Source organism: Peromyscus californicus, unplaced genomic scaffold, assembly GCF_007827085.1.
Source record: "Peromyscus californicus insignis strain IS unplaced genomic scaffold, ASM782708v3 Scaffold_4__1_contigs__length_199733344, whole genome shotgun sequence".
Lineage (NCBI taxonomy): Eukaryota > Metazoa > Chordata > Mammalia > Rodentia > Cricetidae > Peromyscus > Peromyscus californicus.
Window position 1 is genome coordinate 195,456,508 of NW_026294562.1, and position 72,089 is coordinate 195,528,596.

At 38.2% G+C, this 72,089-nt stretch overlaps 1 protein-coding gene across 1 annotated transcript; it reads right to left on the reverse strand.

The window, feature by feature from the left end:
• Window positions 1-15,235: 15,235 nt before the first annotated feature.
• Window positions 15,236-33,920, reverse strand: LOC128095601 (vomeronasal type-2 receptor 116-like). Its single transcript, XM_052714720.1, has 7 exons — window positions 33,843-33,920; window positions 33,226-33,365; window positions 22,926-23,226; window positions 21,770-22,576; window positions 20,797-21,015; window positions 18,989-19,112; window positions 15,236-16,164 (listed from the first exon to the last, which is right to left on the reverse strand). Exons 1-7 carry the CDS (start codon window positions 33,918-33,920, stop codon window positions 15,236-15,238), a joined length of 2,598 nt encoding a protein of 865 aa, XP_052570680.1.
• Between the last annotated feature and the right edge of the window lie 38,169 nt (window positions 33,921-72,089).

Here is a 72,089-nt window from a genome sequence, read left to right on the forward strand (position 1 = left end):
AAAACTTGTTTTTATAACACAAGCTGTGCACACAATCTGATATATTTGTGACATGAAGCTATGGGGATCTCAAAACAGCTTGGCCACACAGTTGCCATGAAAGACTTAGAGGCCCAGACACAGCTTCTGTGACAGGCTTACTGGCAGGTAACACACAGACATAGGAAAAACCATAAACTGACCTCACCCAGAGAGGGCCTACTTCTAAGGGGAAGTTCCTGATATCTCAAATATTCCTAACATTAGATAAGGTTAGATAAGATGGCCAGATGTCCCTGAATATAACACGTACCTATTAGTGTTTGACTGATAGGCCTAGACAAATATCAGTCAATCAGGGTCTTGAACCCTGGAAATCCCCACACCCCAACCTCTGTTATGATAAAAAACAAACAAAAAACAAACAAACAAAAAAAGAAAAACTCTACCCTGCCCAAGCTCAGGACTCTGCTCTCACTGCTGCATTGGACAGACAGAGACCAAGCTCGGAGCTTGAAAATGAAGACTCCTTGCTTTTACATATGGGATTTCATCTCTGTTGTGTTTTTTTGGGCATTCCTACAATCTGTTTAAGAATACTGTTTAGATACAGTTTTTCAGATCTCATTTCATTCACATACTTGCCAGAACTTAGGGCTTAGACCAGTATTAAGTTACAAGCCTTACAGAACAGAAGGTAGAGTCCTTTTGTGCATTTACTCATTCACATAGTCTTCTAAGTCAGCAAAGAACACATAAAAACCAGTGAAAACAGGATGTAGTTGCCCTAGTAAACATGACTACAAACTAATGACTATATATATGTAGCTATAATGCCCTCACTATCACCACCCGATCACCTTGTCAGAGCAAGGGACTATGGATCAAAAAAAGAGACAAAAGACAGCAGGACATTCCCCTCAGCAGAATGCTGAACGCCAAATTCCGTTTATTGAAAAAGGGAAGAAATCTTAAATACAGGCTGCTGTGGGATGGTTTGTATGTCAAATGTGTTGCTGATTGGTCAATAAATAAATCACTGATTGGCCTGTGGCCAGGCAGGAAGTGTAGGCGGGACAAGGAGGAGAATAAAGCTGGGAAGTGGAAGGCTGAGTCGGAGAGACACTGCCAGCCACCATGATGAGAAACAGCATGTAAAGATGCCGGTAAGCCACAAGCCATGTGGCAAGGTATAGATTAACGGAAATGGATTAATTTAAGCTGTAAGAACAGTTAGCAAGAAGCCTGCCACGGCCATACAGTTTGTAACCAATATAAGTCTCTGTGTTTACTTGGTCGGGTTTGAGTGGCTGTGGGACTGGCAGGTGTCAGAGATTTGTCCAGACTGTGGGTCAGGCAGGAAAACTCTAGCTACAAATGGCATTCAACGTGGTGGCAAGAGTTTCAATCTAAAAACTGAGAAAAAAGTTTCTAAAACGGAGCTAAAAACAGCTTCCTAATTGTCTCTCTAAAATGAACGGCAGCTGCCGGTTTGAGCTACTGGCGGGTTCCTAGCGAGTGCCCTCGACCTGCAGTATGGCGGGAATGAGGCCTCTGCAAGTGGCACATTAAGCTGTGTGGTGGATTTAGCCTTTGCTAGTACAAAACAAAAAAAGAGGTTTCTGGGCTACACGCTGCTTGGATAAAAACATAGACCCACGATAGCTCCCAGAGCTGGTGGAAAATGTACCACAACATGTTGGGAAGCTGAGGTGGGCTGAGCCAGCAGCCACAGCTGCTACAGCTTAAAGCAATAGATTCACAATAAGACAGATTCAGATGTAATAGTTTAAAATGTGTGTAAAATATATGTAGGCTTGAAAGAGACAAAAAAGGTGATATATACAGTTATAGAAACAAATACATAGTTTTAAAAAATAAAGTCTTTAAAGAGACAGTAAAATTAATATAAAAAATAAGCCACATGAAGATGAATATTACACAGAGAATCTGGATTGTGTTGTCTTTGGGATTTTTAACTGCAGAAAAACATTTGATTGTAAAAGCTGTTGAGTTATACAAAATGTATATTTTAAAGGTACCTTGACTTCAAAATTTGGATATAAGGATATGTTGCTTTGGAAAGGAAATTCTGCTTTTGTTCCCACAGAAAGCCAGAGGCTATGGATTTGTTCCAGAGTAAGATACATCAGGTTTGACCAGCCAAGACCCCCTGAAAGGTAACACGAAGGCCCAGATGATCCAACATCCAGAATGGTTTCAAGGCAACTGGCTCAGACGATACAGCCTCACGGACTACTCCATGATCCTAAAATTGTCTTTGTTTCCCCAGATGATACAGCGCCCCCCTCCAGCAGGAAGTAGTAAGAGAAGCTACGCCCAAATTCCCAAATATACCAAGTTGACTTTGGAGATGTGTAAAGGTTAAAACCTTCCTTTTTAAGAAAAGAAAAGGGGAAGTGCTGTGGGATGGTCTGTATGTCAAATGTGTTGCTGATTGGTCAATAAATAAATCACTGATTGGCCCGTGGCCAGGCAGGAAGTATAGGGGGGACAAGGAGGAGAATAGAGCTGGGAAGTGGAAGGCTGAGTCGGAGAGACACTGCCAGCCGCCATGATGAGAAACAGCATGTAAAGATGCCGGTAAGCCATGTGGCAAGGTATAGATTAATGGAAATGGATTAATTTAAGCTGTAAGAACAGTTAGCAAGAAGCCTGCCACGGCCATACAGTTTGTAACCAATATAAGTCTCTGTGTTTACTTGGTTGGGTCTGATGGCTATGGGACTGGCAGGTGAGAGAGATTTGTCCTGACTGTGGGTCAGGCAGGAAAACTCTAGCTACAACAGGCCAACAGCTCAGTGGGAGAACCCCAGAGGGCAGAAGTTTGCTACAGATGTTCTACATTCTTGCATCTAAGCTGTTAACACCCAATATGCAGGATACACAAATAAGGAACTTCCTTAAGCATTCAGGAGGGTGGAAACCAGCAGGGAATCAGCATAGGGAGGACATCTGATCAAGGTCAGCAAGCAAGGCAACAGCTAACAAAAACGGGGGTGGGGCAGGGCCCTACACACACACACACACACACACACACACACACACACACACACACACACACTTATAGTAAAGTCCCTAAAAAGGAGAATAAAGTAATATAAAAAATTAAGCCACACAAAGGTAGAAATTACACAGCCAGTCTAGACTGTGTTGTCTTTGGGATTTTTAACTGGAGAGAGATATTTGAGTATAAAGGTTCCTCAGTTAAAACAATATGTATATTTTAAAGGTATCTTGACTTTAAAATTTGTGTCTAGGAATATGTTGCTTTGGAAAAGAGGTTATGATTTGTTTCCACAGAAGATTAGAACCTGTGGATTTCTTCTAGGCTAATATGGGTTGATCAACCAAGACGCCCTGAAAAGTCGACAAAGCCTTAAACACTACTACAGCCATATTTTAACTATAATTCTTAATTTTCTCAGAATCCCCATAATATTGCCAGAATGCCCAACCAACAGGAAGTAGTATTAGAAGGTATGCCCAAATTTCCAAACATTGTTTATAAATGTTTATTTTATTTATTTATTTTTTGGTTTTTCGAGACAGGGTTTCTCTGTGTAGCTTTGTGCCTTTCCTGGATCTTGCTCTGTAGATCCAGCTGGCCTTGAACTCACAAAGATCTGCCTGCCTCTGCCTCCCGAGTGCTGGGATTAAATGTATGCACGGGAGAGATGGCTCAGCCTTTAAAGGCTAGGCTCAAAACCAAAAACTATAAATGTTTACTTTTATGTAAAGGTGGTTGAGTATAAATACAATCTATTTCTAAAAAGAAAAGGGGATATAGATATGATAGGATAAAAGGATAGATTATTGAACCTACTTTTAAAGAGTAACAATTTGTTTGAAATGTTTTACATTGCTATGGATTTTGGTTTATTGATACAAATTTAAAGTTAATTTTGTTACACTGTATATATATTTTATTCCTGTTGAAGGTATTATGTTTATGAACCTCATTTAAAAATGTAATATATAGTTAAGAAATATGCTGGGTGGTGGTGGCAGCTGTGGCAGCGTGTGCCTTTAATTCCAGCACTGGGGAGGCAGAGGCAGGCGGATCTCTGTGAGTTCAAGACCAGTCTGGTCTATAGAGTGAGATCCAGGAAAGCCACAAAGCTACACAGAGAAATTCTGTCTCAAAAAACCAAAATAAATAAATAAATAAATAAGTAAAAATAAAGAAATACAAATTAATAGTCTTTTTTTTTTGGTTTTTCAAGATGGGTTTCCATGTATAGTTTTGGTGTCTGCCCTGGATCTCACTCTATAGACTAGGGTAGCCTCAAACTCACAGAGATCCACCTGGTTCTGTCTCCTGAGTCCTGGGATTAAAGGCATGTTCCACCACCACCCAGCTAATACTCAAATTTATCATCATGTTAGTTAAGTTTTGTTAGATATACAAAGATATATTTCGAGTGGGTAGGTAATCTTCAAACACTTCAAAGACCTGCAAAATATGGCATTTGAGGTGTTTTAAGAACAGAGACTTTTCTGGACATTGAGACATGTCTGCTCCTGGCAGCACCAATCTACTTCAGAGAAGATGATGGGCATTGAAGAAACTACACATGGAGCTTGCTTTCTTTATAGCCATTTGGGAAAACAAACAAACAAACAAACAAAAACCACTCTTGCCTGGATTGCTTGACAGTACGTTGTATAAACTGGACATTCAGGACCCATAGGAAAATGAACACTAAAATTTGCAAAAACAAGGCAAGGTGGTTCTCCAGGTTCTTGCTTTGCAGAGGAGACTGCCTGACATTGTTCAGGAAACAGGGAGCAGTGACTGAGAAACTATAGGCCTATAGGCTGAAGATAGACACCCCAACATTAAGAATGAACATTGTATGAATTAAAAGTCAGCCAGATGTCTCTGTCATTTCTAGAAATTTGGAAGTTGCTTACAACGAACTTCCTGTTTCCTTAGGTAATATTATATCTTTCTAGAGTCTTTGATGGAGTTGGACTAGATAGTTATAATTATAGTTTTTCCTTAGTTATGATAAAAGGTAAATTAGATATAAAACTTAAGATTCACAAATATAGGATAGATGATCGAATATTTTCTTTAATTTTACCAAATACAAATCGATCAGATACAGTAACTCTTGCTTGATAACTTTTGTTATATAAAACTTTATTGTTAAAGTTAAAACTCTCCTTCTTGATTACACAGAAAATGGGAAGTGCTGTGGGATGTCTTTCTCTATGCTGTGAATATTTGTTGCTCCCATTTGTTAATAAATACATCTGCATTGACCTATGGCAGGGCAGAATGGAACCAGGTGGGAAATCCAAGTAAAATAGGGAAGAAAAGTCAGGTCAGGGTAGAGCTGTGAGCTGCTGCCAGGAGAAGCAAGATGTGAGAGAATAAGTAATTCCACAAAGGCATGAAGCCACATGTGGATTAATAGGAATGGGTTGAGTTAAGTTGAAAGAGCTAGCTAATATAAGCTAAAGCCATAGGCCATAAGATTGTAATTAAAATAAGCCTGAGTGATTATTTTATAAGAAGCTGCAGGACCATGGGTGGGAGAAATTCATCCCAACTGCAGGACCAGGCAGGAAGAGAGAAACTTCCACCTACAAACTCTACTTGCACAATGCAACATGAAGCATACAACACTAGATCTTTTCTGAGTTACTGATCCCACTACCAAAATCTCTTTATCTGGGACATATGCTATAGGGAGGCAGCCAAGGCCTGAGATATGGCTGTGTGATTCCATGTGTTTCCCTCCAATTATCATCTCACCTGTGAAGACAGTAAGTATGCAGCTATGTGGAGCATATTGTAGAGACCAGAAGACTTGTCCAGGAGTACCTAAATAGAGGAGTGAGGATTAAGAAAGAAAAAGACAGAAGACAGAAGATAGAATCAGGAGGGCTCTCAGTGAATACTGCAACAGCCCCAAATTTATTTACCATAGACTTTTTATGCCCAAAACAAGGCGGGGGAAGGAGAGACCTTCTTATCTTCTTATGGTTCAAGGAACAAACAAGCATAAACACCTCCTTAATTATCAAAACATTTAGTAACCACACCTTTGACCAAACACCCTATTCCTTGGCCTTGATGAGCAAGATGTCTAGTAACCAGTTCTTTGGCAAAGAACCTGTTATTCAGCCTTGAGGAGCAAAGCTAAACTTGAACTCTCTGAACTTAAGTCAAGATGGAATCAAGCCACAACCTGGAGTCCCTTTGGGGTCTCACAATTCCCACCTTTATTTTCTAAGGGTGCCTGACTCCCTGAGGTGACTGTTCCTGTATTAGATTGCCTTCTTCAACTAACCAGTCTTATCCATCTTAGTCTCATGAATTCCATCATTCATCCACTGCTTAGGTAGAAAAATGATAAAAAGGACTTATTTGTCTTCAACTACCAGCCTCTAGAAAATTTCAAGGGAGGATGTAGAGCTTAACTCCATGTAGCTCTGAACCAACTTTCCACCAAGTGTTCACAAATAACTTGATAATAATAAGTAAACTATGCCTAGCAATACACATGTTCCTATGGCTGCAATACACTCTAATAGGGAGTAAAGAATGACTAAGATTTAATGACCTTTTTAAATTGGTCAAGGATGTCTTTAGCAGTTTTAGCTGCATCAAAATCCAACTTTTCCTTTTTAACCACATTAGATCTAAGGACTCAATAGCATCACACCAAATTCCTCTCAGGTGACCTCTAACATTTTCCAACCAGTAACACTTTCATTGTGAAAAGAAGAGGTTACAAACAATAATGGGTTGACACCATAATTCTAGTATGATTATTAAAAATGGACACACAATTGGTTAATTACAATTTTCATAATTTACATTAAAAAGAGGTTGCATAAACACAAGCTAATACTGATCTATTCAAGAGACAAGAAAATGTGTTTTTTGTTTTGAGTTTGGTAGGAGAAACTCCATAATTCTGAACGTCTTATTTTCCCTCTCCTAAAATCCAATGCATCACTGCCTCCAGCTTCCAAAGATAACTTTGGGTTGCTCCAGTCCCTGAGTACCAAATACCAACAGCAAAACTCTCACCCCACTCCTCCTCATCATTTTGAAGGGCCTCTTCAGTACCTCCTAATTTGGTTTTCTGACCAGTCTAGCACATATCTCTGAAATCCAGTGATACTATACTGAAGAGGGGCTTCAGCCACACGTCGCTTTCATAATAGTGTTGGATTGCTCCAACAAGTCTCTTTCCCACAGAGGGAAAATCTCTGAGGCACTTGTTTTCAGGCCTTATATTTCTTTTTGGCAACAAAAGATAAACAGTATAATGGCAAAAGTGACCTCCTTGTCCCAAGATATAATGTGGATAAATGGCCAAACACCCAGTCACAGGTTTATTTTGGAAAAACAGATAGGTATTTCTCAGCTGGATCCAGAATAATTAATACTCACAGGGGTTGGAAAATTGTGTAGCATGTCTATCAAGAAGCTGAGAATAATTAACCATAACCATAATCTCCTTCCTTTTCCAGACTAGAGGATGAAATATTGGAGGATCAGAACATGTGTTCAGTAAATCTCACTCCAACCCCTCTGGGAAAGCATCAGCAACCACAATATCATCTGGACTGGCATTCCTCTCTTTTACACCACACCAAATGCTGAGGCACCCATCCAGCCTTATTTTCTTCCTGCGAAAAAATGCAAACATGCCCTCGACCCCATATCAAAAAAAGGTTGTGTCCCTTCCATAACCCAGTGCAAAGGTCCTTCCATTTCACCTCAGCATAAGTTGTTCTAGAGCCATCATGCCAAAATCTATATGTGGCAGATTGCTCATGGGCATCCACTTTCAAAATATTTAAAATAAAGATGGAATAACTGAATGCATCATATGGAGACTGAGTGTAGCATGTCTATCAAGTCCCCTTTTTTATTTTTTGAAGATGGATCGTGAGACTCCAATGGGCTCATTCAACAATACTTTGTCCTTTAGGATTATAAGGAATGCTGAATTTTCCATTGGAAACAAAATTGCTGAAATGCTTTACTAATATATTGCAAACCATTGTCTGTTTTTATAATTTTAGGAACCCGAATATATGAAAAACATTTTAAGAAATGAGCTATCCTGTGTTTGGTAGCTTCCCCAATTTGCCCAATAGCCCTCAAAAACTTGAATAGGTATTGACTGTCAAATGCACATATTTTAATTTGCCAAATTCTGCAACATGAGTAACATCCATTGCCATAAATGACTGGGAAGTCGGACTCAAGGATTTACCCCTAAGGAAGGCACAGTCAAATACTGTGGACACACATCACATTGTTTAACAATTTGACTAGCAACTTCCTAGTAAGGCCATACTGTTTCCTTAAACTTTGCTATTCTGATAATGAAGGACATGTGACTGTTAAGCCAATTCTACCTGGGACAAGGTGGCCATCTGTGTTAAATCTATCAGCTGATGTTTATATATCAGGTAGAGGGGCAAGAAGTTTGTAATGACCCTAATATGAACCACAAAGTATGACAACTTTCTTTGATAAATGGCATCTTGAATTTGCTGAAATAACCTCCTAACTCGACCATTAGTAGTCCTGATACAGGAAATAGTCTCTATAAATTGAAGGGCTCAAAAATATAATGACTATCAGTATACAAATTGAATGAGCTATTTTAAAAAAAAAAAAAACCACAAACTGGAAAACCATAGCCACAGTTCAAAATTCTGCTACCTGAGCTGAAGCTGGAGCTCTTTGTACTGCATAATGATTACCATTAATGACATAAGCACCTCTTCCCTTGAAGGAACCATCAGTAAAACCAGCATAGCATCTTTTATGGGATCTTTTATCACAACTTTAGGAAATATAAATGAATACAAATTTGGGCAAATTGAAACAATCAATCAGCTGGAAAATGATTATCAATTTGGCCCCAAAACTGAGCAAAAGCAATTGCCCAAAAATCATTATATTAAAATAAACAATAAGCTTGTTGTTTAGTAAAAGGAATGTTGATCACACTTGGTTCTCTACCAAAATATCACTTAGAATCTATCCAGGTTTTCTGTGTTAAACAAGCTGTGTTAAACAAGAGTTCAACAATCAGGCTGGTAAAACAGCTAGATTCAAACACAGTAACAGCCCAATTTGCAGTAACACAGCTGTTGGAGTATGTCATGTAGGAAGCACATAGATTCCCCATGGTTTTGCATAGTCAACATAGCATACTTGCTGATGTTGAATGGCATGCTCCACCTGAGCCAGTACTTGTACAGCAACATCTATATGATAACTAGGGAAATTAGGATCACTATTTCCTATAAGAATCTCACTGAGGGACTCCAGATCTCCTACAGACAACTTCAAATAGGGCCATAGCCATTGAATATCTCCAATAATTTTTGAAAACCATTCAAAGTTTGCAAGCTATGTTTCCTAATTTCCATTTTCTGAGGATTAATTTCTTTAGAATACAATATATGTCCCAAATACTGAAAAGGAAGCTGTCTTTGTACTTCCTGTGGCATATAGCAACCTCGCATGAACAAGACTCTGCTGAAGCTGTATAGATGTGGCAAGCAAAACTCCTTTATTTTTATGGGTAAGCAAAATTATCACTTATATAACACAGAGGATTGGGTATCCTTCTTTGATTTACATTTATTAGCCCAATGCTTCCCTCTCTTGAGCCACAACAGGTAATCCTCTCGGGACAGGCAAGCTTTGGAAATCTGTTTCCAATCTCTGGGAGGCAAGGCCCCCAATCCCTGGGAACTTGTGGAATCCTTGCACATCCTTCCCTCTGCCAGCCGCTTCTCTAACACTAGCTTGCAGGGGAGATGCATGACTAAGGGTGAGGGTTTGCCATGTTCCAGGAGGACTTTACACCATAGCAATCATAGGCAAATTTTCTACACTGATAGACGACCCCCCAGGTAGATCTAATCTAGCCCCTAGAGTAGAAAGAGGAGTGCTCTTCCAAGCAGAGGAGACCTGCATAGTCTCCAATTTTGTGAAAGGGAAACTACTAAATCTCTCAAGCCCTTCAACTTCTCCTTAGTTTCATTACAAAATTTGTGCTTCTTAATATTCATGGTCAGAAGCAGAGCAGGTGAAAACTCCTGATTATGCTATTTACTGGCTTCTTCCTGAAGCTCAGCTTCATCACCAGGATTGAAATGATCTATCAACATCAAGCAGTTTTGTAGAGGAGTCTGTGTCTAGTGGCTCCTCTGGTCTCATGGAGTGTTTTGTTTCACTTTTCACCATTTCAGTGGGAAATATCTTCTGCTGTTCTTGGCACAAATTAAAAGTGTCCCTGATTGATGCCCACAGAATAAGTGCATCCATTGTGACCTTCCCAGGCCCAGGCTCATTATAAAGCTGATGGATTTTGACTACAATTATCCTCCATGTGTCTGAGTCCAAGGTCTCATGCTTTGGAACCCAAAGGCACACTTGCTCTACAAACTAAAAATTTCTTTACTGGCTGCTGCCCTACTTTAGCTCCTCTGACTTTTAAAATATCTTTAAGCAAATGTATAAACAGCTGTCTACTATTACCCTGCCCCATGTTTACAATTCCACTCCCAAGTTACTCACGGCACTTCCACCACAATAATATCTGAGTGCTCCATTCACCTGAATGACCTTCATGAAGCCCCCATTTTCAGAACCCTGTTTGGGCACCACATGTATGGACCGACTGACCAGTCCAACAGTACCTAAAATGGGGAGTGTTGATTAAAAAAAAGAAAAGAGACACAAGATAGAATTGGGAGGTCTATAAATGAATACAGCAGTAGCACCAAATTTATTTTGCAAAGCATTTTTTATACACAAAGCAAGAAGGGAAAAAGACCTCCTCACCATGGTTCAAGGAACAAACAAGCATAAACATCTCCTTGTTATCAAAACATCTGGTAACCACACCTTTGTCCAAACATCCTGTTATTCAGCCTTAAGGAACTTCAACCATCTGACCTTAAGTCAAGATGGAATCAAACCACAAACTGGAGTCAGTGTGGCTCCCACAAGTATGTCCTTATGTTTCTCTCAATTTCCTCAGGATCTGTTGTAATGTCATCTCTTTCATATCTAGCTTCATTAATTTAGACATTCTCTCTCGTTTTATTGAATAATTGGGCTAAGGCTTTGTTATCTTCTTGATTTTTTTGAGGAAACAACCTTTCATTTCTTTTATTCTTCATTTGGATTATGCTGTTGCTATTTGTTTCTATCTCATTGATTTCATCCTTGATTTTCACAGCCCTGATTTGTACTCCTCTTATTTCTTTTTATCTACCATTTTCAAGTATTGTTCTTCTAGAGATTTCAAGTGTGTAATGAAGTTATTAATAAGAAATCACTCCAGTATTTTTATGTAGGCATTCAGTGCTTTGAACTTGCCTCTTAGAACTGCCTTCATTGTGTCTCATTGTTTGGATATGCTGTGTTTTCATTTTCATTCTTGGTTTCTGTCTTGACCCACTGTTCATTCAGTAGTGAGTTGTTCAACTTCCATGAGTTTGTGTATTTCCTGTTGGCATTGTTGTTATCCAGGTTTAATTCATAGTAGTGGGACATAGTCCAGGTATTATTTTAATTTCCGTATCTGTGGAGACTTGTTTATTCCTTATTTGTGGTCAATTTTGGAGGAAGCTTTGTGAATTCTTGGAAAAAGGAATATTCTTTAGTGTTTGTTTATTATATTCCATAGATGTCTGTCATGTCTATTTGATTCATGATGTTATCTAACTCCAGTGTTTCTTTGTTTAGATTATGTCTGGAAGACCAGTTTATTTGTGTGATTAGGGTATTGAAGTCACCTAGTATCACTGTGTTCGGATCAATATGTGATTTTAGCAGCAGTACTGTTCCTTTTACAAAATTTGTGCCTGGTGTTTGGTGCATACATGCTTGAATTGTTATATGTTTTCACTGTTTTTTCCCTTTGATTATTATGTAATATCCTTCTCAACCTATTCTGTTTAGTTTGGGTTTGAAATTTATTTTATCATATAATATAAAAATAGCTATGCCTGCTTTCATCTTAGATTCATTTCCTTGTAATATTTTATAATCTTTTTAAAGTATGAAATGACTGACCTTGATTGTGAAGTGTATATCTTGGAAGCATCAGAAAAATGCACCTTGTTTTTTACTCAATTTGTTAGTCAGTATAGGATGTTAGTAGAATATTAAGCTCACCTGTCCCATAGTTAAAATGAATAAATTATTATTTTCAACATGTTATTAAAACAGAAAAATATCTATAATATGAGAAATTTTAGTCTCTTTTTTTTGTTTGTTTGTTTTTGGTTTTCAAGACAGGGTTTCTCTGTGTAGCTTTGCACCTTTCCTGGAACTCACTTGGTAGCCCAGGCTGGCCTGGAACTCACAGAGATCTGCCTGGCTCTGCCCCCCAAGTGCTGGGATTAAAAGCATGTGCCACCGTTGCCCAGCCTTAAGTCTCATTTTTTACTATTAGATTAAAGCTGAGAGTAAGAAGAGTTATCTCCATGCATTCATTGCCATTAAAGAATGAATTAATTTATTCCATTGTTTTTATTAAAGGACAACTTTTTTTTTACTCTCTATTGATTTTATTGTCAAGATTCACCTTTTCTCATTCATCTTTATTCTTTGGAGGGGGCTAGCCTTAACACACATTCCCTTGGCTAACATATTTGGTGTACTCTTTCTCTCTTTTTTTTATACATTTTTTCATATCATCCACAGAACCAACTCTCTACCCTCCTTCTGCTCTGCCCCTGTCTCCCGCCTCCCCAACCCACCTCCAACAGGGTAAGTTCATCCTCTCCTCTAACAATGTAAGTTCTCCCATGTGAGGACAGCTAAGTCTGGTGCATTTAGATGAGGCAGGACCAAGCTGTTCCTGGCCACATCAAGGATGAACAGGATGTCCTACCACAGGCAATGGGATTCAGAATGCCAGTTCCTGCACCAGGGATAGATCCTGATCATACTGCCAGGGTCCCCTGAAACAGACCCAGCTACACCATCATCTCCCATATGCAAAAGGTCTTCTCTGGTTCCATGCGGGATCAACAGCTGTAGAGGACAACTCTTTAAAAAAAAAAGTTTGATGTGAATGGAAGGATAAAGAACAACATTAAAAATATAGACGATATAAACCAACTTTAAATGCCAATTAATAGAACTGCATTGTTATTTTTCATATTATAGTAAAATTACATCATTTTTCCCTTCACTTCTCTCTAACTAAATGATCCTGAATACCTATTCTTTCTCTATTACAAACTCATGGACTTTTTTTTTAGTTGTTATTACATATATACATTCAAATATCTGTGAGTACATATTAGGGATATAAATGTATTATAATTCCTATATAAAAATTATACCTTATATAACATACAACATGTACATATAATTTCAATTATAACACATAAATTATGTACTATATGATTCATGTACATGAATACATATAAATATACAATCCTAAATTGTATATGAATACCATTTTGGTCTTACAAATCATTTAGTGTGCTCTGCCTCGTGGAAGAATTTTCTTCCTCTGTCAGCTTTACTTTGTTCCCTATAATCCTTGTATTGTTGAGGTCTAATGAGGTTTGCCATTCACATATGCATGCCTATTGCTGTGTTCCTAATTCAGCTCATATTTATGAAGTCATGCTGATCAGACATTATGTGTCTTTATGGATAATGTATAACATTCCTAAGAGACATAATCTCACAGCAAACTCGCAGGTCCTCAGGCACTTAGATTCTTTCTGTCCCATCTTCATCAATGAAACCTGAACCTTAGGGAAGTATTTACTGCAAATGTATCAATGGGAACTGGGATATACAATTATTCAATTTGATTGCTTGTGGCCATGTATAATTTTATGCATCTCTTTCAATATGACATATCCTTAAAGAGATCTGAAGAATAGACTTAATTGTATATGAGAACAAATATTTAGAATGTTTCGGGACTATGCTAATTTAGTAAAATGGCAATTGTAGCTTCTCCTCTGAGATGCAAGACTTTAATAGTTCTTGGGTGTTGCTTTGTTTTCCATAACTAGGGTTGGTTTCCCTCTTGACAACAGTAATTATATTCAATTACAGCTAACAGTAGCATTTGTGAAACCTCCTTAGCCTGGTATATACACGTAAAAGCAAAAAGTCACCACAGCTTGGACAAAACTCACAGTAGTAAAAGTCTAACAATTTTATACAATTTTGTGTTTATTTAATGATGTGGAAATAGAAAATATTTTACTTCATATATTGTATGTATTTGTATGAAGTGGTGATGAATTCTGGAGAAATATGTAATAAGAAAGTGGCACGTTGTAACCTATTCATGATTTTAAATGAAGAGTATATACTAATTCAAGGAAAAGCAGTTAATTAGAAGAAGCATTCAGATAAATGATGTGAAATTCCCATATTAAAAGGGAACTGGGCGGGGTAGTTAGCTAGACTTAAAACAGGTGGAAATGTGACATACATCATATGAGGGCAAATAAGGGATACATGTAGTTAGACCTAGTTACTTGTTCTGGTTGACTGACATTTGACATTGGGTAATAAAATATAATTCGAAGTAAGTCTACATTCTAACTTAGCATGCAACATATTATTCAATGACTGATGAAATATTATGTTCAAGAAGATTATATTTACCTTTTGAAAATCCCATATTCTTCAGTATAATTACATAAACATGAATGAAAGCATAATAATTTAGTGAAGAGCCTTGAGACTTTACAAGGTGGATGTTCTTGTAAAAATCTGTTATATTAAAATTTGAATATAAAATAAAATTTTGATCTACATATTTTACCACTGTTACTGAAAGACAAGATAAAATTTTACTAGGATAAACTTTCAAAATTTAAAACGTGATGAGTAAATTGGAAAAGAGAATATACTTGATGCTTTCAAGCAATTTAAATAAATAACATGAATTTAGCAATCTATATTATAGGAGGTTTCAGACAAGCCCAGATACATACTGAGGTCCTGCTCTTATGAAAATGCAAACTGGATTTCAAGTGTGGATAACTCCAATAGCTCCAGTACAAAGAGGCTCTAATACAATTGGATGACTGTAGACAGAAATTTTCCTATAATCAGACGACCATGTAAAAGCACAAAGGATCAAACCCTTACTCTAACTGCATAACACATATTTTCAGAAGAGATCAACTGGACTTCATCTTTGAAATCATGTTTAATATGATTACTATGTTGAGTTTTAAACTAGGTTTTGACAGGGTTATTCCTTCTAGAATGTGGCCTGTTCCTGATATGATGAACTGAGTTCTTATCTGGCCTTATTAAGATAATATAGCACTTAGGGACAAAAATGAAGCCAAGGAGGGCTGCACTAGAACCCAAGATAGAGAAGACTTCCATAGCCACCATGACCTTCCCCTTGGTGCTGTGGTAGACAGGGAGGAATGTGATCCACACACAGAAGAACACCAGCATGCTGAATGACAGGAACTTGGCTTCATTGAATGTGTCTGGCAGATTGCGTGACATGAAAGCCATTGTAAAACTCCCAAGTGCCAAGGAGCAGAGATATCCCAGTATTCCAAGGAAGGCAAAATCTGAGCCTTTGTTACACACAAGGATGATATGTCCATGTTCAGCATGATAGTCTTGGTCAAGGAAGGGAGGAGAGGTCCCTAGCCAGATTCCAGAGAAGACAAGGTGGATCAGAGCACATATGGGGATGATGAAGTTCGGAGCCTTTGATATTATTAACCACCTCACCACTCTCCTTGGAAAAGTAACCTTGAAGGCAATAACCACAGTGATAGCTTTGGCCAACACAGTGGCAAGAGCCACAGTGAAAGCACCTCCAAATATGATCTGCTGCAGGATACAGGTTGCGTTGTTGGGATGGCCAATGAAGAGCAATGAACATAGGAAACAGACAGTGAGTGTGATAAGAAGTGTGTAACTAAGGGTCCTATTATTAGCTTTGACAATTGGAGTGTCTCTGTGCTTCACAAAGATTCCAAGAACCACAGTTGTGAGTACAGAGAAGCACAGAGCTATGGTTGTGAGAGACATCCCCAAGGGGTCCTCATGGTTAAGAAAACTCACAGCTTTCTGGAGGCAGTGTTTCTTCTCTGTCTCTGCATAATGACTCTCTGGACACTTCATGCACTTTTCCATATCTGATCAGAAATGAGGTGAGATTTAATCCAAGCTGAAGTTATCCCTTTTATTCTAAGCCATTTTTCTGTACTTTTGGACAGAACTACTATCTATATCACTTTCCTGTTTTATCAGGGACAAAGAAACACAAACTCTGTAGTGAACATTTTCATATTTATACCACCCAACTTCCTTATCTGATATTTCAGTTATTATTTATGTGAACTTATAAAGTGTGTTGATACAACTCAGCCCTCTTTCCTCTTGCTCCATTCTTCAACTTCTCCCACTTTTATTTTCCAACTTAATGTGCTCTCTTATCTCTTCTTTTTATATTTTAATACTCACTGAGTCTATTCAGTGATGCTAGTATTTACATACATGGGGGCAACAACTGGAATATGGGTAGCATTTCGGAGTCCACATCAGAGTCCACAACCTTAAAGAAAAAGTGATGTTCCTCTTTTGGTCATAGTTATCAATTACTAGTAGCTTCTTTTTTTTTTTTTTTTTTTTTTTTGGTTTTTTGAGACAGGGTTTCTCTGTGTAGCTTTGCGCCTTTCCTGGAACTCACTTGGTAGTCCAGGCTGGCCTCGAACTCACAGAGATCCGCCTGGCTCTGCCTCCCGAGTGCTGGGATTAAAGGCATGTGCCACCACCGCCCGGCAATTACTAGTAGCTTCTTATACAACCCATCTTCTTTATAGTGATGTAAATTAAATACACCGTACAGTTTTCTCTCTTATATACTTTCAGGGTTCTTGTGCTATTGGTGTATCACTTTTGGAAGTTGTTTGAATACTGAATTACAATACATAAACATACTTTATTTCTGAAACCACATCATAAGTCATACCACATTATTAATTTGAATAGTGCAAAAGAAGGAGTATGCTCTTGAAATTATTTTCCTAAAAGTACTCTTCTTAAACATAGGGTCTCAATTTTCTTATCATTATAAAATGCTTCCTGTTTTCTAATATTGACTCTTCTCTGTGGAAGCTTTAGTGAATAGGCATTACTACATTGCTACAAGCTTGACTAGTGCACTAGTGAATAGTCGTCATTCAAACTGGGGAAAGGTCAGAACTATTGAGACAGTTTTATGGTATGAAATAAAACAGTGTTATAGTATTTGAAGTACAAGAACAGTGATTTATGCACGCCAGTTTTCCATTGTCATTTTTTGTATGATTTTAAAAAGAAACTAATCACCAGATTTTCAATTTTATTTTGTTGACAAATATTATTAACATATTATTGAACTCACTTTAGTAGAATAAAACTTATTTCTATATACCTTGTAAATAATGTTTCCTTCAGCTATCGTGACACATTGTTATATCTGTTCTGAGGACCTACTTTCAAGATATAACCTCAGTCTCTGTTATTTCCTTCTCATTTATATGGAGGTGTGCATTTTGTTTTAGTTTTCTAAGTTTTAATGGAGGACTAACATATATAACTACATTCCTTACTAAAGGCAAATGATACATGGAAGAAAAATGACAATGTGAGTGTGTGTGTGTGTGTGTGTGTGTGTGTGTGTGTGTGTGTGTGTGTGTGTGTGTGAATTTGTGCATGCATATTCACTAAAAATTTGGGGTTTTTTTGAATAACAGCTTGAGGGCACAGTCTTTTACATCTCAGTGTGGGAAATCCATGAAAGAAGTTGCAGAAAGAATGTAAAAATCAGAAGTCCTGAAATACTTCAAGGTAATAGAAACTTGCAGACACAGCTGGGCAGTTGAATATATAAATTTGAGGTTTGATACCATGCATATAACATGTGAAAGCTCAGGGCAGACCAAATATCATTATGTATTGAGAGTTGGCATAAAATACTACACTTAACTGAGAAGTTATTTGACCTCATAGCTGTTATAATGGAAAGACACTTTAAACTTTAGGAATGTGGCAGGAGGAATTAGTCCATATTCCATCCGTGATTGCACTCCAAAGAGTATTTGGGTAGCAGAAACTGAATTCAATGAGTTCTTCTTAATTTTTTTAACAAGAGAGAAAAGAAGTTAGGTAGGAAAGTGGAAGATTTGGGAGGGTATGAATATGATCCAAATACATAGTATGAAATTCTCAAAGAGTAGAAAACATTTCAAAATTTCAAAATTGAAATAAACCCGGTCACAAATTTAGTATTATGTATGGAAATACGAGCTTTTAAAGATTTGTCTTCCCAATGAAATATGCTGTGAATATGTTCAGGACCTCTTCTTCTAAATGGAGATTTTATATTCCATTGCAGCTCTTAGGTCTTGGTACAACTCTCAGTAACAGACCGTTTGAACTGCTTTGAGGATATTGTTTTATATATGGTTTCTCAGAATTGGAGCATAAAAATGGACATAATCCTATTCATTAAGGAAAATTGAAATGTTAGTTATGCTCTACAGTCAATAATTATATAGTGGGGATATTAAACACAAATTGCTAATTTTCTGTTCTTGGTGGGAAGAATCATTATTAAAATAACCTATCCTTCATTTATGTGAGTTCTAATCATTATTAAAATACTGTTAGGAAAATATTCAATTTGTGTAATTTATTATTATGTGTTAAATTATGTGGGGAAATAAAGCATATTGATTAGTACAGAGAAAAGGGGTTTCCTACAGGAAACAATAGATGAAGTTGATCATAAATGTAAATCAATTATAAATTTCTGTGCCTACTCTGCACTATTTCAAGACATGGTGATAAACATTTCATATCCTAAATAAGAGAAGGAATACATTTTTCTGACTTTTCTCTAGATATTTTTCAGGTTTTAAGATAATGCAGAATCCTATAGAAATGTGGAACCATTCCTGGAAGATTTATTCTTACCTGTGTCATTGGAAATCTCATTGTCTGCACAAGGAGTGCAATCATAGCAGCAAACAGCCTTGCCCTCTCGGATAATTTTCCTGAATCCAGGCCCACAGCTCTCACTGCACACAGAATGAGGAGTCTGAGAAAAATTGGAGCCAAGTTAGCAAATTCTCATGGTTTATTGAAAGTCTCAAGCTGGGCGGTGGTGGCACACACCTTTAATCCCAGCACTCGGGAGGCAGAGCCAGGCAAATCTCTGTGAGTTCGAGGCCAGCCTGGTCACCAAGTGAGTTTCAGGAAAGGCACAAAGCTACACAGAGAAACCCTGTCACCAAAAAGGAAAGAAAGTCTCAATAATATTTTTAGTATCACATAATTAATTTGCAAGTTTTATTCCTATAAAAGTAGAAAAGGAATTTAGCATCTGTGATCTATACAAAATTGGTCTGAGGATTATCCCATTATTAGACAGTTTGGATCATAATGAGATAGGGACAATTTTGATGTACAGAGGTCATAGAAGACATGACATAAAAGGTCATGTGGTCCTTCCAGATGGATCTTGTCTCTGACCTTGGTTTCTAATGCATTGAGAAACTTTTAGTTCCACCATGATTGTAAGTCTTGCATGTCAACTTAACAGGACTCATATTCACCATGTAAACAAATTGTTGGACATCCCTGTGAGTGTTTCTAAAGAAAAGTTTAAAGGATTTTCTCTAAGAGTGAGCATCATCATTCTGTAGGCTGTTTTCTCAGAATTAAGAATGAGAAAAAGGTGATTCATTGTATTCACTTTTTTTCTATTGACTGAGAATATGATGTCATCAGGAACCTCATGCTCCTAGAGCAATAAATTTCCAAAGATAAGGGCTGAAGGCTCATACTGTCATCCAAAAGAAACACTTGCTTAAGTTACATTAGGTATGTATGTATCTTCAGTAGCAGAAAAAGTATTAACATAAATACATGCACGCTATAGTATTTCAATTCAAGGGGTGCATAAAAGAAATGATAACTGTTTATCTTCTGTAATTTTAAGTATAGAATCAAGATGAACTACTCAAATTTTAGATACAGTGAAGGAATTCTAATAGAGACATTGTGTATTGGTTTGAATGAAAAGTGGCAATTATAAACTCAGATATGTGACTCTATATTTCCTCAATGGTAGTGCTATCTTGAGAGTTATTTCAACTTTAAGCGTTGTAGACTTATTGGCAGAATTATTTCAGTGGTTGGAGATTTTGAAAATTTATGATCCTCACCTAATTTCAGTATTCACTCTCTGCCTCCAGTGTGTGGACTGAGACATTTTATTTTCAGCTTCCTACCCATCTCTCCACTAATGTGACACACTGGCATGCCTCCTGAGTATAAAGGACACTCGAAACTCCAGAACCATAAGTCAGATAAACTCTTTTTTCCAAAAGTCACTTCTGGTGATGGTGTTTGATATTAGCAAGAAAATATAACTTATTCAGCTTTCTGTTGTGAATGTAGAGATTTTCTACATCAGAGTGTCCTGTGAGATATTATGAGGATTGCATATACCACTTCTCAGGTGTACTTAATTTGTTTCAAATTGACAAAATTTAACCCATGCACTGCTGAATATTAGCAGACATTTAAAGCTTAAAAAGTCCTTTTTTAAATAATCAGGGGATTATAAAGCACTGTCTTTTAGTAGTTATTTTTTTGTCTTTGACTACTGGGAATTTTATAGTACTGGGATTTAATTTCAAAAGTAGAAGTTGTTTTACTGGAGGATATATTTGTATTATTATGATAAGTTTAATGCATTGAGATAATATATAACCCACCTCTGAATATCTTTCTGGCCATCGTATCATCTTCTCAGATAAAGTTAACTGTTGACTCTGTGGAGCATTGGGAAAAAAATTTCCTACTTTCACTTTAAGTCCAAGACCCTTTGGAAAATTCCAAAAGTTGAGAATATCATACTTATCATCATCTAACTTCTGTTTCCATTCTAAAGCCATATTGGCTCCCATGTGGACATTCCTCAAGAAAGGATGAAGCTGAAAGTGATGCAAGAACATGTTTTAATGTAGGTCTGAAAGTTTGACCACTAATGGATTATAGAGTAACTCTCCATGTTCATAATCTGTGTTGTAGGATATGATAATAATGTAGGTATCATTGAAGGTCAGCAATGGTGACCTATGTAAATGGGATACAATTCTACAACTGGGGAACACTCAGCCTCAAGAACATCTTCTATACAAACTTAAGAATGGAATCGGTGAGTACTGATTGAAGCAAATCTCAATTTATTTAAAAGAGCTATACCCATTTACACACAGGGTTCATCCCAAAGTTAATTGAGTAAAATGTGGGTACTTACGACTAAATAGTAGTTAAAAGAAATCATTTATGTACTAACAACTTGGGATAATGATTTCATTGTTTCACTAAGAAAATTCTTAGGTTTCTGGTATAATCATTACAATGAAAAAAAATTGTGCAGCTATTTGTGACACAATTTTTATATTCATTAAAATCATTTCCTCTGTGCCACTAGCACCTTATTCCACAGCAACATGAACAGAAAAATCTGCACTGACATGGAAGATAGGATAACACATGAAGAATCTCCTGTGGATGGACACACAAACATACACACACACAAATACACACACACACGTGTATATGAATGTATACATACATATACTCTATGTAAAATTCTGAAATATGTAATACCTAGTTTGGTGCCTCTGAAGACTGTCAAAATTTCACATTGTTGATGCTCTAATACAATGGAAGGAATATTACCTGCCAGGGGAAGAACACCATTCTTTCCCCATTTCCAAATGGTTGCATTTGTACTTGCTGAAGACTCATCTCATGGAGACTATGGGCCACAGTATAGACAGCCTTGTATGTATTGTAGCTGTCTTCACTCATTACCATGTCAATCATATGTCTAGGCAGTAATTCCAAGGAAGCATTGGGTTGGCAGTTCTCCAAAAGATGACAATCAAGCTCTGAAAATGAGCACTTGAAGAACAAAAACCACAATTTAGGAAGGTAATTGTCTTCTGAGTATTTATAAGGATTAACTGTTTGGATAAAATTTTTAAATTCAGCCACCTGCGCATGGTGTTGTGAAAAAATGAGACTTCCATGGAATGAATCCAGCAAGAAATAATCAGCAATATTAGTAACATCCCACTCAGAGGTCATGACCCAGACTTTTCTTGTCAAAATTTGTTGCCCTAGATTTGTCATTAAACCTTGTAACAAATCATTGTCACCATAAATGATGATAATATTGGCCAATGTTTCCTGGATGATGCCAAGACTTTTCCAGTATTTATATGAAAATGAATTCCAGGTGCTTTGGATCCTTTCAACAAAAGCTATGCAGACTTGATTTTTCTCCATCTTTTCTCCTATATCTTCTAGAAACTGAGTCCCTCTGTGATCATCTGGCACAAGCAGTCCAATCCAGGTCCAGCCAAAATGAAGCATCAAAGAGACCATGGCAAGAGACAGAGTTGTTCCTTTGAGGGCCATCTGGTAGAGAGAAGTAAACTGACTTCGGTCACTGAAGATAGGCTCAAAAGGACCAACAGTGAGCTGAAGAGAAAAAAAATGGAAACAAGAGAAAGAACAATGGCATTATGCACAATCCTTGTTCTGCAGAAACAGGTGGAAATGGTAGCAAAATGATGGATTCACCCTGATTTGAAAACAAATTTCTATGAGAGATTTTAGAAAATTACTGGCCTATTTTCTATTTTTATTAATCCTCTTTGTACTGCAACCTCCCCTTTCTTTTCCCAGTGACTGAAATAGAGATCCATCTCCAATTGTCTGGATAATTGTCATTGATATCTAACTAATCCAATTATAACTTTTTACCTATGGACACACCTGAAATGTCAGCAAAGGAGATCTGCATTTTTTATCCCATACAACTCCTCACCTGTGGAAATTTGTAGAGCTGAAGCAGTGTCCCAATATGGGCAGATTTTACCCACGATGGTCCTGTTATTACAGCAGTTGTCTTTCTCTCCTTTAAACAGTTATAATTACAGTGAAGACTGCGAAGGTTACTCAGGCCTGTGAGCCAAAAAAGAACATTCATAAGAATGTTTTTCTCACTGTATGGGACATTATAGAAGTCAAATCCCAGAGATATGTTTGGTAAAAGATGAGGGTTCCTGTTGATCTCCTCAATGGCAAATACCAGGGCCAGAACCAACTGGTGTATTTTAAAATTATAACTGCAGAGATTGAATAAAAACATACCTGAGGAAATTACAGGCCACACAGAACTGCAGATTCCAACTACAAAGACTAAAGCACAGATCCCAGAATTCCTGGGTATAGCTAGGTATTTCAGTGTTTGTGGAAACTGCAATGCCTATACATAAGCACCAAGTAGGAGAACTAAGACCCTAATCTTGTCTGAGACTAAATGAAAGACATTCAAGGCTTTAAACTTATATCTGATTTTGGCTCAAGCCCTAGAACTTCCAGATGCCCCAAAGCCTTTTCATTGCCAAAGCATGACACAAAAGACAAAGGCGTTTTACCCAAATGTTGGGACCATGGAAATTCCCTGTGATACATCAATCCAAATGATTGGACCCTATAACCATACTGAGGAAAAAAATTCATCAACTGTTTAATGACTGTTTGACCTAGTACAAGACTCTACTCCTGGCCCAAACTTGAGTTCAGTTTGTCATCAATCCAGCTATCCCTCTTGCCTGGTAATGACCTGTGGGAGCCCGTTCTCGGTTTCCTCGTGGCTTTACCCAGCATGTCTGCATAGAGGATGATTAGGACCACGGGCCTGAGTGCAGGTGTCTGAGATGGTCTGCACTTGGCTGTGCTGGGGGAGGAGGTCTTTTGCTCCACCCCTTGGCGTCTCTATAAAAACCCTGGGGCAGAAACAGTCGGGGCCCTTTGGAATAGGTTCCAGGCCCTCTCGAGGCTATCCTTTATTTTCTATCTGTTTATCTCCACGATATTCTCTGCAATAAATCCTTATATCTAATATTTCCTGCTGCTCACACTCAAGAAAACTCTGGGGAACTGTGGGGGTGGTTGGGTAAATGCCTCACAATGACCTACAGGTACTCAGACAAGACTGTCAACAGATCAATGATGAAACCAGGAATGTTGGAGATGCAATATGTACTTTTAATAAAATTATTTGTGCTTAAACCAGGAACCTCATCCCAGGAAGAGGAACTGATTGTTCTAGCTCAGTATCTCATATGGGGAAAAGGAAACTCCACTAAAATATACATGGTCCATCAGTTGATATGATTTTACAAGTGGGTATGTCAACTGTGTGATCTATAGAGAAAGATGGTTTCTTACTGCTGGAAAAAAAGGACATTAAAAAATCTAGGCCCTCCTACAGACTATGTGGATTCCCCTAGAAATTGTTGTCCTCCATGGGCACACAGTTTAACTCACTGTCTGACAGCTGACACTAAAACTTATTGATGTTCTGATGACACATACCACAAACAGTGCTACCTGAGACTGCAGGGCAAAGAAAAATGGTCAGTAAAAAACTATATGTAGCTAGGAGATTTCCTATGTCCTGGCCTGATGGCAGTTGGGACAAATCTCTCCCACTTGCATCCCCCAAGTAAACACACAGAGGTTTATATTAATTATAACTGCATGGCCATTGCTCAAGGTTTTTGCTAACTAGCTCTTATATCTTAAATTAGCCCATAACTATTAATCTATGCATAATCATATATTCTGTGGCTTTACCCGCGTCCCATTAAATGTTGCTCCTTCAGTGACTCGCTGGTGTCTCTCTCTGCCTTCTTCCTATTTCTCTCTTTGAATTTCCCACTGCCTCTAAGCTGCTTTGCCATAAACCAAATGGCTTTATTTGTCAACCAATCAGAACAACACATATTTGTAGTATACAGAAAGACATTCCTTCATCACCTATCTGTTTTCTGGAAGGTACCAGAGGAAAAGTTCATTCTCTCAGAAATAACTAGCTGGATTCTGGTAACAAACCTTTACCAGAGGTTTGTTCAGACCAATGTTTGTTATACCTATATGCGACTCACTACCATGGTTTATCTCAGCGATATTCCAGGATTGTGTTAAAGTAAATTGAAAACAGAGAGTCCTTACCCAGGAAGGGATCCAAATGAAAGAACAACACCCCGTCAAACGTTGGAAAAACTGATTTCAAACAAGATCTGGCTTGCTGGGGAAGGAAAAAATACTTGCAACTTTCTTAAAGATACCGTTTTTCAGTGGTTAAAAGTGTTCCCCACATTTGCTAAAAGTACTCAAATAGCTAAAAAGATCAGGCATAAATGAGTGTTCCAGTTTGACTGCCTTCTAGCAATAGGGTCCAACAATATCCTGATTATCATATCTCAAACCCTCTTAAATAATAGCTATGGCTTTAGACATAGAGCAGAAACTTCACTGTGTATCTAGACCTCAGAGTTCTGAACTGGCAGAAAGAATGAACAGGACATCAAATGAAACTCCAACAAAATTCTCATTAGCATCCAGAAAAAGGTGGATAGGCTTCTGCCTTTACTGTTCCTCAGTTTACTGTTTCCCATATAGGGAGGGATTAACTACCCATGAGATTATATTTGGAAGAATTCCCTACCTGCTTCCAAGGCTCAGAGACAAGCAGTTGACAAAACACTTTAATCATTCCCTTATCAAGTCACTAAAGGCATTCCAGTTCTCCACACAGGGTATTCACTGAATTATCTGAGGTACTAGATACTCAGTCATCTTCTGAGTCCACCACCAATTTCACCTTGCTTAAGTACAGTGATATCCTCTGTGTCAAGTGAATAGCCAAAGGGACAATGGAGCTAATCAGTTAAGGACCCTACAATTTCATTCTCTCTATTCATATGGTGGTGAATGTAGGTGCTCTTACATCATAGACCCACCACACCAAGATAAAGAAAGTGGAAGCCATAGATGCTATTCTCAAATGGAATGTCTCTGAACTATGGACCTGTTAATAATAAGGTGTCATTTGTCCCCAGGTTCTTGCACTCCCTGCTCTTATACCTCTTACTGAACCTTGTGTTTTTCACTATAGGTACGAACACAGGGTCACAGTCCAAGCTTCAGTGCTCTCAGGACTGGACTGGAGATTGAGGATGACAGATAAATGGAAGGTATTATCTGATGTGACTACAGACCAGCAGCCTTTATCTAATCTTGATCTTTACTTGCTGATGCCTACTTTAAGTGTTTTGCTGTCCTGGAGAAATGAAGGACGTGAGAGTTTATCTTTTCAGAGAGTAATACAGAGTTTATGATTACATGCATTCTCTGTGGCTTTGTCCCCTAGTTGCCAGCATCAAGGCAGTTTCCATTGTAAAACCGGAGAGTCCTAAAAAGTTTGATTTAAAATTATTCAGGTTTTTGGGAGTTAGGAATAACCTGAGAAATAAGACTCTATTCTTCAGGTGGGACCTTAAGGATAGAGTTATATCACTCCCATCCAAAATCAGCCAGAATTGCTGGTTATGCTTAGACCATGCCCTCATACTACATAGGGATATGAATTAAACAGACTGTCAGCCCATTGACTGACATACTTACAGTGACTGGGAGTAGCCTTAAATAACATTAGGACACTTACAAGGTACAAAGAAATCTAATATCCCAAATTTTTAACCTACACACTTTACCCTATTGGGTAGCTGATATTCAGCCTAATGGGATGATTTATATATAATTTGTATATGCAGTTTTACTGGGCCTCTGGGACTACTTGGTGGACACATGCAAATGTTTTGACTCAATGGCTCATCTAACTGTTTCCAAACTAAGTAGATATGTTGATCAGAACTTAGAGGCATTAAAAGTTCCTGTTTCTGAATTTTTAAAAAAAAAGATTTCTTTGCAGAAATGTTTCTACAAAATTGGAGAGGCTTAGAATTCTCATGAAATACAGGAAAGTATGTATGGATTTGGGAAAAACCTCGTTTCTCTTTATTAACTGATCAGGAACAATTAGAGAAGTTCTTGGCATGATTGTGAAAATGTTTACTCCCCCTGGCAAACTACTCTGCTATCAGCACTGGTTGGGCATCTAACTCTCATTCTGATTGGATCATAAAATAAATAGTCATGATTTGGCTCATTCCCTGAGAACAGTGGTGAATGTAGCAGTGCCCCAGTCCTTAGTAGGCCTCCAGAGCTTAGCACATCTGACTGGATGGTGGAAGTGCCATTCAGCTTGTAAAGCTCAGCAAATGGAGAGCACCACCTGATAAAAATGAAAACAACACACATAGTTTTCAGAAAGACTCTAAATGTATTAAACTTGTTTTTGCTTCTGTAATTTGAATTCTAGCTAACTGTTCTTGTTAACTGATGTATTTTAACACAGAACATTTTTTTTTGTACTTTAAAGCTCATCCTGAGAAAGTCTCCATGCTACCCTGGGATTCTGATCACCCAGTATAGTTGCAGGCTAGATAAGAAAGGTTTTCTATGGGCTTAAATCATGTTCCAAAATTCTTCTCTGGTGAATACCCTAAACACTAAATTGTATACATCAAACCAGAAATAAAAATTAGTTAACATTATCCAGTTATATGCCCTGCAAGATGCAAAAATAACTGACCTAATAAGACATGCCCTCTGATGCAATAGGAAAAGAAATGTTACATGAATATTCAAATAGTTTTCTGTTTGGATTGAGGGCATGTTCCATGAGAAGAAATTCATTCATAGCATGGTTATTTGGAACACAAAAAAAACCATAAGCCCAAGGAGAGATAAAAAATATTATTATGCTAAACAGATGTAGAATTATCATGATTCCTAATAATTTATTTTTCAAACCATAGATGAGAACATTGATCCATTTTTGTCACAGAAACCTCTGCTGGTAGGTGTAAATTAACAGAGACCTCTAACTGATCATTTTGGAGAGAATGGGGCACTGGATAATGCTAGGCTTCAGAAGAGGAACACACATTATTCTGAGGCACAAAAATCTCAGTGTTCTTCCAGAGGATGTAGATAATTAAAAGAAAATTATTTTCCAGAAAGAACAGAGTAATTGTAGATACAAATGCATAGTATCAAGGGCACCAGAGCTGCAAAAGGTTATGCTAGAAAAAAAACCTCAAGCATAGAGAAGAGAGTTTTGTGTGAAATCACACCACTAGCTGTGGGGATTTTGTCCTTGATACATTTTGTGATAGTCAGTTATTATCAAAGCTTTGAACTCCAGTAGGTTTACCATAGTCAAGAGAAGGCTCCAGTTTTATGAATAATACCAAAACATAGACAGGATTCTTTGGGGAAAAAGAAGAAATGTCAAATTGGGTGAAAAGGAGGGTTAGTATAAAGGAGCACATATGGAAGGAGTGGGGGGAGGAGTGAATATAGTCAAAACACACTGTACTTAAGCTCTCACTTAATTCATGAAAGCATTTAAACATCAAAAAAGCAGCCAGATACACCAAAATGATAAGTAAAGAAAGACATGTACTGGAAGGGAAATGGGCACAAAAGTCCTTCATAGTGGAAACCAAGAAATTGTGGAAACCAAGTTATCGTTCCTAATGGAAAGATTTGAATGTGTGTGTGTGCGTGTGCGTGTGTGTGTGTGTGTGTGTGTGTGTGTGTGTGTGTGTGTGTGTGTGTACACAAATAGAATGCATGCATTTTGAGAATTTCTTACATGTATGTATTTTTATGAGCATATTATATTCATAATCGCTGTTGTATTTTCCATGTAAAGACAGCAGAGATACTCAAAGCCTCCAACCACTAAGCAATGATAATGGGATAAAAAATTTAATCACAAAATCTGATCAGTATTTTTTAGATCTCTGTTTTTTCAATATATAGAACATCAAAATTATGTCAAGTTCATATATGATACCAAAATGTGGGTTTTTTGCTGCTTGAATGCTTTATTATTAGATTTTTAAAATGAAAATGCACTGAGATAGGTCTGGAGTACATCATACCAGTTTCTTGTTAGACGACAATGGGAGAGAGAAGAAAGACAGCCATGCTTAAGTACTTGAGTTCATCAAACATGGAGGTCAGACAGAGATGGAGAAGCCACATTGCAGGGAAAATGACTTCAGAGAAACAGAAAGGGAGCCCAAGATATCACAGAAGCATAGTGAGGATCTGACCAGAACCCCAAAAAAAAGAAATAGAAAGAATAAAATGAAATTAGGATTTTGAGAATGAGCACTCAGCTGCGTTCAAAACCAATGAAAGTTATGACATACTCCAGTATGTAAATGTTGTGATCTGGATATTCACTATTGTTATACACAAGAAAGTTCAATCCTATCTCTTATGTACTAGTTAAAATTGGTTTTGGATTTTAATATATTTCATGGACATTAATTTTTAAAAATTTTGACCAATATGAAAAACATAAAAAATGGCAAAAATGGTGAGAAATAAAAATACAAGATTCTTTCTCTTCATAAATATATTTTAGTAACCTATGATGTACAATATTGTCACAGGATGATTGCTGTAGAAGATGGACAGACATATTGAAAGGTTCAGAAATCAGAGAATGGGTTGTAGGAATTATTGTCCCTGCATTGCCTAATTTCAACTGGAAATCATAGATGTCATTATTTATTAACTCAATTACATTAGGTATGAGAGTGACATTGGATAAATTAATATTTATTAATCTTATTAGACAAAATCAGTCTAAAATGGTCCAAATTATTACTGAATGTGAATACAGTGATAGATAGACACATATATTTCTACAAGTGACACATTGAGGTAAGTAATAAAAGAATTCCCATAGTAATAACAATGACAGCCATCAGTATTCACTTCTGTGAGAACCAAAAAACATTCTTACACCAGGTATACTGGTGTGTATCTGATTAGTTGTATGTGAGTTTCTTGCTGTGTTGTAAAATACCATGGCAGATTACACATTCTTTGTGAAACACCCTAAGAAAAGAGGAGCTAGCAAATAAGATCTCCATACTAATAAAAAGTACCAAGAGAGGATAAACATAGCACAGGGGATACAACAGAATGGACACCAAAGAAAGGATTTCTAATAAATTAATGCAGTCCACATAGACCTCCATACAAAGATGTAGAGAGCATTCAAAATTCACTGTGCCCATATGAAGAGAAAAGGCCACAGAGCTTCAATTCATGGAAAGAAGAGATTGATTATTAGGCCACAGGCAGCAATGGAGGGAAGAGCTCAGAATCATGATATAGATAGGCATCGAGATATTTTCACTGGTAATACACAAAAGGAAGACAGATTGTGAGGAAACATGAAAGCTGACATTACTGTCTGAGTTATGCTCCATGAAATTAAATTTAGAGTTATATCTCTTTATTGCTTTTTTTCAATTCCACAAAAATACAATATATATATATATATATATATATATATATATATATATATATATATGGTGTTATTCTTAACTATTTGTCTTAAAAAGATAATGCAAGCTTTTATTGTTATCATTAAAAAGCAATGTTGATAAATCTTGGCCATTCCAAGTTAGGTTATTTGTTTGAAAATTTTTACATTTTATGATCAATGTCTTATCCTGAAAGTTTCATGAACATGACTGCCTGAACATGATATGAATTAAGAATACAATAATAGATATACTAAAGTGGCTGGGAGAAAGATCATAGGGTCTTATTTCTAGACAAAGGACTGGAGGCAACTAAGGAAATCAAAAGTCAGAGAAATAGTCTTCTACAGGGAAAAGCAAAGCCATCAAATATCCAATATCAAATGGTCATCCTCAAAACTATGCATAGAAGTACATTAATGTAGACTGATCTGTTTGTAGTTAGGAACATGTATATATATGTGCACCATTATGTTTATATATTAATGATTTTTTAAACAGTCAATAAATTTGAAAGGGAGGAAGAAGAGTTATCTGACAAAGATTGGAAGTAAGGAAGGAAAAGAGAAATACTCCAATTACATTACAATTTCAAAAATAAATGAAGTAATAAAAAATTTTAAAACAAGAATCCCACTGTATGGTGGTATTTCATTTGTACTGATATGTGATTTTAATTGTATGTTAATAAATAAAGTTGCCTGGGGGTCAGACCTATTAGAGCCATAGCAAGAGTGTGGCGGTGGTGGCGAACGCCTTTAATCCCAGCACTTGGTAGACAGAGCTAGGTAGATCTCTGTGTTCAAGGATACAGCCAGCATTGGAGACACACAGCTTTAATCTCAATACCAACCATAGAAGACCTGGAAGTCTCTACAAACAGGTAGTGACGAGGGCAGTCATGTGTTTGGGTTTACAACCAATGAGAAGGCAGAGCAGAAAGGCTATAAAGACAAACACACAGGAAGTAGCTCCCCTTAGGAGAGCTCTCTTGGCTGAAAAGGATCGATCACTGAAGCAGGAAGGGTGAGGCTCTTAGCTCTGACCTCTTGGCTTTCTTCTCTGAATCGGCTCTGTATTTCTTATTTAATAAGACGGTCGGTTACATCTACACCACTTCAATGTATTTTAGAATAAGCTGCAAGGAAATGCTTTTCGATTTTGATGTGTGAAACTGCTCACAAAAGGGCACATATTTATAGTAGAGGAGGAAAAACTATTAACATCCAAATTGTAAAAGATAATATTCATGTGATAAATGGATTTTTGTCACATTATTAACATAAGAAATGTTTGAAGATTTTGGGTAATCTACTTTGACATATCTAGTCAACCAAAATTTAAAGACAATGGGATAGACATATTCTTCATCTCCTTAATTTCTAGAGACAGTAACAATTTTAATTTGGAAGGATAACAGGCACCATGTATAACAGGATTTGTCATATGGAAAAAAAATATTTCACCTAGGGCAAAAAACCTAGCACTGAGTATGGGATGAATTTGATGTCGACCCACACATGGTGGAAGGTTAAATTGTCCTTCCACAGATGATCTTTCAGCTGCATGTGAGACTTGAGGCATGAGGGTCCATGGACACACACAAACATTTAGGTAAAAATGTCTTGTAAAGTCTGTATCATGTGCAGTCCATTAGACTAAGTCATGTTGCCTCAAAAGAAAACTTACATTAATCTGGAAATTAATATATGATTTTATGTTTGCATATCATATCATCTGAATATTTATAATAGCCCTAAAGTAAAATCTGTTTAAAAATTTAGACCACACAAAAACCAAAGTAGTGAAGAAAAATTCCTGCCCACAGCTAAGATTCTTTGTAATCTTGATAATTAAGATGACCATTTCTAGGCATGTAAAAATTATATGCATGAAAAAGACAAAGAAACTTAGAGAGCAGACATATTCCCTCTTTGAAAACATATATGTACTCTCTCAGCGTAATAAAGAAAGTAATCAGAAGCCTTACAAAATAGTTTTAGCTTTGAGATACATACATTTCTTGTTCCTCAACATGTACAAAAAAATTAGGAAAGGTATTTTACAACGGAAGATTTTGAGGGAGTAATGGAAAATGAGAAACACACACATATTACTCTTTTGTAGTAACAAAAACATTTCCCTACCACAAACTTAACTTTATTTCTGACTTAGTAAGAAACAACCCTAAGTGGCCACAATCTTGTCAATGTTGCTTATGACCACATCCATGAAAATGAGATTAAAAACTTGTTAGAAATGCATGGAAAGACATGCAAAAGAGAAAAATGCTTCTGGTAGTAAAATGTTAGTAAATAATTAATTTAACTAAAAAATTTTGAAGACAGGCATAGCTGTTTTGACAAGAAGAAACTATTGCCAACTTCTAAATCTGACATCCTTACTGCTAAATCAGTGGTATCTAGCATATGCAAACTTCTTACTCTACTATCACATCCCTCCATAGTAACAACTTATGGTGGCATCACCTTTTTTTGCATGAGTACATATAGACTTCTAGACTGTTCTGAAGAGCCAGGTAAACTTTGATAAAACTATCCTCCCTCTGAAGACCTAATATGAGAAACATGTGACTGTAAAGGCATGGCCAAGGAAGATCCAATATTTCAATTGTCATATTTTGAAACAAAGATCAATAAAAAAACAGGCTACTTATTGTATCATCTTTGAGAATAGAAAATAAATGAAGAATAACATACAATTAAATAAGGAATTTTGGATTAGCAGAGGGTTTTTCATGATAAAAATAAGAAGCATAGGAGCTTGAATACACATATCACCTGGGTCATTTGTAACATGAAATCTGAAACAGCATAAATGAACAACAACACTTACTGTATGCGAAAGTCGGTGTAAATGTTTGGCAGATAAGGATGTGAAACTTTGTTGACTGTGTACATAGTATGAACTGGGAAAAATACACCAATGGTTACATCTCCTTCATGGTGAAAATCTTCTTTGATTCTGAAATAACACTCAGTGGAGCTATAGGCATATGCATGACTGTGATTTAACAAGATCCTGAAAATAATAACCAAAAGAAAACATCCCACCAACACACATGTCTGTTCAGACATAAGTCTGATGGATCCAGATCTCACAGGGTCCTGCAGGTTTATACTTAGCTCAAGTGTTTGTGACCCTCTGCGCTTCTAACTTTGTTGATGGGTGAGGCTGTCACAGTAACGCAGAGAGCTGTCACACTCTGAGCACTTTCTTATACCTCTTCCACTGCCACTGAGAATTCTGGAACTCTTTCTTCCCTTGGGCTATGCATCTGAGGCCCTGTATTCAGATGAAAAACAAGCTGGAAAATATGTTTATAGATTTTCTTCTGCACCCTTAGGCACCATGATTTCAGCTAAAACAACAGGCAGTAAGAGCTCAGGGATGAACTCCTCTTTGGATTATTTGGTCACAAGAATGAAGCAATAAACTTTTCATATGAAAACAACTGAAATTTTGTTAACAGTTGACATTAGAGGATGGCATTCCAAGTGTAGTGAGTAGAGAAAGGGCCAAAATCCCATGATGGAGGGAACCCAGCAAAATGATTGAGACATCATGATTTTCCAAACCAAAAGAAGTCAGTAGATTCTACCTTGCTTAGTGTCTTTGTCTCAGAGATTCTTTGCTTCTATGATACATCTATACATGAATATTAATATAATGTTCACATCCAGTAAAATCTGCTTATTTCTCACTTTGAGAAAGTTAATGATCTTATTAAATTATTCAGTTCCAAATTGACCAACTAACTGAGACATGAAGTTTCTTGTTTAGATTCTATGATTTGAGCTACTGTACCTCTGCTGTCCTAGTTAATCCTCAGTAAATAATTGGGAAGATGTGTTGTTCTGATAAATACCTGTACCTAGTGCAGTGAGTTGACCAGCTATTTACCCTGTTCTGAGAACATGAGGATGATAGGAAATCCTTCTCTTTTCTCTATAAAGCATAATAACTTAATAGCCTCTAAATGTACCCTTCACCTAATAAACCAAATGAAGCTATTATGAGCAGAGTTCTATTTTCTAGTTCACAGGATAAGTTAACACAGAGAAAGTCTTTTGTATAATGTTGTATAAATGGGTTGGTGCTCCAACACATTGATAAGTTCCCTAAAGAAAGGATGGAAGAGTGTTGTCAATAAAAACCCACAGACAATTGTCTGAGGATTGATAAACATTATTATTTCTTTTTCAGTCATGTGCATTAGCAGACAAACTTAAACATCAAAATAGTACAGTTGGCAGTGAAATTAGTAAATCCCTTCATCACTTGTGTTTCAGGAACACAGAAAGCAGGAGGAACTGAATTACAAAAACAGGATATCTAGATGCTGTGTGAATGTCTTCTAAGGGATTGCTGTTTATGCACAACCCTATTTGAACTTTGTCACTTAGATTCTATGATATTTTGGTTTTTGTTTTAGCATATTATATCTCATTTTATATTTTGTTGTTACCTCTTAGAAGCTCATTCTTTTTAAATGAGAGACAGAAATCAAGTGGATCTCAATATGATCGAAGAGTGGGAGGGAGTGGTATGAGTAGAGGGAAGGAAAATTGATCAAGATATATTGTATGAGAAAAGTATCTGTTTTTAATAAAAGGAAGAAAATTTAAAAGAAGAAAGCAAAATGTTTTCACCTTAATGGACTACATACATATTCTTGTTATGAATTTGCTTATCCAGAGCATAATGCACATGTCAACTCTAACATTGAGTGCCTTATTGAGTATCTTACACACCATCATGGTATTCCAGACAGCATTGTTTCTTTGTGTGTGTGTGTGTGTGTGTGTGTGTGTGTGTGTGTGTTTCTTTTTTAATCACAATCAGTTTCAGCTCCCTCCCCTTTTCACGAGTCCTCCTCTCATCCCTATTCACACAACAGACACATCCAGTTCTCCTTCCCTGTTTCTCTCCAGAGACATGTGGGCCTCCCATGGATATCAGTTAGCCATGGTATATATAAATTTTCAGTAAGACTGGGCACTTCCTCCTCTATCAATGCTAGAAGAGGCAATCAGAAGGAGGAATGAGGTAACAGAGTCAGACACAGCCCCTCATCTCACTGTTAGGATTCACACAAGAAGACTAAGCTATACCACTGTAACATATATGCAACAGGGATTAGGTCAGTCACATATAGGAGAGTACTTAGATAATTGGAATCTGAGGACAACTCTGTGATGAGCTAGAAACCTAGAGCACTGGAAACTCCCAGGAATAGATGAGGATGACCCTAGCCAAGTCTCTTAGCAGTACAGGATATGGAGACTAAACCAGTCATCTCCAGTAACAAGACACATCTTTCAGTGGAAGGGCTAGGACACTAATGGAGCATTATTTCTTACAAAGGAACTGTCTTCACAGGAAGAGATTTACAACATCAGGCCCATATTCATGGAAACCACTAGTTTAATATGTCCTCCACTGACCCGTCCCGCAGGCCAGGTTATTTGATGAGACCCAAGGAGGCACCTCCTGAAAGATCAATGGGGGCGAGAGAGAAAAGAGACCAGGCACATAAAAGAAGACAAAGTCAGTCTGAGTCATGTCAAGGTCTCGTTTATTGCAAGGGGAGTCAGGCTTATATATGATAGGGGCTAGGTGAAGTAGATAGGGGTATGGAAAGTTACTAGGAGGAAGTTAGGGTAAGGTAGGGTTCAGGAAAAGGTCTCTTTGTTCCAGGGCCTGATCAACGGACCATACAGCAAACCATTATGTTTCAAGGAGTTGATCAAAAGGTACATACTGTGGTCTTATTGAAAAATGGTTGCATTGAAACTGTTAACGGAAGGTTAGGTACACAGCTTTTTCCCATGAGAATCAGTTAGGCTACTTGGCTCCTGACAATCCCCCCTTCTTTCTATAAAATGGCCAAAGCAGGCTTTAGTCATAAATCTGGAGGGCCCATGTCTTAGGCTATATGGAGTGCATCCTGTGGCTGGCAACGTGCCATGTTGAGCCGGTCTCTGGCGACCTCTGTATGTTGTGCTCCCAGCACAGGCCCCATACTATTCCCATCATTGAGTACCCTCTAGCTTTTAGTTGTAAGGGGTTTTTTAGGTTCGTAGGCCACTGAACCTGAGCCTTTCACCTGTTCCGATAGTTTCCTCATGAGTTTCTATCCAATGGTAGTGTACTGAAACAGTTTTTGATAGGGACGAATCGATCTGATTTTTGATGAATTGTGTTAGTCGTTGAAAAGCCCAAGGACCAAAGGTGAGGAGGAGAAGGAAAATGATCAAGGGGGCCAGGAGGGTGGGAATCAGAGTAGAAAGCCAAGGTGACCCCTTTAGCCAACCCCCAAACCAATTGTTTTGATTTTCAAAATCATGTTTTCTTTGTGCCAATCTTTCTCTTAGTTTATCCATTGATTCTCTGACTACCCCAGTGCGATCGGCATAAAAGCAATATTCTTCCTTCAAGGCTGCACATAATCCCCCCTCCTTTAAAAGTAGTAAATCCAGACCTCTTCTGTTTTGTAACACAACCTCAGAGAGTGAGGTTAAAGATTTCTCCAGAGCAGAAATGGATCTTTCTATGGCCTCTAGGTCAGTAGTCATAGCCATTTGTAACTGCATAAGGTGGTTGCTCTGCACGAGGGCAGTAGTTCCTGTACCAATTCCTGCAGCGATGCCCCCAATACCTAACAATAGGGCAATAGTCATAGACACAGGTTCTCGAGTGTATCTGCCTCTCTGCTCAAAGAATTCCATCACTGAGCTCTGTCAATGATAAGTGACACGAAGCCATAACTGGACCATCACACAAAATTCATGGGAATCATCAAATATCTGAGCAGATATGCAAGGGGTCAATATAGTGGGTAGCCATTCCAGCTTTGATCTGGAAGTTCCAACCCCCATTGAGACTTCGGCAACTGTCATGCCTACAAGGCGGGGCCAAGGGAGGCGCCGGGGCCCCCGAGATCTGGATCGGCGGGTGCTCTCTCTGTTGCGGGACCCTGGACTGGAGAGGTGGACCGAGCAGAGCTCTAGAGAACACCGCTGGACTGTGATACACCTTCCCCAGACTCCGCAACCTACCTATTCCTTAATTTGTAAGTTACGCCATTAAATAAATCTCCTTTTAACTACGTGGAGTGGCCTTAATAATTTCACCAATAGGTCAATCCTGTGTTACAGGCCCAGTAGGACCCGTTGGGGGCTTCAAGATAATAGCTCCCTTTATAAGGTGTCAGAGTTTGTTTACAGAGGTGACTATGGGTCAATGGAATCTTGCCCAAACAAGAACCTTGTCCAGAGACTTCAGGGAGTGTTAGTTTATGTGGCTTAGTCTGACACCTATTGCTTGGGGAAGTGAGGTTATTGGCAGTAGACTGAAAGGCGATTCCTTCATAATAAGGAGGACTGGAGGAAAGGCAGAGCCAGCAACCCAAGGTTTGGTTTGAATTTGTGGCATTTAGGGCCAGATAAGCTCCCTGGACCAAATTAAACAATCTATCTCCTGTTCCTCCAAAAGGAGTAAGGAGAGTGCCGTTACTGGAGTCTATGATGGTAGTCACGGTGCTTGTATGGTAGGGAAAGGGACGAGGATGAGGTGAGGGGGGAGGAGGTGATGGCACCTTTTCATGATTGGAGGGAACTTTTTGGTCAGAGAGAACTACGTTGGGTCCTACCGACTTTGGGTACAGGTTTTCTATTGTTAGCAAGATCTTGAAAATGACTCCTTTATCTGTGCCATCAAGATACCAGCGGAGTCCCCATGTTTTTCCTGAGGGCCATTCTCGATTCGCCCTACCCTGAGTGGTAAAGGTTATGTTTAAAGGTAATGATAGCCCGGGATTATGGGCTTTCCCAGTATAGGAGCTAAAGCAAAAATGTCTATCCATGCTAGGTTTACTGTATCCCCTTGTAACTGAAATAAGGTCCCAAGATGAAGTTGGTTCCCAGTAAGCTGCCCCTGTAGTTTCACAACCCCATCGAGCACAAAAGAAGGTCTCAAATCCCCCACATCTGGCAGCCGTAGCTCGGCTTCTGCCATCCTTAGGGCAGACATAAAAGTCAGATTGTGCTAGCCTACAACGAGCTGTGGGACTAACTGTTGCTAGAGTTTTTCTGCCTGGCCCACAGTCAGGGCAAATCTCTCTCACCCGCCAGTCCCAAGCCGCTCAAACCCGATCAAGTAAACACAGAGACTTATATTGGTTACAAACTGTATGGCCGTGGCAGGCTTCTTGCTAACTGTTCTTACAGCTTAAATTAATCCATTTCTATTAATCTATACCTTGCCACGTGGCTTGTGGCTTACCGGTACTTTACATCTTCCTTGTCCTGATGGCGGCTGGCAGTGTCTCCCCTCCCAGCTTCCTGTTCTCTCAATTTTCCTCTCTGTTAGTCCCGCCTATACTTCCTGCCTGGCCACTGACAATCAGTGATTTATTCATTGACCAATCAGCAACACATTTGACATACAGACCATTCCACAGCACCTCCCCTTTTCTTTTCTTAAAAAGGAAGGTTTTAACCTTTATACATCTCCAAAGTCAGCTTGGTATATTTGGAAATTTGGGCGTAGCTTCTCTTACTACTTTCTGCTGGAGGGGGGCGCTGTATCTTCTGGGGAAACAAAGAAAATTTTAGGACCATGGAGTAGTCCGTGAGGCTGTATCATCTGAGCCAGTTGCCTTGAAACGGTTCTGGATGTTGGATCATCTGGGCCATGGTGTCATCGGAGACCTTTCAGGTGGTCTTGGCTGGTCAAACCTGATGTGTCTTAATCTGGAACAAATCCATAGCCTCTTGCTTTCTGTGGAAACAAAAGAGACTCTTTTCCAAAGCAACATATCCTTACATCCAAATTTTGAAGTCAAAGTATCTTTAAAATATACATACTGGTTTAACTCAGCTTCCTTTACAATCAAATATCTCTCTGTAGTTAAGAATCCCAAAGACAACACAATCCAGACTCTCTGTGTAATAGTCATCTCTACGTGGCTTATTTTTTATATTAATTTTACTGTCTCTTTAAAGACTTTATTTTTTAAAACCATGTATTTGTTTCTATACTGTATATATCACCTTTTTTTTTGTCTCTTTTAAGCCTACGTATATTTTACACACATTTTAAACTATTACATCTGAATCTGTCTTATTGTGAATCTATTGCTTTAAGCTACAGCAGCTGTGGCTGCTGGCTCCGCCCACCTCAGCTTCCCAACATGGCGTGGTACTTTACCACCAGCTCTGGGAGCTATCGTGGGTCTATGCTTTTATCCAAGCAGCGTGTAGCCCAGAAACCTCTTTTGTTTTGTACTAGCAAAGGATAAATCCATAATGTAGCTTAATGTGCCACTTGCAGAGGCCTCATTCCCGCCATACTGCAGGTCGAGCGCGCACGCCAGCAACCCGCCAGTAACCCGCCAGTAGCTCAAACCGGCAGCTGCTGCTCATTTGAGAGAGACAATTAGAAAGCTGTTTTTAGCTCCATTTTAGAATCTTTTTTTTCAGGTTTTAGGTGGAAACTCTTGCCACCACGTTGGATGCCATTTGTTGCTAGAGTTTTTCTGCCTGGCCCACAGTCAGGGCAAATCTCTCTCACCCGCCAGTCCCAAGCCGCTCAAACCCGATCAAGTAAACACAGAGACTTATATTGGTTACAAACTGTATGGCCGTGGCAGACTTCTTGCTAACTGTTCTTACAGCTTAAATTAATCCATTTCTATTAATCTATACCTTGCCACGTGGCTTGTGGCTTACCGGTACTTTACATCTTCCTTGTCCTGATGGCGGCTGGCAGTGTCTCCCCTCCCAGCTTCCTGTTCTCTCAATTTTCCTCTCTGTTAGTCCCGCCTATACTTCCTGCCTGGCCACTGCCAATCAGTGATTTATTCATTGACCAATCAGCAACACATTTGACATACAGACGATCCCACAGCAACTAACACAGCCTGGGGCAGTCATCATGGCAGGGTTATTATCGTGGAATGTCCCACAAGGGCTTGTCCAAGTGGTTTTAGGACTGTGAGGAAATTGATGGCAGTTTGGAATCATTTGGCCTCCTGTACCATTTAACTGGTGTTGGCCAATAGTAGGTATATCCCAAGAATCCAATCCTGCAGCCAGCTGACAAAAGTCAGGAGTGAGTGACGGCCACCAGGAATAGGGAGCATGGTTTGCAGTAACCCTCCAGACCTCTTCCCCCATTACTGTGAAAATTCGCCAGGTAAGCTTTTTAATAGCATGGGGGCTTTCCTTGGAGATGCAGGAGAGGGGAAGGGGGAAGAGTAGTAAGCAAATGATGAAGTAGGGGTTGATTTTCCAAGGCCCACGATGAACAGGTCCTGCCATTGAGATGTCCGTGGCTCCCTTTATTTTCCAAGTCGGAGGCATTTCTGAAAGAAAAAGAGAGAATTTTTGTCTCAGGGTTGTGTCCTGGACATAAAGGTTATTTTTTTCTTAGTCTAGGGAGACAATCTGTGCAGAGTAAGGCTTAATCAGTCTTTCTGGTAAGCAACGAGCCCCATTTTCCTTGAAGTCATAAATACATTCAGACCCCTTTCCCCAGATTATAACTGGATCAGGACTGCCCCATCTTCCAGTTATTGGATCCTTCCAAAGGCCCTGTGCATATCCTTGTTTGGTTTCTGGGTGCCAGTGTCGCTCAGCTGCAGATTTTCCAAAAACATCCAATGTCAGAAAATTTAATACAAATAGGGCATGAGAAAGCAAAGCTTTGTGGTTTCCCTTAAGGGGAAATAGTGTCTCTTGTGAGCTGAGTTTATTAAGAGTATTTTTTAAAGTTTGGTGAGCTCTCTCCATGATACCTTGGCCTTGAGGGTTATAGGATATTCCAGTGATGTGTTTAATTCCTAATTGTAAACAAAATTGTCTAAATTTGCTACTAGTATATCCTGGACCATTATCAGTTTTTATACATTTCGGCTGACCCAGCACTGTAAAGACATGTAACATATGATTGATAACATCTTTGGTGGCTTCTCCACTATGAGCGGAGGCACAAATAAATCCACTGAAGGTATCTACAGTAACATGTATAAACTTTAATTTGCCAAAAGAAGGAACATGGGTGACATCCATCTGCCATATTTGTCCAGGTATAAGCCCTCTGGGGTTTACTCCATAATGAGGTTCGGGTAAGAGCATCAGGCAATTTTTACAGCTTTTTACAATTTCTCTAGCTTGTTCTCTAGTAATTGTGAACCTTAGTCTCAGAGTTTGAGCATTGAGGTGATGAAGGCGGTGTGCCTCACGAGCGGCTGCTACCTGATCATGTTCCAAGTGAGAAATCAAGATAGAACGTGTAGCAGAATCGGCAAGTTCATTCCCCTGAGCTAGGTGTCCAGGTAGGCCTGTGTGGGCACGAATATGGCCAACATAAAAGGGTAGCGACCTCTGTTGGATTAATTTTTGTAATTCAGAAAACATTTGGAAGGTGGGAGCAATGGGTTGGATTATTGGAACCATTTCTAAAGCCTGTAAAGCCCCTACCACATATCTACTGTCTGAATACAAATTAAAGGAGCAATCTTCAAAATTTTTAAAGACAGCAAGGGCAACATATAGCTCCACCAGCTGACCTGACTTGAAAGGAGTTGTCATAACATTCTTTTGGCCATTGAGGACATAAGCAGCTTTACCATTACTTGACCCATCTATGAAAAGTATAGGGGAGTCCAGGATGGGGTCCATTCGGGTATTTTTAAGAAAAACAAAAGAAGTGAGGGAGAAGAATTCTAGGAGTTTGTTACTGGGCATCTGTGTGTCAAGTTTTCCTTCATAGGTGCAGACAAGGATGGCCCAGTCAGGACTACGGGTACATAACCATTCAAGTTGCTCTTTATCATATGGCATAACAATAATATCAGGGTCATGCCCAAGTATTGAGTGGAGGCTTTTATTCCTAACATTATCGCTTGGCAAACCAGGGAAGGGTAGGTGGGAAGGATTTTTCTTTTAGTAACAGGAAGATGTACCCACAGTAAAGGTATGGGCTCTTGCCAGAGCAGGCCTGTAGGGGCAAAATCTGTAGAAAAATGATCAAATACAATGGGAGGGTCGGGTCAAAATATCCCGTGTGTTGTTGAGTGATGGCCGTTTCAACCTTTTGTAATACCCTCTCTGCCTCCACCATAATGTATCTAGGGGATTGAGGGTCAGAATCTCCTTTGAGGATATCCTCAAGGGGCGTACTTCTCCCTTGGTTATTTTTAAATAGGGTTGCAGCCAATTGATATCCCCTAAAAGCTTTTGAAAATCATTGAGACAACGAAGTGTATCTTTTCTAATCTGAATTTTTTGTGTATAGAGGAGGTCCGGGTGTAACTCAAACCCTAAAAACAGGAAGGGGTATTGGGTTTGTATCTTCTCTGGAGCTATATGAAATCCTCGGTCCTGAAGAGTGATAATAATCTTTTGAGCTACATTTTGTGTTTTTTCTTCAGATTTCCCTGCTATTAACAAATCATCCATATAATGTATAATATAAACTTCAGGGTATTGGACCCTCATTGGATCTATAGACTGAGCTACATACTTTTGACATAGCATAGGGGAATTGGCCATTCCTTGGGAGTCACTGCTAGGAGCTGGGGAGCTTGGAGTCTCTGTTTGCTATAGTAAGCTTTTTATCAAATAATGTAAATGCCATATTCATCAGATCTTTGACAGGTTTGAGGACCATTATCTATTAAATGTATCTGAGCCAAACAAATCTAGGCCCAATCTTGAAAATATCTCTAAGTTTGGTAACAATAACCAGGCCAATTTGTTCTCTTATAGATATATTAGTTAAATATACCTCTCAGTTTTTTTTTATTAAAATAGAACAGTTTATGCTTTAAACTAGTATCTGAATAGCCATGTGACTAGTATTAACTTGTATTCCTTAACATAAAGGACATGCAAACTCAGACATTCAAAACCAAACATACATGTGGCCACATTTTTCGTTCATACCTATAGAGTAGACAGACATTTTTGCAACTATGACCCTTTGGGGTCTCAATGTAACAGCAGAATAGCAAGACAAAGAAATCTGAAACATGTTTCTTTTTTTTATATATCTCAAGTCATTTTTTTAAATCATTATTTAAGCCTTTTTATCCTCAGACCTTTATACCTTTCTTTTAGGTATTTTAATAACTTGCATTTTACATATTTTTTAAAACTTTTTTTTATCTTAACCAACAATAATTTGAAACCAATTCTCTTAAATGATGGCAAGTATTTGTAACCCATTGAACTCAAATGACCAAAACCCATGTAAATTTTTATTTTTCCTGTGGAAACAAAAGCATAATTTTCCCAGTATCTTGAACTGGTAATTTAACATTTGTTTTTAAGCAATACCAGGACAGAAAAGGGTTAACAAGAGAAGCTTCTGGCCAGCAGAAGAGACCTTGAAGTTAACACAGTAAAGGAAGCGAGGGGGAGCAGTGGGCATAGAGCATGTCCTTGGCTGCCAGTGTTCCTGAAAAAAAGCTTTTCTTAGCTCCTCTGACTAAAGTCAGATTCTCTGCTCAGTGTTCACACAGTTTTTGTCAATTGCAGGCAGTCCCCATTGCCCTGTCCAGAGCTCCTGTCTTTGCCCGCCTGTAGAGAGAGCATGCACCCCCACCCTCTTGAGAGCAGCCAGCTGGCTGCAGTCCTGATACCAAGAGAGCTAGGGAGGGACAGAGGTGGCCTTTGTTATGCCTCTCTTTCCTCCTCTTCCTTTAGGAAAATAAGGGAGGTTAGTAGACAAAAACAAATAACTTTTACACAGACAATCCAAGAACCGGAACATCAGCACTGAGATGAGGGCCTCATTCACAGCCAGCAAGTCCCTCCTGCAGTATGCAAGCCCCACCTGGCAGGAGCTACCTGTTTATCTCAGTTCAATCAGGGAGTGGGGGTGGGGGACCCAGTTCCCTCTATTGTGGCTCACACATCCTTCCAGTGGGCTAGGCAAAGGTCTAGTGGAGAAGAAGGGAACTGTCCCATAGTGTCCATCACAGTCAAGTCAACAATGATCACAACAAAACATACCAAAAAAACCCCACAAAATGGCTCTGACAATTTACTGGGACAAAATACAAAGTGGCACTTCCTCCCACCATGGGGGAAGATACCCAAAGATGCTGCTAAACCAAATGGTCACCTCTGAGGTGGCCTTAGGACTCTGGGACGTCTCCCTTTGCTGCCAGGTTCACTGTCCGGACACGTCTGTCCCAGTGAGCCTGCAAAGTACAAATCAAACCTGCAAAGTACAAAACAAAAGTAACAAGACAGAGAGACACAGACAAGACAGAGAGTGCTCTTACCAGTAGATGTCAATAAACCTCTGGACCCTTGGGTGTCAGGCAGGGGGAGTTTGAGAGAAAATCCTCTGCAAGGGCTAGTAAATGTGAAACATGCCCATCTCCCTCTGCTTCCTTTAAAACATCTCTAATCACACCATAAAAACTAAAAAAGGCATCGGGGACATTTTCCCCGTCTCTGATTAATTTGTTAATATCTTTTCCAACCTTGTTCCAAGTCAAAGGGTAAATTCCTGGTCCATTAATCACTAACCAGGGACATTTCTCCTACACATATTGGAAGAATTTTATTAAATCCTTTTTCTTAACTCTTATTCCTCTATCCCTAAGATTTCCTTTCATCTCCTTTAGAAAAATAGCCTCTTTAGATAAATTTTTGCCCATGATCGATGGGACGACACACTTACCTCAAGACTCTTCCACGTTGCACTAGTGATGCAGTCCTGCCGTCTCTACCCTGATCCTCTCCGGGGTCCCTTCTGTTGTCCATCCTCCGGCAGGTCACCGTGCCTTGAGCCCCATGTTCGGGCGCCACTTGACCCGTCCCGCGGGCCAGGTTATTTGATGAGACCCAAGGAGGCACCTCCTGAAAGATCAATGGGGGCGAGAGAGAAAGGAGACCAGGCACATAAAAGAAGACAAAGTCAGTCTGAGTCACGTCAAGGTCTCGTTTATTGCAAGGGGAGTCAGGCTTATATATGCTAGGGGCTAGGAGAAGTAGATAGGGGTATGGAAAGTTACTAGGAGGAAGTTAGGGTAAGGTAGGGTTCAGGAAAAGGTCTCTTTGTTCCAGGGCCTGATCAACGGACCATACAGCAAACCATTATGTTTCAAGGAGTTGATCAAAAGGTACATACTGTGGTCTTATTGAAAAATGGTTGCATTGAAACTGTTAATGAAAGGTTAGGTACACAGCTTTTTCCCATGAGAATCAGTTAGGCTACTTGGCTCCTGACACTCCACCATCCTTTATCAACAAGCATGGTATAATGGTAACATAGCTTTTCACAGGTAAGATACAATTTATGTGGTGTTTGCACAAAGGGCTGTGACAGTGCTTTCCAGAAGGTGGTAAATGTTTTGAATCAGGATGCAGTGTATTGTATGCTGTCTTACTTAGCCATCATTTATGGGACAATGAATTCTGGTGTGGAAATTGGAATGTTTCCACTCAACATTACCTCTCATGTCCCAGGGAAAAATGCTTATTTATGCAAGGACTTTATGGACTGCTGTCCTAGAAATGTGCTTCCAAGAGCTGGAGTACTACTGCCTGGAAACACTATAATTATTTCTTCAAATTAGAACTTGATATTTCATCCTGGTCAAGTTGAGCTGTCAATGGCCTCATGTGAACAGATAACTGTAGGAATAATGGCGCTAGGAAATGGGATTAGTCCACACTACTGAGGGAAATACTGGTTGTTTTTGTACAATGAAAGAATAGAAGGTTGTGTCTGGATTACAGCAGATCCTTTAGGAATATGGCCTATGTTACTATGTCCTGTGATTAATACTGTAGGAAACTGAAACCAAAACCAGTCCATGTAGGATGTTACAGAGCCCATGACTTTCAGAATGAAGTTAGACATCATACATTCAGGGAAACTCTTAAGACCTTCATAGGTGCTTTGCTATAGTGTGGGGGAAATGAATAATGAGAGATAGTAGAACAAGTTCATTACTATCGGCACTCACTCTACTGACTGTAACAATTCTTTTCCCTTGCCAGCCTCTCAGGTAGACCCAAAAGTCTGGGATACCCCAAACCCTTCTATTGGTGGACACCATCTGCCTATTATTATCCAGCTACAAGATCTTGTCAGATATATCACCCAAGCTCAGTACCCTCTCTCACTCCAGAGCCTAAGAGGACTTAAGCCTATCATTTCTGGCCTTGTCAGGAAAAAGCTGCTCCGCCTAACCTCTTCACCTTTTAACACCCCCATACTTGCAGTTAAAAAGTCTAATGGAACCTACCACCTGGTTCAAGACCTCCAGCTCATTAACTCTGCAGTGGTCCCCTCCACCCTGTAGTGCCTAACCCTTATACTCTCCTGTCCACTATCCCTTCGGGAACCTCTCACTTCTCAGTTCTAGATCTCAAAGACAACTTCTTTTTTAGTCCTCTCAGTCCTCAGTTTCAAAATATCTTTGCTTTCACCTGGACTGACCCTGACATGCACCGGTCCACACAGATGACCTGGACTGTTCTGCCGCAGGGATTCAAAGACAGTCCATACCTATTTAGTCAGACTCTGGCCTCTGACCTGCTTTCTCTGACTCACCCTGGCTCTAAACTAATACAGCATGTAGATGATATTTTACTCTGCAGACTTTCCTTACAGGTTAGCCAAACTAACACCTTTGCTCTCCTAAATTTCTTATCCATCCGGGGTTATAGGATATCTCCTTCTAAAGTTCAGCTGTCAACACCCCAGGTCATCTATTTGGGTCTATCCATTACTCCAACTCACAAGGCTATTACTATAGACAGAAAACATCTAATCCAGTCCCTCACAGTCCCTTCTACTAAACAGGAGATTCTGTCTTTCCTAGGAATAGCTGGCTTCCTACGGTCTTGGGTTCCATCTTTTTCTCTCTTTGCTCGCCCCTTGTACGAGGCAGCTTAGGGCTTGCCACATGATCCTCTCCTCCATCCTGTCACTAAACCTTTCCAAAAGCTCCAACAGGCCCTTCTTCAGGCCCCAGTGCTTCATCTCCCAGACTTAACCCATTCCTTCTCCCTCTATGTAGCAGAGAAGGAGGGGTTTGCCCTGGGAACTCTAGGACATCAGCTGGGACCCTCCTTTGCACCTGTAGCCTATCTGTCAAAGAAGCTAGACCTTACTATTCATGGCTGGGCACCTTGCATCCGTGCCTTAGCAGCTGTAGAGCTCCTTATTTGGGAATCAGAAAAGCTAAGCTTTGGGTCACCCATTATTGTGTTTTCTCATCATAATCTGTCCCATCTTTTAACTTATAAAGGCTTACAAACTTTGCCTCCTTCCTGTGCTCTTTCTCTCCAGTTGGCATTACTAGAATATGTCACACTTACTTTCTAGACTTGTCCACCTCTTAATATTTCAAGCCTCCCTCAACCTAATGCTGAATATTCTCCTTCTCATTCCTTCACTGAAACCTTAGAGGAACTGTTACCTCACACTTCACACATACAGGAGGGCACATTGCCTCAGGCTACTTATACCTGGTATACAGATGGCAGCTCCTTTTTATATGAAGGGACCTGTAAAGTGGGTTATGCCATAGTGTCGGATACTGAGATAATAGAGGCACAGGCATTACCCACACACACAACTAACCAACAGGCTGAGCTGATAGCTCTCACCCATGCCTTCCAACTGGCACAGGGACAATCTCTAAGTGGTTACACAGACTCTAAATATAATTTTCATATCCTCCTTCCCACACTGCTATTTGGAGGGAGCATGGCCTTCTCACAGCAAAAGGGGGATCCATATCTAACTCAGGCCAAATAATGACCATGCTGGAGGCTTTCCACCTCTGCAGGGCTATAGGAATTGTCCACTGCTGGTCTCACCAGACCGATAGCTCCATCATCTCTAGGGGAAACAACCGGGCTGACAAGGCAGCCAGGACAGTGGCCCTCCAGGGCCAAGTCTCACCCCACCCACCACAGGGAATCCATACAGTACAGCCTACACCCTCATAGGGAACTACATACACTAGACAAATTCTTTCCTATCTACACCAGCTCTTTCATCCTAATAATCTTGCTCTGTCTCAATTCATAAAAGCTCACCTGCCACCCACCTCTGAGGACGTACAGTTCTTAAGAGCTATTACTGCCTCTTGTGAGATCTGCCAAAAAACAGATACCAATTCCAAGTACAGGAGTCAGCCTTTTCCTACCCACCAGGCTAGAGGTTCCCTTCCAGGGACTGAATGGAACCTCGATTTTACCCATATGCCCACCATCAGGGAAGTTAAATATCTCCTCGTGATGGTAGACTCATTTTCAAATTGGGTGGAGGCATATCTGGTCTCTAATAAGCAGGCTCAGACAGTTGCAGGCCTCTTTCCCTGAGGAATTATTCCTCGGTTTGGGGTTCCTGCTTCTCTTCAGTCTGACAATAGCCCAGAGTTCACCTCTCAGATTTCTCAGACACTAGCTAAGGCTCTTAACATTCCTTGGCATTTTCATATCCAATACCGTCCTCAATCCTCAGGAAAGGTGGAGCATACCAACCAGTCTTTAAAAACTATTCTTCCTAAGATGTCACAGGAACTGTCATCTTAGAAAGTCAACTGGGTAAGATTATTGCCTCTAGCTCTTCTCAGGCTCAGGACTCTTCCTAAAAAGCCTCTTTCAATTTCTCCATTTGAACGAATGTATGAAAGGCCAGTTCTAACACCAGGTCTTTTATCCATCCAACTGTTCCAGATAGCCTGTTAACTCCCCTTTTATGTCACCTCAGGTCTATCCTATGGAGCTACGCAGACTGTTCATAACCTCAGCTGTGTGATAATAATTGTCCACCTCCAATACACATTGGGGATCAGGTTCTTCTCTTCCCTCCAGGCCAGCACCCTTCACCCATTTCCCCTTAGTGGCAGGGACCTTTCAAGGTAATTCTTGTGACTCCTATAGCTGCTAAACTCGAGGGCTTTCCTCACTGGGTCCACCTGTCTCATCTAAAACCTTTTATCTCACCTCCATCCCAGAAAAATCTCTCTTCCTATACATCAAAACCAACAGAGCCTTGCACTCTCAAGCTCCAGAGGACATCAGGATCCACTGCCTTGTCACCAATTCCAGAGGAATAAGGTATCACCCCTTCCTTTCCCAACTAGGGCCACACAGAGCTGGAGGCAAAAAGAACAATAAAAAATATCCAGGTGGTAAGGAGCAATATAATACAACAATCTATCATTGTTCAATATTCAGTAACTGATCACCTGCATTTCCTAAATGCTAAACTAGTAAAGGAAACAGGTGCCTTATATAAACTAACTCTAATAAGGTTTGTCTCAGATAAAAATTAAGCAGAGTACTAAGGCCAGGTCTACCTCAGATAAATGCCAACTCCAAAAATAAAATAATAATGATTCTTTTTTCTCTAAGCTTTTTCTATTTCAACCATATCTTTTCAAAAAGAAGGTTCCCAGCCACAGCACAGATGGACAGTTGCAGAACAAGGGGACAGCAGAACTTCTGAACCCCACCACCATCCTCCCAGGACTTCACAAGCTACCTTCCCCATTTCCTCAAGAGCCAACCGACGACCACTCTTCAGCCGCAAGCATTTTTTGAGAGAAATGTCACCTTATACCCACTCCACCACATTTTTTTTTCTTTTTTAAAAACGAAGGGCCAAGGATGATGGATTCATAACAAGCCCCCAAGGTTGGGCATATTTCCATATGCCCGCAGACCTACACACCTCCACCTAGTCAGTTCCAGGTCAAAATATCCATTTCTGAGTCATGGCGTCTTGCCTGACCAAGACCCCGTGGCTTTGCATGGTTTTGTAAGAGCAAGGCAAAGCAACCATGTGATCTGTGCATGCATGGAGTAGCCACATCGACCTGTGTATGCGTGTGCCCCCCAACCTTTATAAGCTGGCACCATATTCCTGGCCTTCTTCCTCTTCTCCACACACGTGTCTCTCCACAGGCCTGAGTACTCGTCTGTCTCTTTTATCTTAGTAAAACTCTTGTTAGTGGATTCTGTCATGTATCCTGACAATTCCTCACAGGGTAAGAGCCACTAAATAACTAACAGCTACACTTGAGTGCTTGTTAAGTCCATTTGCTTGAAATATATAGTTCTGATCTTTTTTTAAACTTTTTTTATAATTTTGAAATACAATTCAGTTCTACATATCAGGCACGGATTCCCTTGTTATCCCCCCTCCCACCAACCTCCCCTTTCCCCCAGCCCACCCCCCATTCCTACCTCGTCCAGGGCAAATCCTCCCCCAAGGACTGAGATCAACCTAGTAGACTCAGTCCAGGCAGGTCCAGTCCCCTCCACCCAGGCAGAGCCTAGCGACCCTGCATAGGCCCAAGGTTTCAAACAGCCAACTCACACAATGAGCACAGGACCCTGTCCCACTGCCTGGATGCCTCCCAAACAGATCAAGCCAATCAACTGTCTCACTCATTCAGAGGGCCTGATACAGTTGGGGACCCCTCAGCCATTGGTTCATAGTTCATGTGTTTCCATTCATTTGGCAATTTGTCCCTGTGCTTTATCCAACCTTGGTCTCAACAATTCTCGCTCATATAAACCCTCCTCTTTCTCGCTAATTGGACTCCCAGAGCTCCACCCGGGGCCTAGCCATGGATCTCTGCATCCAGATCCCTCAGTCATTGGATGGGGTTTCTAGCATGACAATTAGGGTGTTTGGCCATACCATCACCAGAGTAGGTCAGTTCGGTCTGTCTCTCGACCATTGCCAGCAGTCTGTTGTGGGGATATCTTTGTGGATTTCTGTGGGCCTCTCTAGCACTTTGTGTCTTCCTATTCTCATGTGGTCTTCATTTACTATGGTCACCTATTCCTTGTTCTCCCTCTCTGTTGTTGATCCAGCTGGGATCATGATATCTATCCTTGATGTAAAGGCATGTGTCCCTAATGTAACAGAGGAATGGATTCTATTTTCACATCCATTCTATCAGTGTGGGTATTTTTATTGTGGAATTGAAATCATTGAGATTGAGAAATGATAATGACGAATGATGGTGGATTTCTGTTATGTTGTTGTTGTTTTTAGTGTGTTTGTGTTACTGGTATTGGGTTTTTTTTTTTTTTTTTTGTGTGTGTGTGTGTGTGTGTGTGTGTGTGTGTGTGTGTGTGTGTGTGTGCATTTTTATTCTTTTAATTTGCTTGTCTGGAATTATTTATTCCCTGTGTTCCCTAGGGTGTGATTAACCTCTTTAGGTTATATTATTTCTCTAGTGACTTTTGTAGGACAATATTTACAGATAGCTATTTCTAAAACTTAGTTTTATCATTGAGTATCTTATTTCGTCCATCTATGGTGACTGAAAATTTTACTGGGTATAGTAGTCTGGGTTGGCATCAAAGGTCTCTTAGAGACTCTATGATATTTGCCCATGACTTTTTGACTTTTAAAGACTTCCCAGGGAAGTCAGGTGTTAGGCTCTGCCTTTGTGTTAATTGTTTAGTTGATTCTGTTCCATTTCAGCTTTTAATATACTTCTTTGTTTTATACATTCAGTATTTTGATTATGATGTACCAAGTGAAATTTTCTTTTTGGTCCAGTCTACTTGGTGTTCTGCTTGCTTCTTGTACTTTATTCGTTTGTTTGTTTTTCATAACATTGCTAATCAGTGTTGTTTTGGTGCCTGTCCTGGATCTTGCTCTGTAGACCTGGCTGGCCTCGAATGGCAATATTCCACACTACATTTTATTGTGTCCTCTGTTTAATCACACTCGGACTCTTGTACATGCTCATGATTCATTGCCAATCTGTAGTTATATTTTGTAGTAAAGTGTGGTCTATTGGGACTGTTATTGGTTACAGGAAAGAAACCAAAAGTGTAAGTATAGAAGAAACACTGGAGGTTCTCACAGCTCCTGACAAATGACAGCCTCAGTAGCAGGTGCTGTGACAGGCCAACTCTACCATGTCTGTAGCTGTCAGATACACCACTGCTGCCCAAATCTGTTCAAAACTACAGATGATGACCACATCAGAGTTCTCTCCATTTCTTCCACCTTTCCCAAATCCACAAAAGCATAAAATGAGAAAGAACATAAAGAGACTGAGATATTTGTCTTCCTGATGACAACCATATGACCGGGGGGATGGGGAATAGCACATATTTTTTGACTTGCCTTCAATTGATGCAGATGGTTATAAACACTGTTTCTTGCTTCTTTTGGTAATTTATATTTCTTCAACCAAGATCTCTCTGTGCTATTTATTAATGTATTTAGAAGTTCCATTATTCCTGGGACTCATTGTATTTAATCTTTCATTTCATGATTTATATATTAATATGTCCTAAAATCTTTTCTTAATAAGGATTTTATGCTCTTTTGCTGTTTATATTCTTATTACATTCATTTATTTATTTTGGGGAGGTGCTTTCTTTTATGAGTTTCGAAGTTACAAGTCAACTGTGTTCTCCATTCCACATGAGGTCCATCCCAATTGAACACATGATCAGGATGATGATTGATTCAGTGAGTCAGTTTCGCTGTGTTTCTTCTCTCTCTGGATTTTAGGACACTCTTCAAAACATTGGTGTCAGCTCTTTAAAGGTTTGGCAGAAGTCAGCAAAGGATCCATCCAGTCCTGGGCTTCTTGTCTAAAGACCATTTTTATGATGATTCTTCAGTTTTCTATAATTGCTTATACCTTTTGGAGTAATCAAATCAGGTCATATGTATCAGCAATTTGTCTACTTCAATATTTTTCACTTTTTTTAAAATTGAAATTTTAATGTGTTCCCTAATAATTCACTAGATGTTGTTGGGATCTGCTAAGACACTTGCTTTCACTGAAAACTTTATAATCCTTGCTCTTAGTTCTTCAGGTTTACAAATGGCTTCTCTTAGCGCAGCAAACTTGGCTCTAAGCCATCTTCTTATCTTTTTTTATTTAATGACTTACTTATTTTGAGACAGGGTCTCTCCATGTAGCCTTAGCTGCCATCCATTTATCTTCCAAGAACAAGCTGTCCTTGAATGTGTAGACATCCACTTGTCTCCGACTTCCCAGTGCTTAGATTACAGCAGTGCTCTCCTTAAGTGTTGAACTACATCTTTCCTTGTCTTGCTGCTAACTAGATGCTAATGAGAAGCCTGACATCCTTCTGTTGTATTTTCACTTGCAGAGTGATGTCATTTCTCTTTGTCTTGTTGTTTGTTTTATTAGTTATGTATTCCCCAATATCTGACTACAATATGAGGGACAAAGTTTCTTCTCTAGCCATAACTGTCTGGACTCTAAACACCTCTCATGCTAGAATGTCCATTTCTTTCTCTTCATTTGGGAAATTCCTGTTCCTTCATTAAACACATTCTCTATGATAACTTTTAAATTAGTTTTGTTCTCTTGATCGTATCCTAGAAATGTTGTGTTCTTTAGTCACCTTCCATTCCACTATTGGTGTTTGAATGTGGTATTCTGTAGCTTTGTTGTCCATCTTTCACACACTTATTCTGTCAAGACATTCTGTTTTGCATTGTGCTTTCTTATTTGATTCAGTAACTCATGCAATTCCACCATTTTCTTTTGAAATTAACTTTACCTAGTGCACTATGTATTCTTGATTTTAGTGAATTGGATGATGATTAACCGGGAAGAATTTTCTTTTGTGCTGTGGTTCCTCTTTATGCTGTTGATTTTTTTCTTTGTGAAACACATGAGTTTTCACTTTCTATCACTATTTCCTGAAGTATTTCCATACTACTCAGGAAGTCACTGTCTTTACATCAGTGCTCAAATGAATCTCTTTTCTTAGAGTAGTTTTAAGTTCTTGAACTATGTTAAGGTATTTTATAATTCTAAGATGAGTAATTTACAATGTAATTGGTGAGGATATAAACACAGTGTAGGTGGACACTGACTTTTATAGCTTCTTCTCTTCCAAATGCACTCTTTTCTGAAAAGCATTGTTTAGATTCGTTACAAGAATCAGAGGATTACATTCAATTAGGCCTTTGCTTTATAAACTTCTATCATACCTCATTCATTTATGTGTCTGCTCTTATTTCACCTTCAAGGACTACATTTTTTTATAACTAATTTTCCTATGGCAGTAAACATAGTATATTTGATTTTAAATACTATGGTAACTTTGCTACTACCTTTCTTGCTGAGGATTGATTTGAACATTTGGAGGTTTGGGGAATTGCTTTATGAAATGTTGGACTAATTTTCTGTATTTTTGAGAAGAATGCACAGGGATTTCTATAGAGATTGGAATCAATTGACTTATGTAGCCATGTGAGCTGTATGATATTGCTGGACCATGAAATTGGGCAGTCTTTGGAAATACTTAGGTTGTTTCAATTTCTGTGTTCAGTGTTTTATAGTTCCCATTAGTAAATCTTTTATCTCCTTGTATAAGCTATTTCGGTTTCTTAGGCTTCTTGAAATTATCATGAGTGGTGATTGTTGGGTTTGGGTTTTATTTTGCTTTGCATTGTCTTCTTGATTATTCTTAATATTTCTTCTTGCAGATTTTTCTTATTTTCTTTCTTTTTTTTAGACTTTTTATGTCTTCAGTCTGTTGCTTTACATTTCAGACAGGATTTCTGTGTGTTGAATTATTCATTTGACCTTTCAATGAATCACATGTTCCTCATATTTAACGTATTCTTAATGAAAATTAAATGTTTGTAAATGTTCATCTTGTTGACTTGGAAATCAGATATTTACATTCACGAAGATTTTGCTTCATACTATGGCTGCTTTGAATTTCTTTACTGTTACAGGCTGGCATTGTCCCTCCCCGGTTGTGATATTTTATTTGTGATCTAACAAAAAAAGCTTGCCTGTGGTATTGTGTTCCCAAAAATATTGTGTACCTTAATAAACTTATCTGGGGTCAGAGAACAGAAAAGCCACAAGATACTTAGGCTAGAAAATGTTAGCACACGCCTTTAATCCTAGCATTCCAGAGAAAGAAATCCCTCTGGATCTCTGTGAGTTCAAGGCTGCATTGGAAACAGCCAGGCATGGAGATTCATGCCTTTAATCCCAGAAAGCAGCTTTTAATCCCAGGGTGTGGTTGTAGAAAGCAGAAAGGCTTATAAGGTGTGAGGACCAGAAACTAGAGGCATTTGGCTGGTTAAGCATTCAGGCTTCTAACAGCAGTTCAGCAGAGAGCCATTGGGATGAGGACACAGAAGCTTCCAGTCTGAGGAAAAAGGACCAACTGAGGAATTGGCAAGGTGAGATAGTTGTGACTTGTTCTGTCTCTCTGACCTTCCAGTGTTCACTCCATTACCTGGCTCAGGTTTGATTTTATTAATAAGACTCTCTAAGATTCCTGCTACACTTGCCTGATAATCACAAAGATTAGCTAGAGTTCTGGAGGTCTATGCAGACAGACAGGAAATAATAGAGCTGGGTAGAAAGAGGAAGTGATAAGGAAGGGTGGAGAGAGGAGCTTGCTTTCTTTAGGCTGAATATTCCATAGGGGTAAGTAGTAGTGGCTTGATATTCTGCCTCTCTGATCTTTCAGCTTTTACCCCAATATTTGGCTCTGGGTTTTTTATTAAGAAGACAGTTTAGCAATTCATGTTACATGTTACAACCCAACATTTGTAGAACAAATTCACTAAAAAGCCACTTTTGGCTTTCTGTGTCCCTGGCACTGGCCCAAGTCGCATGTATCTAGACTTCACAACATGTGGGCCAGAATCTCTTTGACTTCTTCTCTCCTGGTGGGTTGTGGGCTCTCTCTGGATCCCCACCTCTGACTGCTACCACACTAGGTAGCTGCCTTGAAACTCGCATGGGCTTCTACTGCTCTGCTCAGAAGCAGTCAGCCTCATATCAAAATCATCAATGTCAGCAAATTTGTTGAGTCAATTAAGATTTCTTAAAAGGGGAATTAGTTAAAAGAGAATTTTTTCACACATTGAAACAGGGGAAACACTTTACAATGGAGGAAATTTAGTCTCTGTTTGATAGCACATTAAGTGATCTGAAAATGGAACAATTAAATGGGAGGATAATTAATGTTGATGTAATTTACATTGCACCAATTATGAGTATTATTTGTTTGATCATTTTAGTTTTATCATGTAAAAAAGTTAGTTAAATTGAATGCCAAGATAAAAGTTTTAGAAAGACTTGTTAAAACAGATCATAGAGAAATTCAGACCCAGACAAAAGAATTTATAGATGAATCTATCTCAGCATTGCATTATATGGTTACAGAGAAACAGCCTAAGGCTTTTAATCAGCCAAACTTGATCTATCCTGTAACCATAAAGGAAGTACCAAATACTCAAGGCTGTGTGCAAGCTGGTTGGATTCCTGTGAAAATATTAGATTTGATGAGATTCAAAGAAGCTACAGTGTCATATGGTATGCATACTCTGTATGTGAAGCAAATGTTAAACTCGTGGTCACTTGTAATAGAATTATTCCTGGAGACTGGAAAAATTTGGTTATACCTATTTTAGAGTCTGGTAACCATTTACAATAAAAGAGATAGGAGAAAGATGAGGATAACACCATTGAATAATGATGTAGGGCTGGAGGTATGGAAATTTCACAAGATCAACTTACTGGAGAAGGTGATTCTGTTGATGTACAAAGACAATATTTATATGATGACCACACCCGAGTTTTATACCCAATGGCACTCTTGAATACTTGGGACAGAATTGAAGAAGTAGGAAAGAAAATTGAGTCATTTACAAAGTCATACAAGGCCCAAAAGAAACCTCGACTGATTCCTTACAAAGCCTATCCTCAGCAGTAAAAAGAATGATACAAAACTCAGAAGCCAGGCAGATAATAATTAAATCTCTGGCTTTTGAAAATGCTAATGCACAATTAGAAAAGGTTAATTAGGCCATTAAAGGCAAGATCAGCACCCTTGGAGGAATAGATCCAAGATACAATGAATATTGAATTCCATGACCATGATGATACATGGATAGAGGAGGTGATTTCCAGAGTCTTGAAGAAAAATAGTAATGTCAGGTGTTTCAATTGTGGTAAACAATGTCACTTCAAAAGGGACTGTAAAAAGGACATTTCTAGAAAAAAGTTTTTTCAAGGAACAATGACAACAGAATGCCCCTCCCTTCTGTAACATGCAGAAGGTGTGGTAAAGAAAAAACATTGAATTAATGGATATAGAACCACAAGGGACAGTCAAGGTAATCCCTTGCCTTTGCCATTGGGAAATGGCTTCAGGGGCCTCTTGCAGGCCACCATGACAATTTCAGCTCAGTCCCTTCCTCCATCATAGAAGAAACCTCTTCCAAGATCAATTAAATAACCTAATGCCTATTGTATAAAAAATACTGTTTGGGGATATAGAACAGATATAGAACGGAGACCAAAACATTCCAGAGAAACCATAAAGTGAATTTTTGTGGCAAACTTCTATAAATGAAAAAGGACCAAAATTCAAAATGACACTCTCATTGAGGTTCTTGTAGACACAGATGCAGACATAACAATAACTGCACTAAAATCTTGGCATCCAAATTGGCCTCTTCAAGAGGAAAACATTCAGATCTTAGGAATTGGAACATTATTTCAAGGGAAGCAAAAACAAAAAAATAGTATGAGATAGCCTGAATATATGAGGCCAGAAGGAAAAAGGAGAAAATTAAAGCCATATGTAGGTAATATAGCTTTGAATCTATAGGGACATGGTTTCTTACAACAATAGTGTACCCAGATTAACATTCCTTAAACATCAGAAATAAACCATAAACTAACATGTTTCTGATAAAAATATAGAAAGTATTACAAAGAACAGTCACCACCCATCCAGATTGTAAAAGAACAGGGCACAACAGATTCTGATCTTTCAAAGATACCAATAGCCTTCCTTTAAAATGATTAAGAGACAAGCCTGTATGGGTTCAGAAATGACCTTTAACAATAGAGAAACTAGAGGCCTTAGAACAGATGGTACAAGAGTAGTTAAATACTCAGCATAGTGAAGAATCAACCAGCTCTTGGAATTCTCCTGTATTTGTTATTAAAAAGAAATCTTTTAAAAGGAGAATGGTAACAGATCTAAGAGCAATTAACAAGGTAATTCAGCCAATGGGCTCTCTACAATCTGGAATTCCTTTGCCTTCTCTGTTACCCAAATGATGGCCTCTTATAGTTCTTGATTTAAAAGACTGTGTCTTTTCAATAACCTTACAAGAACAAGATGGAGAAAAATTTGTCTTAACAGTTCCTACTAATAATAATTCCCAGCCAGCCAAGAGATATTAATGGATGGTTCTCCCACAGGAAATGTTAAATAGCCAAACCCTGTGCCAATATTTTATACTACAGCCATTGGAAGTAATATGTAAACAATTTCCTAAATCTATAATTTATTATTACATGGACAACATTTTACTAGCTGCTTCAAATGTAGATACTTTAGAATGAACATGTGATGCAGTACAGAAAATTTTGCCTTGTTTGGGATTATAAATTGCTCTTAAAAAGATAAAAAGAGGCCATTCTATTAATTATTTAGGATATAAAATAGGTTGTGGTGAAAATAGGTTGTAGTGTGAAAACTAAAAACTAGTGCTGGTTAAGCTTTGAGGCTTTTGAGTAGGAGTCCAGCTGAGATCTATTCAGATGAGGACACAGAAGCTTCCATTCTGAGGAAACAGGATCAGTGGAGGAATTTGCGAGGTGAGGTGGCTGTGGCTTGTTCTGCTCCTCTGATCTTCCAGTATTCACCCCAAAACCTGGCCCTTTGTTTGTTTTTATTAATAAGACCTTTTAGGAATCATGCTATATCTGGTGCCCAATGTTTGTTCTATGAATTCCCGAAAAAGCTGCTTGCCTGTGGCCTTGTGTGTCCCAGCTCAGGCCTGAGCTACACGCTGGTGGTTCTGGTGGCACACTGGTTGGATTTACTGAAAGAGGCAGAAGCAGTAGGATCTTGAGTTTGAGGCTGGCCTAGGAGGCTTGCTAAGGGTAAGCTTCAGCTCGGGCTGAGCCACAAATGGTGGTGGGATCATGGAGGCAGTGACTGCTGCTCTGAGTTGCTGGCTGCCTCTCATTGTGTTGGTGACTGTGGTGATGCTGCTACCTGGGATGAAGGGTTTACTGCTACTTGTAAAGAGAATTGCCAGGACCATACTGTTACAAGAAAGCATCAGCAAAGTTCAGTTTGTAAAAGTTTGACAAGACAAATGGTGGGGAGAAATTGGGCTCTTCTAGAGGAGAATGTTCATGGTTTTGAAAGACAGTCAGTTTACAGACTGTGATTGCTCCAAACCACAGAGGAGGCACAAAAATATCTGCAAGGAACCATGACCTTACCTAAGAGCAAATTTGAAATATTAAGAAGGATGATAGGATTCCACAATAATGATCCCACATGGATTATGATAAAGCCATTAAGCTGATTAATACCACAGAAAAATCATCTTTTAACTACTCAGGGCAATTTTGAGATGGCTAGCTGAGATGATTCAGATTCACAGACTATTTAAGCAAGGAAAAGCCTTGAGACAAGCCCTGCAATTTTCCATTATGCAGATACTGGACAAATGATATAGCTAACTCTCCCAGGACTTGACAATTAACCCAAAACCTTTCTTTTCAGGATCCCCTAAAGATGTCTTTGCCCTCAGAGAGCAGGAAGTAATTTTAAGAAAATGGCGCTCACATTCCCAAGAGGTGGGATGGTAGGTTCTTTTTTGGGTTGTTTGATGAGTTATGGATATTATCATGGTTTATCATGGTTGGTTACAAGTTGTTAATGGTCAGGAAAAAAGCTGAACAAGGAGATTAGATTCAGAGTTTTTGTTTAAAAGAAAAAAAAAAGGGAATATAAATATGAGGTAGACCATTGAATCTACTCTGGGAAAAAAGATAAAGAAATAATAGGATAAAAGGGTACATCATTGAATTTACTCTAAAAAGAAAAAGAAAAAGAAAAAGGAGAATATATAAAAATGACCAAAGGTAGAATATTGAATCTATTATGAAAACAAAAAAGAGAGAATACATATATAAGAAGATAAAAAGGGAGATTATTGAATGTACTTTTTAAAAAGGAACTACTTCTTTTAAATAGGATAAGTAATGAAAAATTTTTGTCTGAATTTATCAAATGTACTGAACTGGAAATTGTTAATATATATAATGGAGTTTTTTGTCTGAATCTGTTCAACATTAATGGACTAGACATTTTTAGAAAAGAAACTCACTAAAGAGGTATAAGTGCATAAATTTGATAGACATATAAGATAGTCTTTTAGTAATATAAGTTAGAATAGAAAGTGAATCAGGTACATTGTGGACTTACCAAAATAGGATAGATAATGGAATTATTTTCTCTGAGTTTGTCAAATGCAAATGGACTAGACATTGTTTAAGTATTTATTGCTTATATATATATATATATATATATATATATATATATATATATTGTATATAGTTATTGTACTTATTGGATATAGTTTTTCTTGTATTAGTATAAGCTTTTTAAATTTTAGACAAAAAAGTGGAAATATGGTGATATTATGTCCCCCAATATATCATGCACCCTAATAAATTTATCTGGGTCAGAGAAGAGAACAGCCACTAGACAGAAATAGAGGCCAGAAAATGGTGGCACTCATACCTTTAAGCATAGCCTTCTGGAGGCAGAGATCCATCCGGATCTCTGAGTTCAAAGCCACACTGGAAACAGCCTGACATGGTGACTCGCGCCTTTAATCCCAGGAAGTGATGGCAGAAAGCAGAAAGGTATATAAGATGTGAAAACCAGGAACTAGTGCTGGTTAAGTTTTGAGGCTTTTGAGCAGGAGTCCAGTTGAGATCCATTCAGATGAGGACACAGAAGCTTCCAGTCTGAGGAAACAGGATCAGCTGAGGAATCGGCAACATGCGGTGGCTATGGCTTGTTCTGCTTCTCTGATCTTCCAGTATTCACCCCAATACCTGGTCCTGTGTTTGTTTTTATTTTTCAGACCTTTTAAGATTCATGCTACAATAGGTCTACAAAAAATTAGATCACCAAAAGTGCATATTAGGAGAGATTAATTACCGACTCAATTGATTTCAAAGATTATTTAGAGAATTTTCCAGTGTACAGAGTGCTAGTGGGGTAAAAAAATTATGAATCAAGTAATTCATTCAAAACCTCAGAAGATGATAAGGTCATAAATAGTCCAAGAGAATTATCAGCTGAACCTGAGAGAGAATTAGCTTTGGAGGAAAAGAAAATACAGGATGCACATGTGGATAGTGTGGATGCCAAGCTTGATTCCATTTTGGTGATTTAACCCTCTCAGCATTCTCCTATAGGTATTTTAATGCAGAGGGAAGATATATTGGAATAGATATCTCTACCAAATAAACAGAGTGAAAAAATTAAAAACTTATGTCGAAAAGACCTCTGACTTGATTTTAAAAGGAAAATTGAGACTGGTCAATTAGCAGGAATAGACCCCGTAGAAATTATAGTACCTTTAAGTAATAATGAAATTGATAAATAATGGGAAGAAAGGGAACCTTGGCAAAGGGCTTGCGGTAATTTTTTGGTACAAATTAACAAAAATATGCCAAAAGTGATAGAATTAAACTTATAAAGTCATCTAACTGGATCCTGCCTTGAATTGTACAGGAATCATTAATATCTGGAGTCCGTACATTTTATACAGATGCAAACAAACAAGGAAAGGCAGGTTACAAATCATAAAATTTAAGTAAAATGGTTCAAAGTCTTTAAAATTATGTCCAAAAAATCGGAATTACATGCCATTTGATGGTATCAATGGATTTTCCAGAATATCTCAACATAGTTACTGACTCTCAATATGCTGAAAGAGTGGTCTTACATATTGAAATGGTAGAATTTATCCCTGATGAGTCAGAATTAACTTTGTTATTTATTCAGTTACAAGAAATAATGAGAAATAGGAATCAACCCTCATATACAACTCTCATCCAATCCCATATGGGTCTGCTAGGCCTTCTAGCACAATGTAATGATGAGATCGATAAACTCTTGATAGGAAATGTGCTAAAGGTCTCAAAAAAAAAATCATGTCAATAGTGTTTTAAAGAAGGACTTTTCTATAACCTGGAATCAAGCCAAGGAAATGTCCTACTTGTTCATTTTACACTCAGAATCAACTATCAGCATCTTGTAACCCAGAGGAATAAAATCTGGCAGATGGATATGTTTCTCTTTGCAGAATTTTGAAAATTGAAATATGTATACCATACCATTGATACCTATTCAAGATTTCAATGGGCAACTACTCTGAGTTATAAAAAGGCTGCTTCTGTAATCACTCATGTGCTAGAAGTTATGGCCATCATAGGTATACCTTTAAAAATTAAAACTGACAATGCTGGAGCATATGTCTCTGGTAAAATGAAACAGGTTTTGCTTATACCAATATAAAGCATATACCACAAAATTCTATGAGCCAAGCAATCAGAGAAAGATCAAATTGAACTCTAAAGGATATATGCTAAATAAACAGAAGGGGTAACACAAACTCCCAGAAATATTTTACATAATGCTTTATTAACATTAAATTTTCTCAAGAATCATGAGAAAGGAATGATGACTGCAGAGAGGCATTGTATAATAGAAAAAAAACTATAGAATTAAATCAACTTTTAAACTTCAAAGATGCACTCACCTCAAAATGGAAACCAGCATAAGTATTACATTTGTGCCCAGGTTTTGCTTTTGTTTCTAAAGGTGTAGAAAAGCTATGGATACCATTAACTTTGATAAAGGTTTGATTTGAACAAGAAGGACCTCTTAATTAGAAGACGTGATAGTTCATCAAGCAGCATGATCATTCATTTTAAATTAGTTTATACCTCCAATAAATGCTTTTCATTTAATCAGATATATCTTGTCAAAAAAGAACTTCCCCAAACTTAGGGGTTTTGGTTTTGTCTTTCAGGAGATTGAATGCTTAGAATCTGAAAAACAGGGGACAAATGAGACATCAGAAGAAAAAGGACAAATCATCCAGAAAAAAAAAGTTCCAAGAAAAAGAGTAAATTGGCCTATTGGAATATCACATATAAAATTTCATTAGTCTTTTTAAATATATGTTTCTGCTGCTCTTTACAGACACATAATGCAAATGGTCTTTATATGGTCCCAGTTCAATTTAAAATTAAAGCTGCCTTTGTAGTTGGAGTATGGCTCTCTCCTTCTGTAAACCCAAGCATGCTTGTTAAAGGGAAATCCAAATCTCTGTATCATGTAAGAAAAGCCACCTGATATGGCACAGAAGAAAACCCAAAGTTAAGGGACAATTCTATTGTAACAAATCTTGTAATGCTTTGGTTTTATTTTGACTCTTTATAATTTGTTTTAAGGTATGCATTTTACATCAAAATTAATAAGATTTATATATATTAAACTTTTTTCATGATATTAATGGTTGCATAGGATAATAACTAATTCTAGATAAAAGGCTTCATCTGTCATCCTGTACATAATTTCAGGTTTGAGTCTCTATCAGTTTTCTGCAGGGAACTATGATCACACCTAACAGCAAATTTGAAGTCTCCAAATGATGGGGCCCCACAGCGATGATTCCATCAGGACAACCATAATACCACTAAGCTGACAAACAACACCCAATGATCAGTTTTTGACTACCAACTGCTCAGGACAATTTTGAGATGACTAGATGAGATGATTCAGCCTCACAGACTACTCAAGCAAGGACTTGACACCAGCTCTGCACTTTCCCATTATGCAGAGACTTGACAACAAATGATACAGCTACCTCTCTAAGGACTTGACAATTAACTCAAAATTTTTCTTTTCAGGATCCTCTAAAAATGCCTTTGACCCCTGAGAGCAGGAAGTAATTTTAAGAACAGAATGCCCACATTCCCAACAGGTGAGATGGGTGGTTTTTGGTCATTCAATGGGTTATGGATAATTGTCATTGTTTAGGATGGTTAGTTACAAGTTGTTAATTGATAATGGTCAGGGAAAAAGCTAAAAAAAGAAAACTAGATTCAGGGTTTTTTTTTTGGAAAAAAAAGAGAACATAGATAAGAGGTAGATTATTGAATCTACTATGAAAATAAGGTATAGAAATGATAGAATAATGTATAGATTACTGAATTTTCTCTGAAAAGAAAAAAGAGAAAATATGAATATGAGAAGATTAAAAGGTAGATTACTGAATCTACTTTTAAAAGGCAACTACTAATTTTAAATATTTTACATTGGAGAGAATTTTTATATTGTATACAAACTATGTGTACTGATACATACTTGAGATTAATTTTGTTAGAAAATATTGTACATATATTTCTAATCTTGTTCAAGGTATTATACTTATACAGTTGACTTAATAATGTATTGCAAATTTCTACTTTTTGAAAGTTATTATTACCAACTAATTAGGATATAAGAAATGAAAGTTAATAGTCATTACAATCTAACTTGTACTCTTATTAGGTATGTTTTCAAGGTAAAGAACAAACATATTTTGGATAGACAGGTCATCTTCAAACCCTTCAGAGATCTGAAGAATATGGAATTTAAGATACTTTAATAACAGATTTTTTTCATTTTTTTTTTAATGGCAATGGGACATGTCTTCTCCTGGCAGCACCAGTGTACTTAGGAAGACATGATGGGCATCGAAGATACTCCTTATGGAGATTACTTCCATTGTCACAAATGTTAGCCACTGGGCAAGAAAGTGACCTGTTCTTGACTACTGACAGTATGCTGTCCAACATGGACAAGCAGGACAGAAAAGAAAGGACTGCCAATCCTTGCCAAGACAAGGTAGGAAACTCTTTAGAAAATCCCACTTCACAGGTAATTCTCTCAGATGTGCTAGGACTTTAGGCAAAAGACGGATGCCCTAATGTTTCAGAGGAACCTTGGGTGACTGTCCAGGCAGCCAGCTGTTTCTGTCATTTCTCACATTTCATGGAAGTCGCTGATTTGCACTTCCTGCTTACTTAGTTAATATTATTTCCTTCTTGGGTCTCTGAGGGAGTTGAAGATTAGATAGTTATAGTTATAGTTTTATATGTTAATAAATTCAGAACAGAAACTCACTAAAGAGGTGTAAAGTGTGTAAGTTTGAAAAACATCAAAAGACAGTTTTTGGTTAGTAATTCAAGTTAGGATAGAAAGTGAATTATATAAATTTTGGGCTCACCAAAATAGGGTAGAAAATGAAGTATTTTTCCTGAATTTGCCAAGTGGAAATTGACTACACATTGTTGATATATTTATGGCCTGTATATATTGTATATAGTTATTGTACTTATTGTATATAATTTTTCTTATATTATGTACAAACGTTTTTATTTTAGACAAAAAAAGGGGGAAATGTGGTGATATTTAATTTGTGCTGTAACAAATAAAGTTTGCCTGAAAATCAGAAGGAAGAGCTACCACTAGTTAAACATAGAGGTCTGGAGGTCTGTACAGACAGACAGCAAGTGACAGACCTGGGTGGATAGAGGAAGTGATAAGGCACAGTAGAGAGAGGAGCTTACTCTCATTTGATGTAGGATTTTGGAGGGATAAGAATTAGTTCCTTCAGCTTTTACCCCAATATCTGGCTCCAGGTTTTTTTTATTAATAAGATCATTTAGCAATTCACGTTACACTTCCCTATTGTGGACCATCCTGCAGTCAAAATTCTGGTTTTGTTTTGCTCTGTGAGAATACATGACACCATGTGCTAACAAACTGGCATTTTCTATGACTTTGCACATGCAAGTTCCTTAGAAGATCTGGAATCCTATATGTTTATCTTCCAACACTGCTAAATGGAACAAGGAAAGAGAGGATAAGAACAAGAAATGAAGCAAGGGGTGTTCAGGTCCTGTAATGGTAAGAGGTAATATGATGTACTGTTGCCCTGACTTTTTTCACCACCTCTAAGAGTAAAGGAAGCAGAGGGATGATTGACCTTCAATGTGTGTATACAGATTTCTGATGTCTGAGCATGATTTTTGTAAGTTAATCACAGGCTCTTCCTATAACACTAACCAGCATAAAGTCATGAGAAATAATTCTTTAGATGGATGCATGTGGATGGAAACAGATCAAGCCAGCAGTACCTCACAATTTAAGGTTTCTATCAGAAGTTTTCAGAATTTCGGGATCATGATACAAAATAGTTCATACAGTGAATTTAAGATCTTGTAGAAATCACAGCCCAGGTAATTCTGACCACACAGTCTTTGTTTCTAATACTTTTGTGTTTTCTGTTTGTGTGCATTTGTGCATGCAGGTGCAAATTTACATGTTTGTATATTTATATTTTGAGGAGATATGTGATGTCAGCTGGCTTGTTTTCTAACTATATAGAGTATTATTCGAGGCAAAGTTTTTCAATACTCCCAGCGTACATAACCAGTCTGTGTTGTGCATAGGCTAGCCAGGATTTCATGGAATCATCCTGCCTCTGCCCTTCAGGAGTATACTCCCACCATCACTCTTGGCTTTTCATGAATACTAGGGATCTAATCACAAATCCCTGTGTTTTTACATTAGGTACTTGATCCACTGAGCCACCTTCCATGCAACCTTACTGCACATACAATTTCAACAAGAAAATCCCCTACCTATGGTGATATTTTATCTGTGATGAAATGTGATTTCATTTGCATGTTAATAAACTTACCTGGAGATCAGAGGTCATAACCATTAAGCAGAAGACTGGTGGTGGTAGTACACGCCCTTAATCCAATCACATGGCAGGCACAATATCTATATGTTCAAGGACACAGCCAAGCATGGTGACACATGCCTTTAATCACAGTACCAACCATAGAGACCTGGAGGTCTGTATAGACAGGCGGTGACTAGACAGGCAGTGAGGAGGAAGTCATGTGGTTGGGTTTAGAGCCAATGAGAAGGCAGAACAGAAAGGCAATAAAAAGACAGGACACAGGAAGAAGGTTTCTCTCTCCAGGGAAGCGATGGCAGCAAGTGGTAAGCTAAAGGAAGTCATGGCTCTTGTTCTGATCTCATAGGCTTTAACTCTGTATTTGGCTTTGTGTTTCTTATTTACTAAGACCATTTAGAATTTCATCTACAGCTACCAAGGTCTTTGTTTTATGACAAAGGGCCAAAAATTCTTGTTATGCTTCAGATGTCATGAGGTCCTTGTGCTCACAGATAAGTTCTTGGGAAACCAAGAATACTAAACTTTCAGGTTTGCCTCTTCAATTGAAGAGATACATAACTTGTTTTGGACCAAGAATGTTGGCACTGGATGTAATTAATAGAATGGTGACCTCTGATATCTGTAGAGCCAGGACACACCTGAATCCCACAGACTTTTATGTTTCTTTCAATCCCTCCACTTAGTACTTAGATTGGGAATTGTATCTCAGTTAATAGAACCAATATTTGTAGAAGAGACCCTTTGTACTTGTAAAATGTTTCAATGTTAACATGTCTTAAGCTTTCTTGTACACACTGGAATAAGTTACCACATGGAAACTTTCCCCCAAACTTGTGCTGTGCTTAAACATGCCTAAAATAAAGTGCCAAGTGTCAACCTCTAGAATTTGAACCAACAATGTGTAATGAGTTGTATTGTCCTGGATTTTCTTGTTGCCTCAAGTACACCTTATTCTGGAGGCGCCGGTGTTTGCAAACACCCCCACTATGTACTTTGTGGGAAAACCTGAATTCATGTACAAACAGCTGGATTTGTACATTAGTATTACAATGTATAAATTGATTGATAGTGTCACTGTTAAATCCTATAAGCAATATATAAAGAAACAGGAAAATTGAAGGTACATCAAATTTTAAATATCAAGTATAAAGAATTCATGCAGATGTATTCTACAACATTAATTAAAAATCAGTTATGATAAGCCAGGCGGTGGTGGTGCATGCCTTTAATCCCAGCACTTGGGAGGCAGAGGCAGGTGGATCTCTGTCAGTTCGAGGCCAGCCTGGTCTACAAAGCGACTTCCAGGAAAGGCGCCAAAGCTACACAGAGAAATCCTGTCTCGAAAACAACAACAACAAAAAAAAATCTTATGCTGATTTGTGCTGGGAAATGTCACATTTCACAACTCATTGTTTAGTTACAGGAGGGGCCTTAAGGCAGCACATTTGAGATGGAAGATTTTATTCTCACATATATATTATGCATTCAGAGTTTTGTATCATTTGGGAATTTCACTGAACAGTGAATGTGTGACTTGCTGATAAAAACATTTTCAAGTGTCTGGAGAGATGTTAAGAGCACTGACTGCACTTCCAGAGGACCTGAGTTCAATTCCCAGCAACCACATGGTGGCTTACAACCACCTATAATGAGATCTGGTGCCCTCTACTGGTGTTCAGGGATACATGCAGACAGTAAATTGTATACATAACAAAGATATAAATCTTTAAAAAAACATTTTCAAGAAACATTTCAGTGTTTAAACCCAAGGTGCTAAAAATGACACATAATTATGTCAAGACTCCTAAGAGCAAGTTGGACAGAGAGTGCAGTAGACAGCTTTATTTTTAGGATAAGGTTTTTTTTTTTTTTTTTTTTTTTTTGGTTTTTCGAGACAGGGTTTCTCTGTGTAGCTTTGCGCCTTTCCTGGGACTCACTTGGTAGCCCAGGCTGGCCTCGAACTCACATGATCCGCCTGGCTCTGCCTCCCGAGTGCTGGGATTAAAGGCGTGCACCACCACCGCCCGGCAGGATAAGGTTTTTAATGACAGAATGTGAATTACCAAAAGACATTAACATAAAAATAAATAGAGGGAATCTGAAGAAGTGTCATAACCAGACGTTGGATCATAAGTTTTCTATATGCATTCATTGCTTTATAACACATGACTATTTCCAGTTGTCCATGTCTAATAATATTTCATAGCATTAAAATAGATGTGGCTCTCAAGATGTACAGATACTGACACAAGAATAGAATCAGAGAAAGAAGAAGTAAGTTTTATTTAACAAGCTAGTCACCACACATATCAAGAAAACATGAACATAATGGCTCTTGTTAGTGTATCATGATCATAGTAAATTATTTTTTCAGAAATCTAAATTTTACACATGTATTTTTATTTAGCTTTGTAGATTACAATGTGTTACCAAAAACTTGACAAATACATTGCATGAAGTAGGGTAAACAGGACCTGAGTGAGTGTTTTTATGCACTTAACTAAACATAGATGCATTAAGGCACATACACAAATTACAACACAAAAGGTTATACACGCACACCAATATTCTTGTGTGATGGTTGTCCACAATGTACATATCATTCTCATGCATTAGGGATTAATCAAGAACCATGTACTGTGCTTCAGTTTATGTTTTTAATCATATCAGGTTCTTTTAAATTTTTCATCCAGGGAACAGAGTGGCTGGATGCTATAGAAACGTAACTCATGAGCAGAAAGCGACTCACAGCTGGGAAATACCCAGAGATATCTATGAACGTATTTAGCAGGAGCTAGCTAGGATTATTCAAGAACACCAGAAACAGTTGAAAGAGACAAGCAATTATATAAAAGAAAACAAATGTACTCACTTCAAGAAGGATGGTCTTGATAGCCTTCGACTCAGTGGAAGATTTTGGGGAAGGTTTGTTAGAAGGCATGTGTTGCATTCTCTGATTGGGGCTATACAGGGTAAGAGCAGTTGATATGCTGACTCAGACCTTGAGGTCCCCACATACATCATCAAAGAGAGGTAGAAACACAGCATGCAGATTGTGCCAGTTTTGTCAAGAATAACAGAGTAGTACCCACAGTCTTGTATACTTATGTTTCTGCCTTCCAATTTTCAAGTCACATGGAGAAGATTATAAGAATTTATGAAGATGTTCAGAATGCAACAGAAGCATAGGAATAAACCACTGTGCTGGAATGTTTTGTCTCTAATCTCTGCTCACCTGGAGTCCCTGTGGCTGATGGTAATGGCCTGGAAAACACTTATGAAGCTGCTACTTCAAATACATGTACTGCTGCCCATTTTTTCAAGGTAGAGAAAGAGCTTGCATTCACAATCAGTTACAAAAAACTTTCAGCCTAAAAGCTTCTATGGTCTGCAGCAATCCTTTGTAAAGCAGAGTTAAGACAAAGGCTTGAACCTGGATGAATGGCAATTGAGAAAATGTGCAAAGTTACAATGCATTGCACTGACTGCTATTTTGATGGTTTCTTCAAATGCAGTTTACAGTATTTCCTTTTCTCTTACACATAAATGCTCAGCCTACAATGCTGGGCCTTTGAGCTATTTTTTACATCATGTATACAAATAAATATTAAACTTCTATTTACAGGTCACTATAAGTCATGGGTGAATATTTACAGCAACTAACAGATGCTATAATGTGATAGCAACTTTCCCCATAATGAATCATGTTCAAACTTGAGGTACTACCTCGAAACCTGTATGGTTTCAAATAATCTTTCCTATATCCACGTGAGGAATATAGGTGTTATGTGTTGCAGAACTGTTAAAAACAATTCCATGTATTTTGGACAATAAACGCAAATACATTTTCAAATATTGAATGTGAGAAATATAATCTGTCTTCTGTCTCAAATCACACACAAAAAACTTGATGAATACCAGCAGAATACAAAAGTGTTGGCTATTAATATAACAGTGGAGAAAATATTAATATACAAGATGTATATGCAAAATTGTGTGAAAAATGAAAGTTAATTGTCTAAACTGGAAAGAGTTCAAATGTAGACATTTTTACACTATTTCTTAGGATCACTTTCAGTTCACAAATGAATTTGAGGATATCAAAAAGTTTTCCATGTTCATCTTATACATATCCAAACTCATCACTTTCAAACTCTTACACCATGGTTCGTTAATTTCCATGTGATTTCAATATTTTGAAAACTGACTGCAGGGCATCTGACCTCTAACAGCTGGCATCAGATGGACAGCATTTCCTTAACTCTCCTTACCTACATTATAGAGAAAATGACCCAAGGGACCCCACACTATGCACATTTGTTGAATAGATTCAAACATTTTATCAATTTATTTTGTTTTACTTAAATTTATGTAAAGACATCTTTCCATTATCATATGGACTGTCATTCTGGGAACAATTCATTTAATCTTAGAAATTAATGCTAGTTGTAATTCCAAGTACAAAACCATCATGCACACTACCAACATCAATATTAATATATTTTATGATTCCTATAATGCTAGTTAAATAGCAGATTATTAACATAATATTGTGTTTCCAGTGTACTTTGTTTTGTTTTAATTTTCTTTTGTATAACTTAAAATATTTAATTAACAAATACTGCATATAAAAAAGAAAAATGGGAAGATTTGGGATATGTGAATTTAGTATTCTAATGACTATAATCACTTTCAGTAATACATATATCACCAACCACAGTGACTACTTTGCAAATGAGCCCTAAGGTCAACAAAATATGGACTTAATCATGGTTCAGTAAAAAATACTGATTATTAACTGCATTCATCCTCCTTTGTTCTGCTCATTTATACTCTTCATAACTGAAAGATTAAATCCTTTTAGGAGATTGGGAGAACACCTTAAACCACTCTTTTCTTTACTCCATAAGTATTTTCACTATAGAACATATTAAATATTTGCAGAATTCAGCAATGTTAAATTTCCAGAACCACATGTATCTTTGGTGACTAACCCTATTCCTCAGTGGTGTCTCTCCTTCTTTTACAATTTTGACATACACACAGGTTCAATCCAC

Coding starts and splice junctions, on each gene's coding strand:
- LOC128095601 (XM_052714720.1), bottom strand. CDS start 33,920: ATGGGATTTTGGCCCTTTCTCTACTCACTACACTTGGAATGCCATCCT. Junction 21,016..21,769: donor TGGTGTTCTTCCCCTGGCAG/GTAATATTCCTT, acceptor CATCACTTTCAG/CTTCATCCTTTCTTGAGGAA. Junction 16,165..18,988: donor TGAGATTTCCAATGACACAG/GTAAGAATAAAT, acceptor ATTTCTGATCAG/ATATGGAAAAGTGCATGAAG.